Genomic DNA, 62,653 nt, shown 5'->3' with positions numbered 1-62,653 from the left:
ATTTTCGTTTTCTCAAATTTATTTTTTTTTTGCTTTGCTAAATTTATCAAATTCTTTCTCTATTATGCGGCACATTAGTTAAACACTCAAACAAGAGGTTTGGTATTAGTTCCCTCTTTTAAGTAAAAAAAAATGTTTAATAATAGATCATATAAGTATCGGATGATAGTATTATTAAGTATGTCAATGTTATACTATAGATGTTTGCAAGTGGAGAGTGATTATTTAAAGATCACAGTTACACATAAAATGAGATATCAGCTTTCGAATTTGCTTAATAATAGTACCCGAACATTATTCCGGTATTGAGAAAGTACTCGATGCGATCTTAGTCACAGATACATGCAAATAACTTTTTTAAATCCTAAATTATAAAACTAAGTCATTATTTTTCATTAAAAACACATGTGTCAATTATTCAATCAGAAGGTATATGGCGACTCATTTAAGGGGAGGGGGTTTTGAAAACTTATGAAAACATTCATATCAAAACATTTAATTAAAAAATCTACTATATCAAGTGCAAAATACGTAGTGTAAATTAGATTTGAAAGGGATGTGGAGTTTAAACTGTCTGTTATATATACGCCACTACATTTAATGAATAATCTATTTACATTCCATTTACATCTATTTACATAATCTATTACATTCATAACATCACGTACCAGCTATTTTCACATTAACTGTGGTCTAATCGTGATGACTGCGTGACCTTATCGTGAGATTGTTATAACCTTATGATTCTGATAAGACAGGAATGTGTACTGAGCCATTGTAATGACGATGCAGAGGTGATGTATTCCGTTAAGCGGATTCTGCAGAGGTTGTTACAATGTAGAAAATATAGAATTCAATAATTACTTAATTATTAATGATAAGATGGTACACAAACGGTTTTTTCACCAGTTAAGGAGCTGGAGCTGATGTATATGGACCAGGCAAAAGATACTTCGAAGCACTGGGAAGAAATATAACCATTTTTCAAGTGAAGATTGATAGATGCGCCATTTTAAACATTGAACGCAAAAACTGGAATCATGGTATTACAATACTGACTGATAGTCAGCCAGCTATAATGGCACTCATGCCATATCAGGTAACATCCAAACTGATATTGGAGTGCATTGACAAGCTGAACATATTTGACTGGAACAATCAGGTGCAAGGTAATAAAGTAGCAGACAAATTCGCAAGTAGATGCGCGGCTTTAGTAATGATAGACCTTTCTGTGGTCTAGGCAAAGGAACTCTATTCCTTCTTATGAACGGCGCAGAGAAAAAGGAAAGAGAACAATATTGAGAAGAATTACCAAGATTATCTCAATCCGAAATGCTTTCAGGGATTTACAACCTAACACGTTTCAAGGATTACATAGAACTAACAAAGAATAACTTACGAATTATTACCGGAATATTAACCGGTCATTGCAGATTGATTAATCACCTAACAAAATTGGGAATCTAATCCAACTCAGACTTACAGTTGGATACTGCAGAGAAAAGAGGGAAATCGCATATTATGTGCTAGGGGAATGCCCAGCATTGATGCACAAGCGAAAGAAACACCTAGGAGGGTATTCCATGGAGCATAGGTATTCAAGGCTAGGAAATACAGGCTCTATACTGTCTTTTATGAAAGAAATCGGATTTAGAGAAGCACTCTATTCTGAATAAGGTGCACAATAGGTATTTTAGGTCGCAGTTTACTATCCCTTTCACTACTAATAATAACTTGTTTTTATGTGGGACTACTACCAGTTTGTAGACTACAGACATCAATGTCGTGAAAACAGTTTCTTCACTGGCCTGATAAAGATAACAAAAGTGAAGTATTTGAATCTCCGGAGTTATATCTTGAAGATCAACGGTTTAAAAAGTATAACAAAAGTATAACCAAGTATAGCACATTCAGATAATAGCAGATAGTGTAAGGCGACCTTTTTAGGCAACTTTAAGAGCATCACAATGGGCAATATAGGTATGTTTCCGAGTGGGATTATTGATAGTTTTATCAGCACAAGCCCACTCAACCTTACCTAATCTCGTGATTAGAACTATACTATATATTTCGAATACTAGTGAGATTGAGACTAGTTTAAATTCTATGTGCTTTACAATTATAGATTAATTAATTATTATTAGCGAACCTCTTTATACATAAAAATTCGACTTAATTCAGTAACATGATTCTCTTCAACCGATATACAATTCTCCACAGCTTTCGACAGCTCTCTTAGAAAAAGGTGGATTTTTGGCCTCATAGATAAATCGTACTTATTTCGACGATGACTTTTTCTTCTCTTTTTCCCTGGATCATTTTTTCAAAACTCTGCGAACTGTTAGTCACCATTGGATGTCCACGTATTAACAGAGATGAACACCGCAATGATGAAAATCAAAATAGCATAGAAACGATTTAAAAGACGATAACTACTGTGATGTCCGAAAAGGAAGAATGAGTCTGCCATCTAGTCTATTAGAATTTGAAAATAATCATATGACTTGAAATAGAATTGGAAATGTCATGGATGTCAATGGATAATTGTGATTAACAAGTGTGATCTTAGCATAAGCGAAGAAAGTGTGTAGTAGGAAAAACTGACCTTGATGTATAAGTTGTTTATAATCGGTATATTCCATTGTTGAATTCACATACTCGTAATACTAGTTTAATTAATAACCTATGATCCCGTGATTATGATATGATTTTTTAAATACAGTGGAAACTACCTTATCGCCATTTAATAAATGGTTCAAGAGGATTACAGTGTAAACACTTTAAAGAAGGCACCCACTGTCTGGTCAAAATTATTTCAAATAGTGATGAAAAACAGCACATGTTGACCTAGATAACATTATATTAATATATTATTTTTTTATATAATAATTTGTAGATTTGTATAATAATTTGTTAGTCAAAATATTGTTAATATTATACATTAACTAATAAATATTGTTAAATAATATTATATTGACATTGCAAAAATATTTGTAATACCAAAATTTACAAAATTAAGTGAAATGAATTCAATTTTAATTAATTTTATTTCTTTGATTTTTTCATATAACTTCAATGACGTGATCGCTAGAAGACATAAGTGTCTGCCACAGTTCCATAGTTCCATAGTTTTCGAAATGAATATTGATTCGAGTGTAACAATGTGTGTGGTAATTTCCATAAAATGCGACAAACTAAACCTAAAGACAAAGAACGAAAAAACTAAATTAGAATTTAATTTCATAACAAATGGATTTAATGAATTAATTGACTTTTAGTCGAAACCGAATTACGTATGCAGAAATCGATTCGAATTAATAAAATTGCAAGGTACAGTCTGGTTTGAACTCAGTTTGGAACTGTCCGTGTAACAGGACGGCGGCTTTAGTGAAATCAAATTAAAAGTGTATATTGAAGTGATTTACAATTGTTATATCGGAGTGAGAAATTTCATATAACCGTTCATATAGTGAAGAGGACTAAGATCTGAAAGGATATAAGAAACAAATTACAAAATGTCCATTGAAACTGTGAAGGAAACGCTTAATCAAGCGGGAGGCGCGACTGGATTTAGTCCAATAATAACTGCGCTTATTGGTACAGCGGTTGTGATCGCACTTTATGAATACTGGCATCGCAATACACGTGAATACAAGATGACCAAGAATATACCAACTCCACCAGAATTGCCTCTCGTTGGCAATGCTCACTTGGTATATGGCTTGTCTAATGCGGGTAACCTTTCACTTAACTAATTTTGTAAGAATAATATAAGAATGATATAAATTGCCTTTTGCAGAGATTATGAAGCGTGGTATTGTCTATATCAATAAATACGGTGAAACTTTAAGAGCTTGGTTGGGTAATGTTTTGCTTATTCTCCTAACCAATCCTGCCGATATTGAAATCATACTCAGTACAAATAATCATTTAACAAAAGCCGAAGAATATCGTTACTTTAAACCTTGGTTCGGAGATGGTCTTTTGATCAGCAAAGGTGACCATTGGCGTCATCATCGCAAAATGATTGCTCCAACCTTCCATCAAAGTATCCTAAAGAGCTTTGTACCTACATTTGTGCAACACTCACAGGCTGTGGTGGATCGTATGCGTAAAGAAGTTGGAAAATCTTTTGATGTGCATGATTATATGTCCCAAACTACTGTGGAGATTTTGTTGACTACAGCTATGGGTGTGAAAAAAATACCAGAAGGCAATAAGAGTTTCGAATACGCACAAGCCGTTGTGGATATGTGCGACATTATACACAAACGTCAAGTCAAATTGTTCTATCGTTTAGATGCGATTTATAATTTCACCAAATTGCGTGAGAAAGGTGATAAGATGATGAATATCATTTTAGGAATGACTAAACGTGTTGTTAGTGATCGTAAGCAGAACTTTAGTGCCGAAAATCGCGCAATTATTGAAGAAGTTGATGATGTATCTAAGCAAAAGGCACTCAACAAAAACGAAGGACTTCGTGACGATTTGGATGACATCGATGAAAATGATGTTGGTGAGTATTTTTGGAAATTTGCAAAAAAATGGACTTGAATTTACAACTATACCACAATTTTATTTGAAATTTTGCTTGCAGGTGCCAAACGTCGTTTGGCTTTGTTAGATGCCATGGTTGAAATGGCAAAGAATCCTGAAATTGAATGGAACGAAAAGGACATTATGGATGAAGTGAATACTATTATGTTCGAAGTAAGTTAAAAGAAGCAGTTTTTTATTTTTTTATTTTTTTCACTTTAATTTTCACATCCTTAAGGGTCATGACACTACCTCCGCTGGATCTAGTTTTGCACTCTGTATGCTCGGCATACACAAGGACATACAAGAGAAAGTCTACGCAGAACAGAAGGCTATTTTTGGTGATAACATGCTACGCGATTGCACGTTTGCTGACACAATGGAAATGAAATACTTAGAACGTGTTATAATGGAAACTTTGCGTATGTATCCACCAGTACCATTAATTGCCAGACGTCTGGACACTGACATTAAATTAGCATCTGGTCCATATACTGTACCGAAGGGCACTACTGTAATTGTGTTGCAATACTGGGTGCATCGTCGTGCTGATATCTATCCGAACCCAGATAAATTTGACCCCGACAATTTCTTACCTGAACGTGCTGCTAATCGACATTACTACAGCTTCATACCATTCAGCGCTGGTCCTAGAAGTTGTGTAGGTCGCAAATACGCCATGTTGAAGCTAAAGGTGTTGCTATCCACTATTATCCGTAACTATAAAATACACTCGAACGAGAAGGAGTCAGACTTCAAGCTACAGGCTGATATTATTTTGAAGTTGGAAAACGGTTTCAATATCATTTTGGAACCACGCACACACGCCGTCGCTTAAGTGTGTCAGCGATTAATCAGATTGAATCTAAGAACCCTGTTTTAAGAATGTTTAGCTTGTAGTTTAATGCATAGTAATTATCTTGAAAAACCGCTTGTATATATCCTTTTAGATTGCTTTCGCCTAATATGATAAAGTAAACGGCTTTGTTCTAATAGAAAATAGTTTTGCTTGATGGAATTAATTGCGCTTTGCTGTGTCCAAAATTTTTATTAAATCATCGCATATAAAAATTTATAGGAAAGTTTAATACACATACATATATATCTATTTTTTGGGGTTTAAAATTATTTTGGAAATGATACAACTTATCAATAAAAAGCATACAGTCAACAACTGCAAAATATTGTTTTATTGAATATTGATTTTTTTGAATATCACCGAAAACTCAATCAATGACCCCTATGGGAAACTATTCATACCTCCTATAGTGGATGATCGCGAGAGATATATTTGATTAAGCCGATACGATTTTTTTGATAATCAACGAAGTGGTGGGAGAGTGGTGGAAGAGAGCCACAAATAGTGTTTGGGATCATGAGATTTTTAAAGTAAGATATGTCATATCGACAATACACTGGCCGTGGTGTGGTTTCCGATAATGACAATTTTAATATGTGTAGATATTAACTGTTTAGTTAAGTGTTGTCAAATTTATAATATCTTTTTGGAATTCTTTTTTAAATAATCCATGAAGTATTCATTCAGTTCAGAGCAATAATCTGTAGAGTTTATAATTAGGCAATAGTTAATGGAAGTTATAAACCTCACAGGAACGCGTATAAAATAATATAATAATATGACTGAAAGGATTACAAAAACGATTGTAGCTATAATATATGAATTAAAAATAATAGTAAAATCAAATGACATATAATTCCTCCAACAAATAGTTAGTTTTACTGATAATAGTAATATCGATTGGTCAGTTTCTAAACTGGCGTCTATATTGGTATAGTAGGATGGTTTCTTAATCCAGCAGTTTCAGCGGTAAGCTATAAAAATATAAGATATAAAAATTCTTAAATCACTTCGTTGATGAAATGAACTTAAATGCAAGGCTGTATTATTAATACTAAGCAATGATTTTGGATATAGAAGGAATCAACACGATTTTGGAAGGAAACTATACGATGGGTTTTACAAATTTTAATTAAAATTTAAAAAGGGAAATGTAAGCTTTTTGCTTTATGTTTTCTTCAAAAATTTGAGATTGAAGAGTCTAACCTCTAAAAATAAGATTCAGAAATGAAGCAGCAAATCAAGCGAAGAAGGAGCTAATCCATCCATTTAGGTTAGATAACTTAAGTAATTAGATAGACGGTAACTTCTAAGTGGTATACTAATACCTAATTGTCACAAGTTTTTGAAAATTGGTGTTAGAAAAATGGAAATCAATATTTTCTACATCATGATTATGCAAACTGTTGAGCCTCCAAAGAGGCTTAATTAACCTGAATCTAACAAACCTCATATGCTAAGAAATGGATCATTTCACTGCGATCTTGGGGATTGAAGAAATTAATTTCTGTTTTCTTCAAAAACATAAATAAGATTGAGAGAAATAAAGTTGAGAATAAAGTTGAGAAGATAAATAATTTACTGATTTACTGATGCAGTGGATCGGTAATGATGCAGTGAAAGTGGGTCTGCCGGCTTCAAAAATAAATTGAAATTACGAGAAATTTTAAAGTTGTGAGATTAAACTTCTTTTCTTAAATTTTTGCAGTAGCCAATCAAGTGAACGTTTGTTAGTCTCCTTACATAAGCTTATGTGGATGTGTAGGACCCTAAGTCAAACTCTGTATATATATTAAATTTATGGTTTAATACAGCACTTAATGATACGGATAAATTGGAATCTTCTGTATATATGTACATATAAGCGTTAGAGTGTACAAATGTTAACACAAAGTAATGATTATACAAAATCAATTCTGCAGTACAAAATGGAGCTTTATTACAATAAGTCCAGTTCTTAAATGAAAATAATGGTCTGGGAATCATTGCAATAGGCTTTATTTACCTATTATTTCAAATACATCATAATATATGCAACCAAATTAAATCTTAGTGTGTTAGAATGCAAAATTGAACTGCATAAAGTATTTAATCCAAAATAGCTGACTATGGAGAGATTAAACCAAAGCTAAAATCAAGACTGGTCAAGAACTAATCGATTGAATATATTGTTGCCTATTTACGTCATATCCGTTGGATATAAGGAACCAGATAAATTTAATCCATACAATTTTCTACCTGAAGAAGTCTCCAAGCGGCACTACTATTGTTATACAGTCAAACTTCCATAACTCGGAGTCCAATTTTGCAAAGAAAAGGTTCGACTTACGGAGACTTCGAGTCAGAGAATTTTTTTTTTTTTAGTTTTGAAAGAAACTAGAATTACATTTTAAGATATTTGTTTATGAGTTATAGTGAAGTAAAATATTCGGAAATTAGGGTTTGAGACTAATATTTTTTCTTATTTTCGGTAAAAAGAGATTCCACTTCATTCATACTCTTATAGTGATCATCATTTGTAGTATCATTCGTCTGCAAATATAAATTCAGAATATTGAATGAGTTTTCTAGTTCATTTTTGGAAGGCTAATGAACGATTACATACACCGAACCATCATAACTTTTCATTGCGCTTAGAATTGGATTAAGTAATTAAGAACTATAGCGCTCAATAATATCGTCATGAGTAGGAAAGCTTGATATACAAATTTCATTGTTAAGGTCAATATAGTTGTTAAGAGTAGTATTGGAAGTTATTTATTTACTTTAAACAAAGAAGCAACATAAGAAAGAAAAATCAAACATCTAGTTTGGAAAAAGGGATTTCCCCTAACAGCAAAATGGTTTCATACTTAAAACAAAAATTCGACTTATAGAATGAACTCTCCCTCTCTTATCGGTACGAAACAAAATTTTTGTTTGAGTTATAGAGAAAATCGAGTTATGGAAGTAGTATGGTAAGTAATTTGCTCTCTTAAACCTTTGTGCACTGGTTTTGGTTTGAGTTATAGAAAATTCGAGTTAGAGAAGTTCGAGTTATGGAAGTTTGACTGTATACCATTTAGTGTTGGACCCAGAAGTTGCATGCGTAACTTAATACCCCGATCAGTGGTTATCATAAAATGTTTATATATTTTTTCTTGATTTAAGACAGAAAAATGCAATGCTAATGCGAATTTCTACATTAATTCATATTAAAATTGACAAATGGCTTCAGTGGTGTATTTACCCTTCGCACTTAAGCAGTTCTAATAAAAATGGCATAATTTCCATATAATTTACATTGATTAAGAAATAGTTCTCTAATTTCTGACACTTTCGCTTAATAAAAACAATTTTAAAATTCGAAACAAAAGAGATAAAAAAATAATATATAATTTTTTTTCACATTCTTGTGTGAATAAATATGTATTGTTTGCAGTTTTATAAATTTGCGGGGAGTATAAATAGTTTTCAATCAACATTGGATTTAGTAGATATTAGATTAAACCTCATATATTAGGCAACTAAAGAAATAATGTCAGTTGACTTCACTAAGAGAAAAGTTATAGTTGTTCTGTCTCTGAAAAGTGGACAGACGGTAACTTCTAAATAATGTACTGATACCATTTACCATATACTGATGTACTGATTTTGACCAATTTTTGAAAATTTGTTGAAAAACCAGGGAAAAGGAACTACGTCCATATTATCCTCATCACGATATCACGTCAGCTTAAACTGTTAACAAATAACAATACTATTGTGGTCTAAGAATTGCAGAAATTCTATGTGATTATTTCTGGTTGCTTCCAAAAAAAAAAGAATAAAATTGAGAGAAAGGGTCTTCAGAAATAATGAGAACATAGATAATGCAGTTCATTACAAAGTTTGATTCAGGGAAGTGTCTGAGAAAGTGAAGTGAAAAAATTAAAAATGTTGAAGAGTGAAGGTGGGATAGTAAGATTATTTTTGTGATTTTCTACTAACCAATTAAGTGAACGTCTTCTTGTACAAGCTAATGTGGAAGTTTAAGACCTTTAGTCGAACTTAGTATATATATTAAGTTTATGGTTTAATACAGTACTTAATAATGCGGTATAGACTGAAATATTCATTTTATTTATAAGCTTTAGTGTATGCAAATTAATAATTATACAAAATGATATATTATTCATGTATTAATAACTATAGTTTAGCTAATCAAGATATAACGTAAAATTGACCCTTATTACCATAAGTCCAGTTCTGATATGCAAATAATGCTTTTTAAATCATTGAAGTTCGTTTAAATTATATATGGCTTCAGATATGTCATCATGTATGCAATACAGAGTTAAGAACGCGAAATATAACTCCATGAAATATTCAGTACAAACTAGCTGACTAAACTGAATGGTGCTATTGCAACAATGGAGAGGTTAAATCAAAGCTATAGTCAAGATTTGCCAACAACTAATCAAATGAGTTTATTGTTGCCTATTTATGTCACATCTGTTGCAGTGCTCCTAATAATTTTACTCTATGAACTATGGTTTCGAAATTGTCGCGCCTATAAATTATTGGCAAATATGCCAACAGCACCGAGGTTGCCACTAATTGGTCATGCACATCACATTATTGGACTCAGCAGTAGTGGTAAGAATAACAGATTTTTAAATACCTTGTCATTTACGTATATTACGTTTAAGCCTTATACATTATGACTAAATATTGTATAATTTTTTTTTTATAGAAACCATGCGTACTTGTTTGGCTTTCTATCGTAAATATGGTGACACAGGATGGGCTATTAGTGTACATCGATTTGTAGCATTCATTGCCAATCCAGTCGATGTTGAAATAATTCTTAGTAGTTCAGAACACTTGGAAAAGTCTGAAGAATATCGCTTTTTCAAACCGTGGTTTGGTGATGGTTTATTAATTAGTAAGGGTGCTCACTGGCAACATCATCGTAAAATGATAGCGCCAACATTCCACCAAAGTATACTGAAAAGTTTTGTGCCCAAATTTGTAGAATATTCCGAAAATGTGGTACAGGAATTTGCAAAACTTACTGGTAAGGAGATAGACGTTCATGAACATATGAGTCAAGTAACAGTGGAAATCTTACTGAGTACGGTTATGGGTATTAAAAATTTGCCGAGTGGAAGTGAATGCGCCAAGTATGCAAAGGCTGTGATCGATATGTGTGATATAATCCATAAACGACAAACTCAAATAAATTATCATTTCGATATATTTTTTAAACTGACAAAACTTAATACAAAACTCAATGAATTGCTATCAAGTATACTCGCACTCACACAACGAGTTATTACCGAACGTATCAAGAATTTCAATGTGGAATCTGATGGAATTTTCGACACAAAGGATGCAAATAAAAGTGGAGAAAGAAAACAGGATGGTTTTCGAGACGATTTAGACGAAATTGATGAGAATGATGTTGGTAAAAATGTTCAATATTAAGTTTAATCAAGCGATAACATTTAAATCTTTATGTTGAGGTGCAAAACGGCGTTTGGCGTTATTGGATGCGATGCTTGAAATGTCAAAAAATCCGAGTAATGAATGGACCGAAAAGGATATTACTGATGAAGTGAATACTTTAATGTTTGAGGTTTGTTGCTTTTATATATAACTCAATCGATTTGATTGTTTATTCTCATGTGTTTTGTAGGGTCATGACACAACTTCCGCTGGATCTAGTTTCTTACTATGTCTTTTGGGTATACACAAGGATGTACAGGATAAAGTATATGAGGAACAAAAGGCTATTTTTGGCACAGATATGAATCGTCCATGTACATATGCAGATACAGTAGATATGCACTATTTGGAACGAGTTATAAAAGAAACTATGCGTCTCTACCCACCCGTTCCTCTAATTGCACGTAAAATTAATGCCGATGTAAAGTTGGCTTCCGGACCATACACTATACCTAAAGATACGACAGTAATTGTAGGGCCATATGTAGTTCATCGAAATACCAATATATATAAGGAACCAGAAAAATTTAATCCAGACAATTTTCTACCTGAAGAAGTTTCCAAGAGACATTACTACAGCTATATACCATTCAGTGCTGGGCCCAGAAGTTGCGTGGGTAAGTTAATACTCCGTTCAGTGGTTCTCATAAAATATTTTTATATATTTTTTTTTGTTTTAGGACGGAAATATGCAATGCTAATGCTTAAGGTGCTAATTTCTACATTAATCCGGAAATATTCGGTACATTCGAATATCACTGAGTCCGAATTCGAGTTGCAAGGTGATATTATATTAAAATTGACGAAGGGCTTTAATGTTATATTTACCCTTCGTACATAAGCAGTCCTAATAAAAATGACATAATTTGCATATGACTTGCATTGATCAAGAAAACGGTTCTATAGTTTCTAATACTTTCGCTTGAAGAAAAAGAAAACAATATTAAAATTCTCTTAACAAAATAAAATTTTATCTCACGTTCATGTGTGAATAAATATACTTCGGTTGCAATTTTATACATTTTCGGGGAGTTTAAATAATTTCCAATCAACATTGGCTTTATTAGATATTATATTTCATTTATTTATTTACGTTTATTTATGGGCTCCGCAATTCAATCTGTACAATTGATAACAGCAGGTAGCTCTTCTCTGTCACTGTTGATCCTGTTGATCCTGTTCCTAGGTTGCTTTTATCTCTGTTTAGAGCAACCATCCCTAATGGTATTATCGAGTTGTGAATGCGCATTTTGCAGTCTCAAATATTTTGTAAATGTGTAAATAGGATTTTAATATCCCCGCAACGAATCGAAGGTGCCTATTTTTTAATAGTGTTGGCGTATTTTGCAACAAAACCTCTTAAACCTGTGCATCGTTTTTTGTGAAAGTATTCTGTAATTTTTTATTTTCGATTTTGCAAGCCTTTCGTTAATCTTGTTAAATATAAATAAAAATTTAGTGAAACGGAAGGAAGTTCATTTTGTTCTTTTTTTAAAGTTCTGAAATCGAAAGGATTTCTTACTTTGAAATTCAAACCGTTTGGGATTACCGTGTAAGCAATTATCGTCCCCTTTTCTATATATAATTCACAGACTATTCAATTATTTGAAGTTGAGTTACGATAAAAAGTGAAATTTATAGATTGAATTGCACTTTTTCTTAAGCAACCAACCTAGGCAGGATATGTCAATATAATTGCATTTAACATCACTCAATCCTTTTATGTATGAAAACGTTGTTTGGGAATATGTGTAGTTGAGAGGCGAAAAATCCGTAGCACAATTAATTTTATGAGGAAAACTTCAAAGAGTAGTGAACTATTTTTTTTTTTTATTGAATCAAATAATATAAATAATGAAGTAATTTTCCGGCTGATATTCGATATAATTTAAACTCTGAAAATAATCAAGTACTATTCTGGAATGTCTATTCCTGGCGTTGTTCAATAATTTCCTTCTTTAAGTTTCAGAATATAGATACAATGTCGGTTACTGCTAGAAGGATTGCAATTCGTCAGAATAGGACTCGTAGAATCTGAACGATTGTGGTATCTGCTTAAAAAGTATCCGGATTTTGTTGTTTGTTAACTACTCCTTAAGTAATAGACCTTTTTCAAAAAGTTTTTTTTGTTAAGCACAAATTTGACATATGGTACAGATTTGAGCGCCATCTGTCAATTAGTTTGATTACAGCAACTGTTAATGTGAGACTATCTCAAGTGCATTTAGCGATTTTTACTATAGGAAATTCTTGTTACACGCGATTTTTTTACCAAACACGGCTCCACTGTCATCGCTCAGGCATCATATTTGTCAGATTTGGATCCGTGCGAATTTTTTTTGTTCCTGAAACTCAAATCGACCCTTCGTGGTAAGCGTTTTGAGTCGATTGAATCGGTAAAAGAGAATTCGCCAAAGGAACTAAAAGCCATACCTTCACGGGCCTACGTAAAGTATATGGAAGATTGGGTTAAGCGTTGGCATATGTGTATCGCTTCAGAAGGAGCATATTTTGAAGAAGATAAAAAAAATTTGAAATAAAATTTAAATTTGTGTGTTTTATTTACAAAACCGAGTACTTTTTGAGCAGAAGGTACTTGTGAGATCAAGCGATCTCACAGATCTTTTATTTTGGATGCATTTATAAAAAATTAAAGAGTTCTGGAATTGATAGGCAACTTTGAAGAAGCTGACTTCTTTAAATTTCTAACTATAAGTTTGTATTGAAAACTTTGCCATCTAACTTATAGTCAAATTAATTATCGTATGTTTACTAAAAGGTGATTGTGTTATAATTTATCATATAGTGAAATGTTAACCTTATTTTAAAATAATACAAGTCGTTATTGTGAAGAAAATCCGGAAAGCCAGTAATATCTGTTTTGTCAATACTCTGTCTATGTCTAAATACGGCTTCACAATCTAGGATCTAATTTTTTAAAAAACAATAAAAGGATTAAAACTGTAAATCGTTTTTTAATCTGCAGTAGTTATTTGGTCTATTTTCCAACATTAAAATCATTGTGTCACAATAATCGACTAATATGATATCCCGATATTAATTTATTGGACTAAGCGTACGGGGAACATTTCTTTATGCTTCTCTTCAGTATTGTATGTTTTTGGTATATTTAAGCTATTTACAAGTAAACCTCGCATTTGTATAGGTCTCTATCAATTACCTACATTATTGACCAGTCAAACTCTATTTGTTTTGCGACAGAATTGGAAACTATAATCTTGGGAGCCATAAGAATCAACAATGAATGTAGTTAATTTAAATATTAGTTAAAGAATAATATACTTGAACTTCTGGGACCTATGATGTTCAAGTTTTTTTCGTTACAATTCTTCTGAAATAATATAGATCGATCATACTACTAAGGAATGAATTGTTACAATAATTAGTAGTACATTACTTGAGTCAAAAAGGGTTCTTCCTTGTTTTATATTTGAAGAAAAATATTTATATACCTTCTGCTCAAAAAGTATTCGAATTTTGTAAATAGAACACACAAAATTAAAGTTTATTCCAAATTTATTTTATCTTCTTCAAAATATGCTCCTTCTAATGCGATACACATATGCCAACGCTTAACCCAATCTTCCATACCCTTTTCGTAGGCCCGTGAAGGTATGGCTTTTAGTTCCTTCAGCGAATTCTCTTCTACCGATTCTATCGACTCAAAACGCTTACCACGAAGGGGCAATTTGAGTTTCGAGAACAGGAAAAAGTCGCACGCATCCAGATCTGGCGAATATGGTGCCTGAGCGATGACAGTGGTGCCGTGTTTGGTCAAAAAATCGCGTACGACAAGAATATTCCATAGTAAAAATCGCTAAATGCACTTAAGGTAGTCTCACATTAACAGCTGCTGTAATCAAACTAATTGACAGATGGCGCTCAAATTTGTCCTATATGTCAAGAAAGGGTGTACTAACATAAAAAAATGTTTGAAAAAGGTCTATTACTTAAAGAGTAGTTAACAAACAACAAAATCCGGATACTTTTTGAGCGGAAAGTATATATAAACAATGTATAACAATATATAGTGAGACGTAAGTATTGCAAGGACCATGTAGACTAATTTGTTCAGGCACTAAAAGATACTAATTGCAACCAATAAAAGAGCACCACAAATAATATTATTTCTCTGATAATTACAGTATTGTGTTCATCTATAGCATCTATAGCATGACAGGATACTGGAGACAAAGCTCCAGTATTTACTCATACAAAATACATACCAATTTCATGTCATATAAAATAATGATATAAATGATGCAATGTCATTGTAATTTTGTTTTTTATACATAATACTTTAAAATATTACATGAAAGTTTTGTATTCATAAGAAAAAAAATTTGGAAAAAATTTTTATGAGATGCAGAGTAACTTCATTAGTCAAAGATGCTGCATTGTGTGCGATTCAAGAATGTATCTCGAAGATGATAATAAAATTTAAGCTTAGTGACTTGGAAATCACAGGAGCGCAATAATATGACTGTCAGTCATAAAATTGATTAACGGTGTAAAATTTATAAGTGTCATGTCACACTTAGAAATTTCTGCTAAATTAATCAAGCGGAATGATAGAAACATCATAAAGGGGATGCGTTTAGTATTGTCCTTGTGTAGATGTGATGAAACATGACATTAGCTCACTTAATGATGTGAAAGAAATATTCGTAAGGAATGTCCTCAGTAAGAGAAATTATTTTCAATTTATAAGTATGTGGCTTAAGTGAACTATTGGAAAAAAATTCAAGTTCAGCACGTAAACCATTTTTTAAGTAAAACGATAAAAGTAAGTTTACAACTTGATAAAGGTGAACTACCATAATTTTCACACAATGGCATCATCATTTATCAATTCGTTAAGATTGCAATATTTTGCAGATCTTAAGGTCTCCTCGAGAAGCATACGTAGGTAACTCCTTGTAAGTTAGTACAAATGAAGTGTCAACTTAAGTTAGTGAAAGGTGCACGGCATGTCGTCTTAAGACACTTTAATTTATATATCCATATTGATCAACGATTGTTACGAAAATGTGTTTCTTAATACCCAACGATAACAAGGACGTTATTTTTGACCAAATGCACAATATTATGACATTAACGCGGTATTATTGCCTTCTTTTTTAAAGAAGATTTTATCATTTGATTTGTGAAATTTTTTCAAAGTGAAAAAATGGCATTGAAAATAAAAAAATCTTTTATTACGAAATGCTTCGGTTTAAGTATTGAAAGAAATTGAAATTTTTCGAATTTCTAAATTTTTTTCGACTTTATTAATCATAGATGTTTTTTTCTTTAACTCTTCTCCAAGTGTGGAAATTCTGAACTAGTAGAGAAATTTTAAACGATTACATTTTCACTTTTTGTTGACAAGTCTACTTAAATTTCATGTTAAGCCTTTGAGAACCTTTCAACGACTACTTGAGAATATCAATAGCAATCAATCATGAGGGTTTTCACTGGTACTGGCGCATAGCCACTTCACTTGGAAGTGTTAAATGGCATAAGAAAAATGTCAGAACATTTTAAGGTTTTACTTCGTTGAACAAATGTATTGACTTTGGAGATAATTTTAAAAATATTTTAAAATCTAACATTAGCAATAAGACTAGCTTCCTTTTAAAAAAATATCAAATATAAATAATAGTACTGATATTATACACTGATTTTCAATATAATTTAAACAAAAGTGTTTGGATTTTAGTCACATATAGTCACATGGATGATGTTAAACAGGCTTAGGTCCTACTTGGATTGTATAGTCACAGATGATGATGTTGTTTACATATATTTACAGTTAAGCACTATTTAATTTAGTGAAATAGTGGGTTTTCATACTACAATGTGAAGAAAGTAACAGAAAACAGTCAATCTTCTTCTTCTTTATTTGCCAATTCGCTTTCGAATATTGGTGATCATATAACATATCATAATACTATATTGATTAATTATAACATAATAATAATTATAACATAATAACATAACATAATACTATATTGTTTGATTAGCTCTTAATAAACATAATTACAAATTTTTAACCATTTCTGCTTAGTGCTCTCTACATCTAGCTATATTTATAAGGCTGCCAACCACTCGTATTGGGGTCCATTGACGAATGTTTCGCAACCATGAAAATTGTTTTCTACTAATACCAATCAGTCAATGAAATACAGAATATTAATTTTTTTATTAATACTTCTTATATTGTCTTCAAAGTAGGCCTCTTCCGAAACAATAACTTACACCAATGAATAAAGCAATAATTAAAATATGTCTTAAATACATTTTTTTAGAATCGACTTCAGTACTTACCTCGAATTCTCTTTTCTGTTATCTATCGGCGACTGCAAATGGGTGCCGCGAAATTAGATGGCTATATTAGGGGTTGACGGTGGCTATTTGATAAGATTTGTTGAGGTTTAGGTTAAAAATTCGCTCCCAATCATAGACTAGTATAATAGTACGTTATTGAGGTATAAAATCCATAAGTTTTACTTCCACAAATCTAGTCTTTTTTGAAGCATACTATATGTTCTCTTAAACGCCGCATAATGCTTAGCTAATATTTTTTCTCTATTGTCTTATCTTCTGTAATTGAATAAAACTGTGAATATAATCTTACTATCACTTTTGATCGCCTTTAACGTGCTTCTTTCGGCTCAGTTGGAAAGTGATTATAATAAGTTTTTTGGCTGTTTTGCTTGTCAAGTTCAAAATCCCATGTTTCAGCGGGAGTTACAGTGAGTTTTATGAATGTGGGGTCGAAATTTACTCTATCTATCATGTCCTAACTGACCTTTACTTGATTGAGCTTTTACAGAAAAATCAGTTCGTTTCGGACTAGTCGAGTGGTAACGAATTTCATGCCTAAACAATCGTTTAAAATGATACAAATTGACATCGGCTCTTTCTGAATTAATAGAGGACTTTTAGAAGCCTTTAACTTTAATGATGTTAAGCTCAGCTTAAGACAGTGATGGTGGACCAGAGCAAGGCAAATCTACGCCACATTATACCCCTTTAAAAGTGTGTTTTTATGAAGTTTTATCAGTAACGTATTTATATCAAGAAGACAGATCTCTCCAATTAATAATATATGTTTTATATTTTACAAAAATTTATTCTAGTATATCCCAACTAATCCTTTAATTTTTATTATAATTAACTTTGTGAACTGCAAAAAATAATTTCTAAGATATCTCTTATCTAAGATTATATCCCATAGGTAAAACCTTGGGTACTGTCAATAAATTCACATAACGGCTATATCAGAGTTATTACCGTAAGTTCACCTTATGAGGTATATACCTAATAAGGTATATATGTATTATTATTAAAAGCTTTGACGTGAAATCGCCCAACAGCCGGAACTACAGCCAGAAAATTCCTATTGTGCTCATAGAGTCCTATATATGTGTACTTATATGTATATATATAATGTAATTGTATTATGATATATACATATAATATAATATAATACATAATAAAATATCAAGAGAACTACTACCACTTATTTCTACAACTCACATGCGCACATATAGGTATATATGGCTATAACCTGGAGACGATTATACCAGTCTTTGTTATAAGTTTATGGCGTATTTCAGGAGTTCATGAATTTTGATTAAATAAAAATAAAAAAAGAAAAGTATTACTAATATATAATATTTTTTCTATAAAACAGAACGGTTACAATTTTAATCAATTAAGGACCCCCAAATAGATTTTTTCACATATTGTGCAAAATAAAATTTTTTTAATAATAGAAATGATGTGAGCAAATTATACTCTCACATTCTCTTTGTATATAAATTCAGGTTTTCTCAAAACTGTGACAAAGAAGTTTTATATTCAGGACTTTATATTGATTGCAAAAATCTTGAGTAATTCAAGTGAGTTACAAATATTTTAGGTGAAAAGAATTTTAAAGAATTACTCTGCATGTTCAATTTATCTATCGCACTTCAGAGAACTGCATGACTTACTTAAATAAAAACTTATTTTGACAATTCAATCAGTGCAAAACTATAAATAAAATAATGCAAAATAATAAATACAATATAAAGAATAAATTTCTATTTCAGAAAAGAAATAGAGAAGAAATAATAAAGACTTTACTGTTAATCCAAATAGAAATGTCAAAACTATTCTACTGGGTGTTCCAGTTATGAATGACTTCATTTGACGTTAGCAAAGTGAATTGCTAAAAATTTTATGTCCTTTAAAATTCTGAATGAGTTGGCAAAATCTACAACAAAAATAAAACCGAAAGTTGTAACAATATTTGGCTTTGTCTCTCACTCAATCAGCCAGCAGGAGACCCCACTGCAAGGTTCTCAACAATACTTGCCGTTCCATTCAAAAGGAACGCAAAATCGCTTGTGTTAATTTCTCACAGTTTTTCTAAGCGATTATCCTGCTTAACTCAGATTGTTTAAAAAAATTGCTTTATTTTTTTTTAAGCACTAGGATTTGTTCTTATAAAACTTATCATATATCTTATCTTACATATATAGGTATCATTAATCGAAATTTAACTGAAGTAAGAATTTAAAAATAATCAGTTTTTTTAATATATTTTTAAAGAACTCAGGGTTTGTAGTAGTAATTTTTTGCTCTTTAGCAAAATATCTTTAGGACTAAACTATTTTCAAAACTATTGGAAGCTTTCTAATATTGTGGATAATGTAATATTCTAATAATGTAATTTTAATAAAATCAATTTAACGCTTATTTACATTGCGACAATGTATTGAATTACATGTTAATCTGCACGTTGTTCTGGTGTTTCATCTGGTGTAGTCCCTGTAAAGTTTCATCATACAGATTACACTGATTTTTTTTAGGTTCGACCTTTATTGTCTGTTATATATCTTTCTTCGTCTTAGTGTCCGATTCCCCTTATTGGGTATAGGGCCGCATTTGAATCGTTTCGGTTTTATTCTTTAATGTTTAGTAACTTGAACTTTGTACCTTCAAAACCGTTCTGTTCGCTACCATGGCAGGGGGATTTAGTATATGGCTAACTCTTGGAGTATAGAGTCCCTAGCGTTTGAATTCATTTCACATCATTTAACATTCAGGTTTTAAATTTTAAAGAAAAACAGTTGTTTTATGAGTGATGAGCTCAAGGATTGTTTTCGCAAAACAGTAATTTGCTTTTGAAGTCTGAGAGCGGTCGTTGATCTCTTTGATTTCTCCGCCGCCTTCTCTTCTGCAACAATCATCCAACAAGTATGCAGGGTCGAGCATAACCGGGGTCTAAAGAATATGATTAAGTCAGCTTATGTCAGGGGTTTGTTAACGAAGTTTTCCATCTCAAAACTATTCGGTTCGCGAGAGGTATTTCGTTTCCCTCTACCACCTGCGATACATCTTCTAAGGATTTCAGCCCCCCCACCTACGAGGGGTTATATATCTTATAACTGAATTATTGTTTAAAATGATTTTTAATAACTATTTCTTTAGTGAAATTTTTATTTTTTTTAAATGGCAACACATCATTTGCATACTATTCTGTACAATACGTGTGGCTTGGAAATGGACCAAATTTAAATTTCAACATATTGGCTGAATCTTTCTATCAGGTGTACCAGTCTTGAAATATCTTCCATAAGGGTCTTCTTACAGTACTGTACTTATAGTTTCAAGGTTTGTGTTCAAAATGTTGAAAGTTTAAGAGATTTGTTCCCATAAATACGATCATTTGTATAATCTCAATAAAAAAACTTCAGTGGTGACAAATCGCATTGTCCAAATCAAATCAATAAAACATAATATTGCATATCTGGATCAATCTACACATCTACTGAAGCCATATAACTTCCATATCCATGGCTTCATCACATCGTTAAAAATTGGCTATTATATGGTTATAGCAAATTACTATCCCTTGACTAGTTAAACTCTGAAAAGTTCCCCAGTCGTTCAGTTCTTATTTGCATATCCGCTGACTTTAATATTTCATCTGCTATAAAAAGCGCTGCTAAGTAATTGCTATAATAATATGAAGAGAAAACTAAATAAAATAAAACCAGTGTTTACAATTCATATACGAGTATTATACTATATGTACATAATTTAAGTTTTGCTTAATTGATTTTTAATTTAATGTTAGTTTAGGTTAATTAGTGCTGTTGGTATCGTTAGTTTCAGGCGATATAGGCAAGTTGTTTCAGTGAACGATAAATGTCTTCTTTCTGCGTTTAGGTGGCCCATTGATCTATTTGTTTATTTTAAGCTAGTTTTTTTAAATGTTAAAGTAAAGAAGAAGACAATGAGATGGCCTTGCTGTAGTTGTAGCATGTAAAATGTTGAAATAGGAGTTTTACTATTTGAGTATTTTTGTTTGATGCAGTTAGATTATTTGCTTGTTAGATTCGGTTTCTGTATCTCATTTATCAAGACATTATGTCTAATTTGGTATCAGAGTATTGAATTCAACAGAACATAAAATTGATCAAAACACTATATAAGTTCATACTTGTACTATTTTCACCATCTTTTGAACATGATTATTCAAAGGTATTTTGTTTTGGTTACTATTGGGACTTATAGAATCTTAAACGTCAATGAGATCATTATTTTTATTTGCACGATCTGAATTGTTTCTATATTTTTATTTATAACCTATCTGCTAAAACAGCTAAGAATATAGTTTCGTGAGTTTTGAAACAGTTATGCTAACTTCATAGCAGGTTTTTTTGCTGCTAATACAACGGTGTCAACTCCAAATTATATTCAGATATAAAGTTTTGAATATATGAGACTTAGGAATGCACCCCTTATACAGTTGTTGTTAAGTTATTTAATTTTTTCAAAGCTTTTACTATATATATTAAAGGTTCTCTTATGATAAGAGCCTAACAATAAGTCATAAATTTTTAAAGTTATTACATATTTCTAATGAATTACTTAAAATATAAATTACTGCCACTTCACAATATAATATAATATAATAATAATATTAATATCATATTGTATAGTTAGGGGCTACTTGAGAGTGAAGAAATAGAAAATAAAAGGTTTTCATAATAGAATTAAAGTATTCATTACTGATTGAAAGAACAGATCGATCTGTTCTCTCAGACCATAATATCGCGCTGTAATAGAAAGTTGTCTGACTAACGGGTGTATATATGAATATAGTTCATCAACGTATTTTGCTCAAATTTTTTCACAGCCAGATTTAACCATTAGTATTTCTAGATCTTTGTAAATGTTTCTGTTTCTGATGTGTCACGGTCCTTCTCTGATTACTCCTAGTAGTTCCAACTGAACACTTTCCTCAATTCTCGTATTTAATTAACTAATGGGAACTGTTAACTACATAGTTGGAGACCATATGTCAAAATTGGTTAATTGGTATACTTATAACTTGTATAAGAGGGCTTTATACTCTGATCTTAAAAGAGATTGGCTGTTGAGTAGGTAGTATAGTTTCTATGCTTGACTTTTTATTTGTACTATTTATGTTTCTAAATACTTATGTCAGGTCAGGTCAGAGAATGCGTGGATAGGTAATATTATCAACTTGAGGTGCCTGTATTGAAGGCGGAGTTACTTGAATTTTTATTTACAATTTTTTTATTTTTAAATGGTTTTGTCAGGTCAGCTTTCTATTCAAGTTAATGTTTAGATAGGTAACATTATCTGTTTGCAGTAATGGTATTCCATTAAATAAATTATTGGGGAGGTACCTTTGCGCAGCTCGGAGAGGTAATTTTAATACACCATTCGGCTTGAAATTTTTTTAACAGAAGTAGATACATAGATAGAGTACGTGGCGATATAAGAATGCTGTGTAATTGGTAAATGTAGAAACGGCAAGGGGATTACTTGTAGCAACAACTGAAGTAAATATATCGTATAGAAATGGGCTATGAACGCTATCTGCACCGAGGACGCCAGCATTTATAAGATAAGATGAATTTCTGTTTCATATTGACGCAACTATTTTGAAAATAAGATTTATTAAAATTAATTTTACACACAGATTGTTCAATGTTAATAAGGTATATTTGTTTGTAATGAAGGATACTTTTTACATTATATATAAAAGTATTGAGTTTAAATAAGGTGTTTTATAAAAGAGAATAACATCCAATTTTTTTCAGAACATCTTTGAGATAAAATCTCAAAATATAAAAATACATGTTATAGAAACTCCTTTTTATATTATATACTTATAAAAAATATTATATATACTCTTATATATTTACTAGCGGACCCGACAGCTTTCGTTCTGTCAAAAAGATTTGGAATGTGGCAAAAAAATCTTCTGAACAGAACAATCAGCTTGGTGTGTGAGGTTCAGCTCGGTTGACCAAAGTATCTTCTCTTCCAAGAACTTTGGCCACCCTTCTGGGATCCACTAAGAAACCCCGATTGGGATGTCTGCCAGGGGGTTTCAAACTAAGAGGCGAACTTAGGGTTCAAACCTGAAACTGAAAGCAGCTCGATTCAAACTTTATTGAATAGCAATAATTCGATTTTTTTTCGCCGTAAAAACTATCCTTAGACTTCAACGAACATTTAAAAAAAAGAATTGACCAAATTAGACCAGGCGTTGTTGACTTCTGCGCTTACCAACACATTTTTCGATTCATTTTTATACATAAGATATATACTTCAAACATATTTGATACTAAATACTCTTTGCTATAAAACATAATAATTAAAATTTAATTATAAAGATTAGTTAGTAAGAATATAGCTGCCATATATGTAAAGGATGTGCACTCAATCTTGTCTAAAAAATTTATACTCTAATACATAAGATAGAAATAGAAAATAGAAATAATCGACTTTAATATAGATACCTTTCAAAGTAATGGTTCAGGTAATTTATTAGATTCTATACTTATAAAAAAGCTCTGAATCAAAGATGTACTCATATACCTGCATCGAAGCCGAAACAAAATCACACTCGCAGAATAAAAAAAAATTGTTGGTGAATATAGAATATTCAAGTTTTGATAGAACCGAAGTTTATATATTTTCCTACCTAATTTGTTTTTGATTCTTTGGTACGATGTCATGGAGAATAAAACATACTTTTGAGAATATTTATGAGCCTGCTTTAGTTTTGAACTGATAAGTAATCAATTTTCATACATAGGCAACCACTTTCCATTCATCCATTCGCATTAATCCCATCAATTTCTTAAATTTCTTAAAAGCCTTCGTGTGAATATTTTTTTTTTCATTAAATCGATTTATTTTGTCAATTTGATCCATAACCCATACATATACTATGGGATATAATGTTTTTTATCGGTATCATTACTGTATTAAGAAATTTGTTGTATTTTTCATGATGTTTTAAATCATAAAGTAAAAAAAAGTAATAGTAATAAAAAGTAATTCCTTTGAGTATATGATCTTCTGGCTTCAATTTATGAGTTCATACTATAACGCAGCTCATTAAAATAATGATTATTATTAATTTAATTCAAAACAGAAGCAAACATGCAAATGATTGAGTCAACATATGGTGCCGTACTGAATCACTTTGAATAACAGGAACCTAATAATGAAAACAAAAATAAATATAGTGAAATACTTAGGTGACATCTGAAGGATGTTACTATTGTGCACTTAGACGCTTCTTTAATTCCTACTTTTTTCCAATTCAGTGTTTGGAATATGACACAATGAACAAAGACAACATATGGAGTTCATATGATTAGAATGTGAAGTATGTGAAGGTTGTGTATGGTGCTTTTACTTGTTACGTATGGTTGAATGGAATGAGATCCCATGTTAAAGATACTCTTCCTTTGCATATCGCCACAATCAACAAATGTTAACAAAACTGTAACGCAAACTCACATTTGTGATCAATAACATTTGGAAATATGTGAGACCAACGCAGTACCGGCTACAAATTGCTTCAGATACTTCTGTGTGAGAGTTCGCATGTGTCGAGGATAATCAAGTTGTTGGTAGACACACGCTACAAATGCCAGGCGCAAGGAAAACCACTACTCGCATTTAATTGAACTAGAAAAATGTTGAAGAAAACTAAAATATAAACAAAGAACACAAAACCTGAAGTAGTTGGAAATAACATAAAAAGATATATATTGCACTTCAAGTTGAATGACTTGTTTTGGTACATAAGAAGCTCATGTGTTCTTAAAGACAACTTCAAAAAACAAAAAAAAAAAATTAAAATTACTTTAGCCATTCATGCATAACTCTTTTACTAGAAAATTCAAAAATAATTGAGTTCTTCCATTTATCTTATGAACGAGTACTATAAACCCGACTTCGTTAATTTCAGTTCTATGTTGTGTATTTTAAGGCTCTTGGTTTTGTTAAAATTCAACATGAAATCGGTTTATCATTTTAAGTACATAAGCCTTTTTGATTTAAATTGTTAAATTGCACTTGAAAATTTAAGACCGTCTTTCGAAAGATACTCAATCAATTCCAAACGATATTTTACGATATTTTAGCACAAATGCGATTATGGTTAAATTAAGTGATTTCAGGCTGAGATACTTGCGAAATATTTTTTTGAGTAATTTAACTTTATTTGCGGTTTAACTGTTTAAAAGATTTAATTTTCTTTAAGGATTTTAATACAAATAATATGATGAACAGTTTTAAGATATGCGGATTATGTTTAAGTAGAGCATTCAAAATATTATCACTATTTATTATTCAAAGCACATTCAGGTAGAATTACTTAGCTTTAACAAGAACCTATACAAAAATGGTATCTATTTATGTATCTTTGTATTCTAACACATAAGATCTGTTAAGCCAAAAATTCAGTGGAGCTATGAATGCCGATTTCAATATTTTACAATTAAAAGAAATGTACAAGAAATATCTTTTTAGTTAAAACAACATGATATACTTCATTGAAAGAGCTCCGGTATATGGAAAGTTATTTGACACTTTCTAAACCTGTACCAGGTCTCAAAATAATATCGATAAATAAAATAATAATCGATATCTTATTTTGAGTTATCTCCTATTTTGAGCTCTCCTGTTTGAGTTCTCAGCAATAAAAGTAGTGTTGGTAACTATTTTTTTCACTGTTAATGCTCTCTATTTACATTATGTCACTGAAAACCATTTTTTTTATACTTCCTGATATAGCTGAAACATTTTGACTAATACTAATACTAAACACTGACTAATAAATAATGGTTCTCTAGACTTAGTATTTTTATATTGTGGTTATATGAAATCTTAGCAATTTTTTAATTGTTAGTCAAGTAAATTCTTGGGCTGATTATACAGTCGCTTCGCAAATGAAGTCTGCATTGACTTGAGTGTTCATACACCAGCCAATGGATCACTTTTAACAGGCTTTGATTTCAAAGACTTACAGTCCCAAAGTTAATTATGGTTATTTAAACCAATATAAATTTCCTAGGACCTTGAATGACAAATATTTAGTGGTGTTCGAAACAGCTGTTGTGATCAGTCCATATATTCACTTGATTAAAAATTTAAAAATTTTTTGAATTCCAAAATTTCGTCACCATTATGCTCCTTTCTATAAAGAGCTATTCATAATACAATCTATGCGAGTATAATAAATTTACTTAAAATTGTTCAATTATGTAGGACAATACAAACAATTGTTTTTCTGTATTGTAAATGATGAAAAAAACTTATAGATAATAAAAGTTGTATAAGAGAATATATTTATATCTTATCTAAACGCATGTTAGTTCCCTTTTGTTATTATAATTATAGTGTGCTATACTTGCAAACTGTACAGGACACCCACGCATGTGCAAAAATATCACGCGCTAATTTGTAAACCATCCAAAACCACCTGGCATTCGAAAAAATTCTTTAATATAAATTCATGGCATTTGATATCTTCTGCTTCACCCATTCGATCAGAAAAAAATAATGAAGGAATATTCACGAAACTAAACATCAAATAGAAAAACCGAAAGGCGAGCACCTCGAGCTAACGGTGCTGCGATCTATAAATTGCCTTCGACAATAACCCAACCCATCATCACCCTTCCACCAATTTATGTTCAATAAATTTCTGTTTACACGAAACATCAAATAGGTTCGTATCTATTGAATATGAAACCGAATCCTTTGCCTGAAGGACATCACAAGCCTTTCGACAAATATTTAATAAGAAATAAAAATAATTGAATTTCGTATTAACAAAAACGGTAAATCCTTTGGCTATTTGCACAAAATAGCTGAAAAATAATCCAAATAAATTGGTATATGGCAATTGGTGCCTCTGTAATATAAAACTGGATCGACAAATCTGTGTCGATCGTAAATATGAGACTTACGCGAAGACTGCTTGGCAGCTTTGAGAAAAATTTAGGGGCGTGTTGAATTACAATTTTTCATAAATAATAAGCATAACGGAGCGGCTATAAAAATTTTCACTATTCTTTCGGAACGCAAGGATAACTGTCAGTCCGTTCTGATTTTTATTAGTAAAATGTGAAAATGATGGAAAATGCAACGAACAAATGTCAGTAAAAAATTGCAGCATAATGAATAGCTGTAAACTGTGTCGCAGACTCAAACGGTAAAAGGAAGATGAAACCGAGTTGGAAATTTGTGGGAAATACGAAACGTAGCGCCCACAATGCGAGGAACCAAACAAAACAACCCAAAACACATTCATATAATGAGAACCGACAAAAAAGTGTAGCCAAGGTGAAAAATTATGATTATTCAATTTCATATAAAGGGAGCGGAGTAGGGGGACTACATAACTACATGACTACGACATATGGCTATGTCTGTGCGTAAGACCTTATGTGATTCACACAATGTAAAATAGTTATGTAGATAGTAGAGCAGATTTATAATCACTGATTTTATATCGACCGGTGTTTACATGGTTCGTGAGTATTTCTACCTTTATTTTGGGTGAAAAATTGCTATTTATTTGTCTTTAAGATACAAATTCATCCCCCTAAGGGACTTTTCAATAGCAATTTTGCATCTTTTCTCTTTATGAATATTGTTTATCTGTGTAATTGTCTTCGGAGATATTCTGATGTGTTTTTTTATTTTTATGTGACTATTTATTTATGTATTCTTCTAAGACGTGTCTGTAATGTTACGGCAAATTTGAAATTGAATTCTTATCGATCAGCAGATGCTTCTGTTTTGCATTGATGCAATCTTGTAGAAGCAGCAAAATCTTTTGATACGTGCCTATTGTCTGCGCCGGAGCAGACGTTTTATGAGTCTTTTGCCTGTAGAAGATTTGCACTCTTGTGGAAGCAGCACGTGATACGGTACTTAAGTAATATATTTTTTTCAACGCTTATTTACTCCTCAGCTATAAACAAAATATATGCCATATAACTGCATGGGTAGTAGGTTCCAAGCAAACTGACACATTTTACTCCTATGTGTTATTAAAAATACATAAAAAATAATATAACTAATAACATAACAATTATGATTGATTTTTATGTTTAAAGTAAATATATTTCTTTCCAAATAGTTTTTTTAGAATTCTGTTTTGCTTGAATATAATGTATTGCCTGAGTTTGAAGTTGGACCTTCTTGGTTAATTTATTAAAAAAAAGGTTTTACCTTTTGGATAATAAAAGTTTTTTATATAAAGCCTTACATTATATAGCTTTAAATTGTACATGTATTTTATATGAACTTTAAACATTAATTGTTCTTAACTAAAAAGGGGTTTTTTACTATTTTTAATTCCCATCTACAGATACACAGTCGACAACATCACAAATAGAAAGTCAGATTGTTATCACGTCAAACGTAATGAATAATTATTTTTATTTCTGTTAGTTAATTATAGATAGCTATAAATATACAAATCTATTGTGCGCCTAAAGGCCCAACTAATTGTGCGCCTAAAGGCTCAACTAAAACAATTCTAGACTATTTATAAAACTCTTAATTGCTATGGCTTTAATTTTACCTACCAAATTTGGAACTAAGATCCCGCTTCCAAGGTAGCCAAGTCTACGTCTTGCCGCGTTGGGCAGTTGCATAGAATGACAGAGTCGACAGGAATCACTTACTACCGCACATAAATTCTTTATATGGTAAAAGAGTCTACAAAGTTCTGTAAGGAGTTCAGTCTAGAGTTTAATATCGTTTCTACTAAGGTTACGGATAGCGTCAACTTTGATGTGTTAAGGATCAATGAATCTTCTTGACTGCTGCAATCCTGTTTGGGCTCTCCAGTTTTCATATAGATTTTGTTTCTCTCACTCACATAATAAGTTATTTGTGAGCTATTTGTTACCCCACAGAAGGGCTTTAGATCGATAAAAGAAGTACATGCACCCTTCTTTGCTAGAGAGTTTTCCTTTTCATTGTCCTTCGTATCACCGTACCCACATAAGAGTCACATAGTTATTCGATGCTATGGTATTGAGAAGTTAAAAGTATTTAAAGACTAACTTTGATTAGAATAAATAATTCGCTACAGATTTTAGAGCTGCTTAGCAGTCCGAAAAAATGTATATTTTTGTACCTCGAATGCCCCTGCGTATGCACTTTCTTGCACATAGCTCTAAAGCATGGAACTCTGTCTGAAAAATGGAAGTTTTTATAAATTGCGATTGCTTTGCGGAATTTTGGTCCTATAATTTCTGCTTTGGCACTGCCATCTTCCATTTTGGATCCAACAGTTTACCTACGTTTACTTATATGAACTAATCAATATCGCCTTCTTCAGTAATCTCTAGTCTCGTGAGCTTTTAAATTTTTTTTTTCCAAATAAGATGTTAACCTAACACTAACTAACACAGTTTTAGCGAACTAACTAAGATAAGTCATATACTAGTCAAATCTACAGATACCTCTAACCTTCATCTTTCGTTGGCTGTGACATGAAGATCCATACTGGTATTTATCTCTTCACGTTGCATCAGGATGCACAATATAAACGTGATGGTGAACGTATACTTTGATAGGGGGTATTAATCCGATTTGACTCCCCTTTTTTTACTTAGTAAGTTATATTTCCATTTTCAGTGTTTGAAGATAATGCTTTATATGGAACAATTTAAGTTTATTGTACTTTATTTCTATTTATTTTCGAAAGGAAGATATAAAATTGAATTGATAAACTTTTTGTTTTTAAAATTAATCTTTTTAAAATATTTTTTAAATTTGATGTACTTGTAGAATTATTGACAAGACTGGACATTTTTCTTTATTATTGATAATTTTGATATTTTTGTTACTAAAAATTTTTTCTATCGAAATACGAAGTAATCTTTATTTTGCAGTTATTCTAGCTGCTTACTTACTACTTAGTTGGCCCTTTCAACCGTGACCCGTACTTGACCGCATTCAGTAGCCTCTGCAAGCCAGTTATGTTAGCTAAATCAGCTTAATTCATTATAGCTACTATAGTTTAATATACTGTATAGTTTATTTTAAAATTAAACTTCTCTTTAGTAGCACTTTGTGCTTCATTTAAGGATTGAAATATTTTTAAACACTTAAAGTTTCATACAAACATACGACGAGCTAACAGACCTTAGTGGATTCCCAGGATCACTATCAAATAACGCAAAATAAATTATTTGAACATGGAAAACACTATTGTTATTATAAATTACATATCCTTAATTATATTTATTTGAGTTCTAACGTTTTTATGTAAATTTTATATACATTCTGCTCGTTTCTAACTCTAGATAAATTTGCATTTCTTAATTCTCAAATTCCTGCTAATTTAAAAAAGCATAAAAGCATAATAATTAGGAATATTTTTAAAAAATTAACAATTAAATTCAAGGCGTGAAATAAGTCAGCTAGCTTTCTTAACCGTTCATTAAAGGGTAAGTCACCGTGGTTCTCATGTAGTGCCGAGTTCCATGAAAGAGGCATGAAATATCATTTGGGTTTGTTATAAATTAACATAAATTTGCTGCACTTATAAATTAAAAAATAAAAAATTATTTGGTTCACTTACATATTCTGTTTAGAAATGCAAATTTATTGAATGACTTATTTTACTCAAACTGAATAATTATAAAAAGTGTTTCAAGACTTTGATATATGGAACAAAATACTTTTCCCGCAATTGAAGAAAGCAGAGCAACAGTCTTTGCCATATGAGTTATGATTTCAATGGATTAATTTCAAAAGATGTAATTTGTCAAAGAAAGTAATTTATAAAATCACTACTACATTGTGAATAAATATATATATGATATATTTATATATTTCCGCATACATAAATATATATATTTACTTATATACTTACTTACTTATTAAAAATATATAAAATTAAAATCAGACTTAATCATAAATTACATTTTAATGATAAAGCCAAGTTAATTAGTATACTTAAAGTTTTTAAGTTCAGTTGTACGAGGGCTGCCTTTTAAGTCTTGCGTCTAAAAATGAAAAGACAGTGATTGTTCAGTAGAAATAGTTTTATTGTTTTTCGAAGTATTCTCCATGATAATCAACAAATTTTTACATTCGATTGAACCAATTTTCGAAACAGTTTTGCCAGGGTCTTGAACGTATATTTAATGAGGCATATAAGACTTTTACACCCAGACCATTTTCCAGTACATTAAACTTTTTACAGATTAATCATGGACTTCTTAACTGGACACTACTAATGTCAGTTCATATTAATTACCATCACTAAAATTTAGAACTAAAGAATACTGACACTTGTAGATAATGTAAAATACAAAGTGAACCATCTTCTCATCTTTTTTGTGTGTACCCTGCGTTTGTAGAAAATAAATCCAGTGCTACCATTTTTCTTGAACTGAAAAAATTTGGACCCTTGAACTAATCAGATTATTTGGTTAATCAGTGATTTTAATGTCTCCAGTTTAGTTATAAAGACATTTTCTAGGAAAGCAAAAGAGATTTAAAGAGTAACAGTACTGTACATGAATCAAAATGATAATCGGAATCAAATAAAGATTACATTGCGTATTCAATACGAGTATATGACATGATTTATATCAATATGTTTATGTGCTGATATAATATATATATATAAAGGTATATATGTTATATATAACAAAAATTTTTTATTAAAAAGTTTTACGTAGTCAAAAATAATTGATCACATAATGACTACAAAGAGAGTAAATAAAAAATGCAACAAAAGCAAATCTACTTCATTCAATAAACCACAACTAAAGTAGCTTCAAAACCATAAGAGCTTAAATATCATCAAAACATAAACGAACAAAGTAGATCCTTCCATGAGCAGAACATATGGGGAAAAAACATTTGGTGATGATGATACCAACATGATTTTGTCTACAAGCTGTTGTTTCTCACGTTTATTTGAACATAGGATGTACATTATAATATGTGTATACATAAATTTTTTCTTCATCATTCCCATCATTTCCATCACTTCCATCATTCTCATCACTGAGACCGATAGTCTACGTCTACGTCATTGTCATAATCATAGTTTATTTGATGATTAACATTAAATTCTGTTCGGTATTGTTTACAAAACTTACGTGAGGTTTTCATGCGTAAATATTCAAAATCATCATAAGACAGGACATTTTCCATCATAAAATATTCTGATAGAGTATAGGTGATATACATTAAATTCTTCTTTATTTTGTTTTTGTTTTCGTTGCCCTCTGCATAAATTTTTTTTCATAAGTTTGTGTCCTACAAATTTTTATATCTCATTTGAATATCCTTATGGCTTCAGAGCATATTTTATGCTGCGTTGTCATTTGTTATAATTTTTCAGTGTAAAATTTTCGTCCTGCATGCTTGAACGCATACAAAGATTATAATGATTTTTAGAATAGAAAACGGTTTTCTGGCTTCAAAGTGAGGTTTTTCCCGATGAGAGAGAAAAAATTGTATGCAAGAAGTATCTAAAATTTTCATTTTAAATAAATTATCAAAAGCAAGGGAATGAATGGTCATAAAGCACCATATTAATAGCTTTGAGGATCATTAATTACTGTTTGTTGATATACGGTTATCCTTCAAATACAACTAGAGAAATTTTTTGGTTGTGGTTACTTTGTTCTGATACGATTAGAATTTAAGAGCGCTTTTGTGACAAGCAAGGTTGTAACTTCTCGAGGTCCATGAATGTTGTTGTTAACCAGTTTGTAGTACCGAAAGTTTATAATTGATATCGAATATATATTTATAATATTATTAATACTATTGGGCAATATATATGATATATGATCAAGTTGAAAGTATATTCACTACTCTATCCAAAGCATTAAGTTCAGTCTATAGTTATTATCAATGTTCAATGACTAATACAGAGAAACTGTCTTTAAAATAAGAACAATTCTTTAAGAATAATGATGTCAATATATTGAACTGAAACATGTTTCTTTGCTATATGAATAATAATAAAAAATAATCAGTTCTTAAAAATATTTTTTAATACCAGAATAAAAACCCTTTTGCAATTGTAGGTAATTTAAATTATTTATTTCAAAATAGCAATGCCAGGATTATATTTATCGGCCCCTAAAATATTTTATTTTCAATGAAGATTTGTAAATCAGATCGTAGTTTATAAATAATGATCATACGTAGACGTCGTTATATTTAAAAACTATCTATCTACTTTCGTACTCTATTAATTAGTATTGGATTCTATAAATAATTTTATTACTATTAATTTTTACTATATTTACTTCTTTCCACATTCTACATACTATTGGCACAGATGTTGATGACTGCATAAGATGATGCATCATTTTGGGTTCAAGTCTTCCCTACTATTCTCTTCAATTAATAAGAATTGAGGTTTTGTCGTTTACTTGCCAATATCTTGTTCTGGCATAACGCTGTAGAGATCTACATCACAATGCACTGGCGTCACTTTTCAGTACTTTATTTGGTTTAAATTATATTTAGAAATATAATTATATGAGTATTTCTCCTCTCAGTACAAAATAAAACTCTAGAAATTTAAATTTAAGGAGTAATAATTTCTTTATTATTAAACTATTTATTTTCACCATATAAAATTTTAGGAACTGTTTTTCTAATGAATATTCGTTTGATGAAGAAAAAGTGCTTCTATAAAGCAACCATTATAGAATATGGGATGTGTGAATAACAAGTAATTTTAAATCAGAATTTCTGATTCTTAGAGGAATATTAGAAGAATATTGATTTGATTCATGCATGCATGTGTGGTATGTAAGAACTGAATAAATCAGGTTTCTTATTTTTTAGAAGATCATTAGATTATATTAGATTTTCAATCTTTATTTTTTTATATACTTCTGTTTACAACTGAATCTCTACAATATTTCTCTATATAGATATATATAGATATAAATATTATATATATATATAATATATATAATGAACCTCTATGTGTTCATTTTATTTTGAACATAATGTGTCTATATCTTCATTAAAATGAAATATATAATTATTGAAAAGACGACGTTAAAATATGATGGCTTATGAAATGTTGCCTATAGAAAATTAGTCTTAATCGGGATTGCATTTAAAAGCTTAACTTTATAAATGATAGGTATATGATTTTATGACATTTGTGCTTTCAATATAACTCAGCAAAGGTTTGAATAACAGAATATCTCCACGAATAAGACTATTTTTTTATTTAAATTTAATATAAACATTAATATTGATACTACTTTATGATTTTCTTATTTACTTTCTCATCAAAGTATAGAAAAATTACTTATAGAAATACATAACAAAATTTCTTCTTAAAAGCACTTGCAGTAGGAAAGCAAATCGTATTTGATTCGTAGAGGCATTGCTTCAATATATACGACCAGAAAAATTAAATAAAACTATTCGACTTGTTGTTCCCATCTTCTAACTTGTGGAATTATATATGATATATATGTGTACCTTATGATATATCGTCAATTATTTTTAAATTTAAAATCACTTTTATACCTATTAATCCAATTTCTATTTTAAAATCGTGATTAAGATAGGTTTCTTAATAAAAACCAAGAGCAATAATAGAAAGGAAGTGATTCTTCGCGAACATATATTACGAATTAGAATTAGTGCATCTCTGGTAATAAAGTCAAGAGATAGAAATAAGATTAATAAATAGTGTTGTAAGTTGCAAAAACAGATTGTCTTATAGTCTCAACATTATATATATAATGTATATATTTTATTATTTATACCATATTTCAGAAAATCATTATAAACTGGTGATCGTTTTTGGATTACATAGTTTTCGAAATGAAATTGTAAATAAAATTTAAAAATTTTTTATAGATATATAGATATCTATTTATCTAAATTCGTCAATGATATGCTACATTATATTTGTAGTAAACTTCTAGTTAGAAAAGTACATTGAATCTACTTCTCTTTGCTTGATGAAATCCGAGTCTAAAACACTTTTACTAAATAGTGTCTGTGATCACTTGGGTGATCTACTAAAACAAGTGTGGCATTTATATATGATAAGTTTTTTGGAAGTAAGTATTAGTGTTGCTGAAAAAGCTACGCTTTCTTTATATGGTGACAAAGAAGCTATATTCAAATTTAGAGGGTTTTCGAATAGCAAAGAAAAGACGTGCACAAAAATTTATTTTAATTTTATTGAAATTTTGGCAGACCATTCAACGCTGTTTCAAATTTTGCCAAATACTCATCATCAGTGGTCTTAGGAAATACTCGAATTTTTAATTAGTTTATAGTCCGTTTATAATTTGTTTGGACTCCAAGTGCCAGGCTTAGAACTTGTGCCTGTCAAATTAGAAGCGATGGCTAATCGTATTTATCCACAAGTAGCCAAGATTGCCCAAACTTTCAGTACTCTAGTTTCTCCAGGTTTTAAAGTTTTTTTTGATAATAAAAGTATACCCGCGCATGTGATCCTAATACTCCATTGCTAAAATATATAATAAATTTCTCATATTTAAAGGTTATTTACACTCTCAACATTTATTTAAACATAAATTTCATAATATACACAATTACAGATTTCATATAAATAATTTCTAACTAGAAATTGTAAAAATTTCAAACTAACGTCATCAATATAATAATTTTTTTTCTTAAGTGAAATAATAAAATCTTACTCATTGTCTTCCTTATTTCTAAAGTTTGTTTTGCTTTATAAACTAAAAAGGATACTGAATAAATAAATTAAATATATTCATATATACATAAATAAATTTTCCATTTTTTCAATAAAATTGTTTAAAAATGTAAGCGTCATCAACAGTTTTTTGTTTGGTTTATAGTGGTACCCTGTACCCTTCATCCCGTATACATATCAATATGTGCCTCAAATTATAACTGAACCACCATCAGATTTTGGAGTATGCGCCTCCCACCAATCTATCGCCTCAATCATACTCTCATCCGAGAGTGCAGTAGTCGCCACTGAAGTGTCCAACAGAACGTCGTTAAGTTCTTTTTTGAATGTGACAACACCTTCATAGAAAGAACCGTTCCGATCCTGTTCGAAGAATGATTGCAGTCCTGTGGTGGCTGCAAGTGTTCCCGAGTTCGTTGCATTACAGCGATCCAGCGGCGGTGACATTGAAATCGTTGTGTGATTAAGTAATAATTGTTGTTGTTCATTGCTTGAGGCTGGGTACATTTGTGCGGATGTTGGAGAGCTGGAAGAAGGGGAGGGAGTTGAGGACACATATTCTGTTTCAATATATTCTTGCTTTATAATGTGTGGCTTTAAATGCATTTGAAGTTGTTGCTGACGCTGCTGCTGCTGCTGTTGTTGTTGGTGTTGTTGTTGTGGGGCAGTTGGTGCCATAAACTGAGTATCTTCCCCTAAATGATTGGTGGCACACGTCTGCAATAAGACTTCATTAGCGGCAGGTGATAGCGTTGTCGCTGTGTGTTGTGCTATCGTTGAGTTCGCTGTTGTTGTTGTGGTTATTGTTGGTTGTTGTTGATGATGTAATGATGAACTTGCAAGGGGGGATAACATTTGTGGCACGGGCGATTGCGATAATGATGACGTCGCTAAATTTACACATTCACCGTTTGTTTTTTGAGTAATGCGTGTTGCAGGAGTCCTTGTTGTTGTTAAAGGTGCAGTTTTCATTGATACTGGAGGACACTGTACAGCAGGTGCTGTTGTAGCTGTTGTTGCGATAATTGATGTTGACGCAGCATGTAGCTCAGTGTTATTAGCTGCTGTTATTGCAGGACTTAAGCAATTAGTGTCAATTATGCCATTATATTGATCATCGCTTATATTTGAGGTTGGCGGAGAATTTGAATTACTAATGAAAATATCGGGGGTGAGCAGCTGATACGTATTTGTTCCAGGTATTCTAATGTATTGCATACCATTCAGTGTTGTGATATTTGGTAACATATCAATTTGGTTGAATTCATTGGAATTTTCGGTGAAATTGTTGTCAATATTTGAATTACTAATACAATTATTGTGCAATGCTTGTGGTGAAAAATACTCTTCCACATCATAGTTGTTTAAAGAGTCTTCGTATGCTTCGTCTATAGGAGGCGAAAATGGGTCGAATTCATCTTTGATTAAGGTGAAGCTGTCGTCACCACTTGAGCTACCTAGTACTGATGCAGTAAGGTTATCAGTTTTCCCGCCAATGGGAAAATCGAAACCTAAAACACGTTCCAAACTTCGTATGTACTCAACTGCCATGCGTAGAGTTTCCACTTTACTTAACTTTTTTGCATTGCCACGTCCATTGCCCTGTGCTTCAAAAGCTTCTGCTACTTCTTCCGGAATTCGTTCACGTAAAGCTGCAAATCCGTTATTAACTTGCTTAACGCGATTCCGTTCCCGCGCATTACGTCGAGCTACAGCCTGTGGCAATGGTAATCCCTTTCGCCCGGGTGTTCCTGCAGGTTTTGCTGTGGGTACGGTATTATTCGTGGCTGCTTTGGTTTCTCCTGAATTTTCTGCGGTTTTCTTTACATTCTCTGGCGTTGTTGCTTCTTTGGTTAGTTTAAGTTTCTTCACCGCAGTTGGGGTTAACTTATTATCTACATTTGACTTAGTTTCACTTAACGGACGTTTGGTGGTACTGGCAGTGGTTTTATTGATATGGGTTGTGGCATTGTTAACAGTGCCAAACATGCCGAAATCTTTAATTTTTCTGACGATTGTATTGGCATTGTTGCTACTAATATTCAAGGTATTACCGTTATTTTCACTTAAAATATTTTGCACTGTGATTTTGGTAAAAGTTTTACTTGAGCCGCTACCGGTGGTCTTTATATTTGTGTTACCGGCAGTATTTGTAGAACCGCTGTTACTTTTGGTATTTGTTGTGTTCATTTTTAATCCTTGCGACAGGTTATAACTCAAAACACTCAGCGTGGCCATTGAATGTGGTCCGTTTTGCGAACGGTATGTGAGCTTCCGAACTCTTTCGCGTCTTCACGTCTTCACAAATTTACAATATTACGAATTTTCTTTTTACGTTTTCCCGCCACAACTTTTTAGCTCGCCAGCCTATTACAGACTAGTTTGAAATGTTACGTTACAATTTTTACAACGTTTGATAGTAATTTTTGTGAAAAGTCTGTCCTCGTTATAGGACAGCTGCTTTGGCTATGTGTCGCGTGCCCGATGTCTGGCTATGAAATGTCATGGGGCGTCGCTCGAAACAAACGTCCTACCATCGGAAATGACTTCGATAACTGTTGGTGTACACAATGGAAATAACGTACTCTACAATGAGCTAAGCGATCGTTATGTGCTTACGTAAAATTGAAAATGAAATAAAAATAATACATAACACAAATGAAGTTCATTGTATGTACAAAGGTGCGCTGCGCTCCCCGCACGGCAGTACGAAACACACCAAATGTTTTCTGAATATACTCACACAAGCATGCATAATTCGGTACGATGTATATGTGTGGTAGCTATGTGACTTTTCATCCCCTAGGCTGTGTGCAGAGCATTTGATCCGCTATTGTTTGGCTCCTTCTTTTCCATTTACTTTTAGTTATTTTCTCTGTGCTTTAGCATTTGGTTGTGGTGATCCCTGTTTCCTCCCGATTTACCTTCTATGTTGGGTTAATGTATTCCTTTCGTTCTTTCCGTGCATTCGTTTTTTGGGAAAACTAACATCTGATCGCGTACTTCGATATGTGGAAGTACATATGACACCGCCATGTGCTAAGGGTGGTTTCGACTATTTTACTAGTATTTGTGCTTTGCTTGTTCTTATATAGGTGTTATGATATTGTGCCTTTTCAGTGCCATAAAGTTCTAACGACTTTTTGGCTAAAAGCGTTTTTTATTCTATAAAATATATTCTTACATACAATATGTTGTATTTATCAAAACTGCTCCTTACTTCGCCCAACTTTCTGCTTCTGTCTTTATATGATACGTTGAAGGGGAAAATATGTTTTATGGGAAAGAGTGCATTGAGATTAAATAAAGTTTGTAGTCAATAATAATAGTTTTAAGTATGTTTTTTTATATATACATAATACATGTATATGTATATAAAATTAGGACCTGTCGATATTTCATTCTAACTGAAATTTCAAGTTCTAATAACTTTTTCTTTGCATTAAAATTATTATATTACATTTTTGAATTGTTTTACAAAGACGATATTAAAGCTACATATATCAGATAGTGAAACTAAAATCTAATGAGTTTTGTCAGTTGTTTATATACCCACTTCTAAGAGTTTTTATCATTCAATTATTGATTCATTCATGTATCAATGCATTTACAGAAAGAATTGTGCTTCAATGTAATTAACTCTTATTCTCAATATCAAATCCAATAAATATATGTAAGCTTAATTAACTTATCTATTTTTTGAGGATATCATATAATATTAAGACGCGATAATATTTATTCTTTATTTATCGGCTTGGATTCCTTAACAGTTTCATTTGATTACCTAAAACCAAGAAACTGAAAAAGACTGCAAGTAATTTACATTCTAACATAGAGATGGATAAGTGTGTATTCCTAAATTGATCCACCTTGTCATACCGGTTGAGATTTTTTATGGATTAGTTAGTTTTTGAAGTCTTCGTCAAAGTTATATATAACATATTATAATGTAACTCCGAGGAATTCCAATTAGTTTGCATCAAAACATAAGAGATGGATAAGCTTAAATTTTTAAATGGATTATTTAGTTTTTGAAGTCCTCAAAATTATATATAGCATTTTCTTGCAAATATTCTTGTACTAGATGTTATATTCATGTTGAACTACAGTAGCAATTAAGTGGTACGACTTGCAAATTTTGACCAACATTTAATTAACTAATTTGTTGAAATACGGAATATTATCTTACTTTTGTCTCAAATAGTCTGATAAAAATATCTAAAAAAAATATCTATTACGAGCAATAATAAAGCAGACAAAGGATGATGGGAATTTCTTGAGAGTAAAATGTTACCACGACGATTTGGTATGGCAAGTAATTTAGTAACACCGAGCTTTTGTAGCGAATAAATTAAATATATTATAAAAACCCAACATTAGATTCCTGTTTTTATTAGGGCGTTATTATAAAATGAACATAAGAACCAAAGAGTTTTGAAGGTTCATATTCTGTTTAAAAAATTTTTATTCTGTTCTAATTTTTCCGGAACTGCTTAGCAATCAGATACGATATGATCGTCGGTTTATGTTATCGTATGTTCATTCTCTCAACTGCTATGGTATTTTCTTATCATACACAAATCTAAAGCTGGTCTCTAGCTATGCCATTCATATTATATCAATATGTAGGTATAAAGAATTGTTAATAAACATCCAAATTTTTTGTTTCAAAGCAAACTTTAGAAAAGACTGATATAAGGAAGTTCCACTTTATCAAACCGTATGAAGATCTCACCTTACTATAATATGTGTTATAGCTTATTTGGAATTCATTAATTAATATAGTAACGCATTCTTATTAATTTCGATAATAAAATCTGGTAAAAATTTAAAATATCTTCAAAGTACATAACTGTATCACATCTGAACTTGTGTGGATTTTACCATTTGCAGACTAAAAGGCTATAGGCTAAAAATAATGACATTTGAGAATTATAAGTATAGCAATACATCTCATCTCCAGCTAGTGCTATGAAAAACTGAAGTTAAAAGCGCATATATTAGGAAAATATGATAAATATATGTACAAAAAACAAAAATTTCAGATACTCAATAGTTGCCAAAGAATTAACAATGCTAAATTCAGCAAAATTCTTGAGATCTTGCGAGCAATGAGTCTTGATAAAATTTAAAAGGGTGAGGTTTAATAGTGCAGCTAAAACTTATAAATGTCAGTAGATATCTTACTTTACACAATATGCATGGTATATGTGAGGCATATTACCTCACAGTTTATATATATACGTTTGATATCCATTATTGTAGCTTTAACACATTGTTTCCTCAAAAAACATAGGTTTTAGTGAATATAATACCAGAAGACAGAAATCAAATGATCTTCATAAAAGTTTTATTTATTATTGAAAATTCTATGAGAACTTATAAGTAATTCAAATTTTCTTATATAGCCTTTGTCAAAGCATATTGATAATTTTTTTTTGTTTTTAGGTGTGATTCTTTATTTTAAATTTTTTGAAAAAAGAAGTATTTCAAAGTAGAAGAATTTAGAATTTTTTCAAATTGGTAGTTTCAGTGACAATTTTTAGCGCCTGAAATTGATATTGTCAGGAATTTATATTCTCAACTACTTATCCATCGCCAACTCATTTATGGAATGCAGCAATATGGGTGGCTAGCTGAACATGTTTAAACGCGAAGATAAAGCAATCAATAATTTTCGAAGCTATTCTTTGTAAATGGAACCAAACCATAAAAAATGATAAATCCATAAATTGAATTGATTAAATTTCGAACGCCGGTTAATTTTAAATAATTATATTAATACAAAATTATATATTAACGTAATTACTATATAATATTCTTATTCGTTAGAGACTGAATTAGTATTTATATCTATTGTTAACAAACATTTTTTGATATCAGTTTCATATTTTTTTCAATAGTATCCATATTATGGAAGTATTTATTATATATGCAAAGTATGATCACTTAGCGTGACTTAAAAAAAATATACATTTACGATTTCATTTGACTCGCAATAATATTTCATTTATTTTTGAAACATAGTTCTCGTTCTAATAAATTAAATGAAATAAAAATAAAATTAATTTTTTCCATTGGGTCTTAGTACTTCGCTTATTTTCCCACATATATAGGTATGCGCAGAAAAGACTGTCGAAACCTTCGCGCCATTCTGTCTTTCAGAAACATTTAAAATTTTAAAAACGAACACATGACGCACTCTAAGGACTTATCCCATCTATGCGATACGATATTTTTCATCTAACAATAGACGATGTGCGCCAGGGCGAAAAGGTAGTGTTTTCCAATATTAACGAAGCGTGTAACTTGTTAAAGTATTGAGCAATTTATTTATTGTCTTGTGTTTTACTGTTGTGTAATTTAGCTTTCACGGGTCCATGGCCATATGAGAGTCGTAGTACGAAATTCCGCAAATTCCGCAAACAAAGGAAACGTTTTGCAATAATTCATAATTATAGCGAATATTTACTTTCTTCTGCAATGATTTAAACTAATTGCGAATTGTATCGTTTTTCTTCCAATTACCATTTCTTGTATTTCCTTTCTCAGAAATCTGTCAAGGAATATCTTGAGGATAGTCGCAGTTTACACAAAGAGGGTTTGTGAAGATTTATGTTCGTCTTTGTGGTGCAATGAAGATGGTTATAAATCCTAATTAAAATTGACAGTGCTTTGATTTGCGCATGCAATTAGGGTGGGTATGTAGCACTAATTTTTTAAATTAACAAGAAAATTGGAAAATTTTTTAAAGAAAATTCATCCTTAAAAGGAACAGATATTTTATTTCTCATACCACAACACATTAAAGCTAAATGTTTTTTTTTTAAAAGCTTATTAGCATATCCGGCTACTAACTTAATGCATTGTTTACGACCTTCCTGTCAATTATTTACATGTGAAAAAATAAAAATAAGTTTTCACTACAATAATTTTGAAATATTTTACCAGCATTTGTTGAATTTCAGGTATGGCACCACTTTGCGGTGCATACATTACAAAGGACTAATTTGAATAAGTAACGTATTTTTCGTCAAAACCTCCTTGCGTGATCAACTTGAAAACAACTTGCTTTACATAAATCATATGGTACACAACTTCAAAACTTTATTCTCTGTACGTAAGTATATAGATACAAGCGTTTGTTCGATGCTTGAGTAAGTATGGCTGTGTGCATGCAATTATAAACTTACGATCACCTTAAGTTATACGACTGGTACCGGTTTTCGTATACGAGTAAATAGGAACCATATGTTGAGTATGTACAAGTTGTGGAACCCCTTTGCCGACAGTCATGTAGACTTTTCTCAGAGTGCTTTTTGACGCATTGACTTGGTAACGTCCTCTTTAGTTGTGAAGTGCCATTCCATTCCATAGGGTGTATTTTGCGTAGACTACTACTGCTGCATGTTGTTTAGGGGTTCCTTTTCAATTAAAAGAAATGCGAAGAATTCTTGTGCTTTACAGGCTCTTGACAAAAAGTTATACCTTTCATTAAAATTGGAATTAAAGCAGGTATGAAAGTGAAAAGAACTTGTCGCTTTTGTTTGGCTGAAAACAGGATTTCGATTCAGATCCTTTTGAAATAAATGTTGTTTATCTAAAGTCTGATTTCAGTATTTAAATTCAAATTGTAAATATATTGTTGTTTTATTAAAAAATGAATAAGTAATTTCATTATTACGAAAAATTGGTATATAGCTTGGAACACGTTTAAGTTGATTTCGAGCTGTTTATAATACGAAATACATTATATATTTTTCATATATATTTTCCATATATATTCTGCAAATGTAGTATATATCAGTAATTAAAAAAAAAATATTTGTTTTAAAGTACAACTATACATTTAGGTACATATACTAATATGAAGTATTATTCAACTAAATCATTTGCTATATTAACCATTACTATAGTATAATACTATATAATTAACTATTAAGCCTATTCGGCCTCATATTCTGCAACTAAAAGTATTCTTTCAACTACAAACTTAAACATTTTTGAGGTAAATCAGGTTGACTAATGAAATGGTCGGTTGAATTAAACTAACTCCCAATTATTCGCAAAAATTAATAGAATAAATTAATATTTTTGTATCAGATTTCTTGAAGATATTTCTTTCCTGCATCTCTAAACATACATTCAACAATATATCTTTATCTATATCTGTACTAATATCAATACGTATTAAGAGCGTATCTATTTGAAGGTCATTTGTGGTATATAAATGGCTGCGCTTTTTTGTCTGACACTGGTTTTATCTTTTCTTCTTCTTCTCTCTTAACATAACAGTCCTGGTTGGACCAGTGCTTCCACAACCAATTATTGCAATCTGGTTCAATCCGTTTCCAAGGTTTTTCAATCTCTCACTTGTAGTTTCATTAAATCTTCTTAAGCATTATCTAGCTACCTCTGTCTAGGGCTGCCTTTTCTTCAGAATCTAATTAGGTTTTTTGTAAGTGCTTGTTTTGCTGATCATTTTCGGTTCAAATGCTGAACGTGTCCTATCCATCATAATCTGAAATTAGTTTTATCTCTATAAACAATAATTATGATTTATTTATCCTTTTTATATATTTATGCAATCCTCAAAATTGTAAAAAAATATTATAGCCTACTTCTCTTGACACATTGGGAACTATGGGGGAATTGCATTTTAGATATCTCTGAAGACACTGTTAGTGAAAAAATTCAAATAAAAAATTTTTGTCCTCTTGTTAAATTACATTAATTAAGTAATATAAAAACTAATAATATAAAATACCATCAAAGAAGATTGTATAAAAAAAATAACACATACATAGGAGCTAATTACAAATCCTGTGATATTGGACATATGTGTTATAGTAAAAAGCTTCCTTAATTAAAATAAAAATAGTATCTATTTACGAAGATAGCTTTTGGAAAAAGCTATCAGAGTTCTATCAGAGCACAATCAGTTGGTATATTGGTTACAGGATGTTGAACCTCCAGTTAAACGAAAGAGCACTTAACTGCATAAAATATATTAAAATTGTATAAAACAGTAAAATATAATAAAATAATATACTCTAAAGCATAGGCACTTACAATAGCCTTTAGAATATATATGGGTGTAGAACATGAAAGACTCTCTAACAGAAAATAATTATTTGACAAAATTTGTAATTTTTAATCGTCAAAGACGTGTTATTTTTGAACTTTAAGGTCATTTGAGGATTTACTTTGTTAACTAAAATAATAAATCATGCCTCTACGAACGGAATAGTATTAAAATTTAACAATTAAAAATATAAAAATAATTAATTAATTAATTCAATTATTCTACAGCTGGTTTATGATTTCGTTCTAATATAAACACAGCAAGTAAAATTGTTAATAAAAACTTTCATAGCAAAAAGTAACAAAACTCCAGAAAAATATGCGAACATAAAAAAAAGTCAAGTACGGCTTTGGATCAGTTGGTTAAGGTGCGTGGACTCTGAGTTTTACATTTGACAGGACCCGAGTTCGATTCCTGGTACTTGTAGTCTTAAAAAATAATTATTTACTATAATTAAATACAAGAATTATTTCCAATACCACTGATGATGGGTCTTGGAATACTCAAAACTGCTGTATGGTCAGCCAAAAATTAAATTAAATTAAATAATATAAAATTATTTTTTGTTGTTGTAGTTCACTACTGTTCGAAAAACCTCTTTAAAATAAATTATGAAAAGTAAAATGAAAAATAAAATAGAATAAGATAAAGTAATATACTATATATAGCACATAAAATCAAACGAAAGAAAAATTAAATGAAAGCAAAATAAAATAAAATGAAGTAAAATAAAATAAAATAAAATAAAATAAAATAAAATAAAATAAAATAAAATAAAATAAATAAAGTAAACTAAAATAAAATAAAATAAAATAAAATAAAATAAAATAAAATAAAATGAAATAGAATAAAATAGAATAAAATAAAATACAATAAAATATAAATAAAATAATAAAATATAAATAATATAAAATATAAATAAAATATAAAAAATATAAAATGTAAATAATATAAAATATAAATAAAATAAAATACAATAAAATAAAATAAAATAAAATACAATAAAATGAAATAAAATAAAATACAATAAAAGAAAATAAAAATGAAATGAAATAAAATAAAACAAAATAAAATAAAATAAAATAAAATAAAATAAAATAAAATACAATAAAATACAACAAAATATAAATATAAATAAAAATAAATAATATATAAATATAAATATAATAAAATATAAATTAAATAAAATTAAATAAAATAAAATAAAATAAAATAAAATAAAATAAAACAAAAAAAAATAAAATAAAATAAAAGAAAACAAAATAAAATAAAACAAAAAAATAAAATAAATAAAAAATAAACAAATAAAATTAATAAATAAATAAAATAAAATAAAATAAATAAATAAAATAAATAAACAAAATAAATAAATAAAATAAATATATAAAATAAATAAATAAATAAAAAATATATAAATAAAATAAATCAATAAAATACATAAATGAAAAAAATAAAACAGAATAAAATAAAATTTATAAATAAAATAAATAAATAAAATGAAATATAATAAAATATAATAAAATAAAATAAATAAATAAAATAAACGAAAAAATAAATAAATAATATTTAATTATTTATAGTAAAAAAAGTATATAGTGTATAACATAATAAATAGCAAACGAAATTAAGAACAAAAATAAAATAATATTAAATTAAATAAAATACAGAAAAAACAAAATAAAGTAAATAAATAAAATAAAATAATATAATATTTTAACACACATAGTACTTATAAAAAATGTATAAAACGTTATAAAATAATAAAAGCAAACATAATTAAACAAAAAAAAATAAAATAATATTTAATAAAATAAAATATAGAAAAAACCAAATAAGGTAAATATATAAAATAAAATAATATAATATTTTATTATATATAGCTCTTAGGAAAATAGTATAAAACATAATAAAATAATAAAAGCAAACATAATGAAACAAAAAAAAAAATAAAATAATATTTAATAAAATAAAATCTAGAAAAAACAAAATAAAGTGAATAAATAATATAAAATAAATATACAATACAACAAAATGGGTTTCATGTGTTGAATATCTTTTTAGTTAAATATTATTTTTTTTGTCTTTTTGTTAAACCTAGATTTTCAGATACAAAAGCTACAACGATACACTTCACCCATCAGGGTGTCCTATACTACTGATTACGTCAATATAACAATAACAGTGGCGTATAGTAAATTTTTGATTTAGCGCAATGTACAAAATAATATTTTAATATTTCGCTATTAGAGAATTCGGGAATTCATTTGTTTGACGTTTTTACGCATATCTGCGGAAACAGGCTTTCAGGAAGCTCATATATCCCTACAAGATTTCATTAAATTAAAAGCAAAAATCTCTTTTTTAATAATTCTGCGCAAAACTAAATTAATATTGTACGCTTTATGGCTTAACAATATATTTAATGCTATTGTCCTGTTACCCTAGGGGACTGAAATACTGAACAAAATCATGCATGCAGTGACGTATCCTTTTGAGTTATTTTTATTATTTGTGGTGTATGTGAGCGTAAAAAATTACGAGGATTGGTGCAATTGTTTATTAAAATGGAAAGGGTTTGTGTGTAGGGACATGTCCTCACTGCACAGTGCAAAACCAGCAAATAATGAAACCATGTGCAAAAAATACACCTTAAAAAAGCAAGTTGTTGTTGGAGTTCAGAAACATGTTTTCAATAGATTTTTTTATAAAATTTAAGGGTTGAACTTAATAAAAATAATTTATTTTTTTACATAAATGTTTTTTATCCAAAAGTCACCAACAAAATGCAAACGATCATGCGATTAACTATTGTTTCAATTTATATGCTGTGCTATAAAAGGACTACCAGACGTTGTAGGGTGTATACCGTAAGTTAAGAGTACTTTGCTCTTAGTTGTTTATAAAATAATTTTTTTACGCTGCATTGAATATAAATTTTTTCCTTTAAAATAATATATATTTAACACTCGCTTCTATATGTAATTATGGAAATAAAAAAAAATTTATTTTTATATTTTGAAAAATGTATTTAAAGGATACTACATATTTATTTCGTATGAAAATCATAATAGATATAAAATAGTACTTTACAATATACACGATAAAATTAATATTGTCTTGTTAGAAATTAATATTCTACATAATATTGAAGTCAAAAATTTCATGTTTCGTCTCCGATTGCATATTTACATGTCAGTTTCATTATTTATTGAATTCTTTTCCTAACAAAAGCAGTACTTAATGTGATCCGGTAGCACATCCTGTGTGAATAACTTGATCATCGTTTATGAAAAGGAGGAGAAGAGGAATGCGATGGGAAAGATCAACAAACTAAACAAACATTTTTATTAATTTATTTATTTTAAATATTGCTTTATTGAAAATTAGAATGAGTTTTATATTATTTTTGTATGTAGTTATTTACAGAGTCAAAAGATAAAGTATATTTGAAGAACTTTAAAGATATTTATTGGATTAATAACAGTAAAATGTATACTGAACTCATTTTTAAAAACTGAATTTTAAAAGAAAAATATCATAATTATGAGTTCCATATGTAAGGAAAAGGAGAGACAGAGTTTGACTCATTAGTCTTAATATTCATACAGTGTTTTACAAGATTGATCCATCCACTCAAATAAGTATACAGTCAGTAAAACGTTAGAAATCGTACTTGATAAAGGTACTTACTAAAAAAGAATTTGGTCTTTAGTGGTCATATTCTGTGACCTTCCACTTTTCCGAGCTAAAGAACAGAACTATTTTGTTCACGTGTTGAAGATTTTGCCTTTAGTACGAATCTTGTTTTTTAAGGGACGCATAGTGTGACTTAATAATATGTGCTAGAATACAACTATCCGCTGTATTTCTATTTCTATTTTGTCTATTTCTTTAACCATTTAGTATTCTATTTACTAAAAACAGTTTCTATAGTTTTAGACGTGCTATCAATTTCGCTATATGGGGCACTGTATTTGAGGTTTAAGGCTGATTTTTGGGAAATATAATCGTAAGCAGTTTCAGTGTAACTTAACTTATGTGAAAGCATTTATTTTTGAAAGTTATTTGCAATTTCGCATGGGTAAAATAAATTCACTCCTTCTCATAAATATATTTATCTCTATATTTTTTGTAAGATAATTATATTTTACTAAGGTATACACTATATATTATATTACAATAATACTGTATAGTTCTAGTTTTTCTATTTGTTCTCTTACTAACATTAATTATTTTAATTTTTTACTTTGAAATCACTGAGGCATCATAAATCATTTGGCACACCATATGTGCACATTACAAAACGAACACGCTCGCATATATTAAATCAATCAAGCAAACCGATTACTATAGTGTCCTGCGATCCTGCTGGTAGCCGTGACTGTAAGGATCACACTTGTACGATAAAATTAGCTCTGTAACATGAGAAGTGTGGAACAAACTGCAATGAAAATGTTTGGAAATGTTCAAGAAATATGAATGAAAGTGGCTCTTACTATGTCGATACTTGTCGTCGGCTCAAGTGGATTTCTGTGTTTCATAGATTTTTGAAAATTTCATTTTATTTCTACCAAAATATGATCGAAAGTCATCTAAGCTAGGAATGCACACAGTTGTGAACAAATAAATTTTAAGAGCAAATTGATGTCGAAAAAATGAGAAGTACTTCCGTAATACAAGTGGATGCTCTACAGAACTACTCATAGTATTAAGTTTATACGAGAATAACATAAGGATTGACGAGTTTGTTTAAAATAGTAAATTAAAAAAAAATCAATTTTTTATTTGCTGTCATTTTGATTTTTGCGCTAAATTGATTTTTGATATAGTTCAGAACAGTTTGTTTTGTTCTCGCAGAACCAGTCTGTCGAAAACTATGTTTAAGTAGGCTTAGTTAAACTATAATAATTATTTGAAATTTTTTATATGAAATAATAATTACATATTGCAGTACTCACTTAAAATTTGTTTTTCTGGTTGTAAAATATTTGAACAGCCGGTCTATGAATGGATTTCAATAAATTGCATTTAATCGAAAATGATTTTAATTTTATTGCCTACAATATAATATTGAACCCAAAGCCAAGTTTATGGTTGATTTGCCTTTCATTTTAATTTTTCAGGTCTTTGTATTTTATTCTTCAACTGATCATCACGCACCCTCGTACAGATAGGACTATTGTACATCAACACCCCAGCAGTGAACTTTGATTGATCACCGCTTCTCACTGACACTGCACTGCACAGTAGCGTTTACCTCAAAGTTATAGAAATAAAATTTTATGGATTATTTTGTGGTTGATTATGGAAATTTTTCAACAATTGTTGCTTTTATTACAAAATATATTATGCATACAATTTATTATCCTCAGATTCAGTAAATAATGTAAAAGGTTTCGAAGAATGGGATTAAAAATATATGACAAAAAAAAAGTTATTACTTTTCTTTTACACATATGTACATTAGTACATAAGTTAAGTTTGAAGGAAGAAAAATCCATCGTTAGTCAGGTAAGGTTAGGATTAACATAAAAGGATCGTTAATATAGAACTACAGTAATACTGTATATATAGTGCATATTAATCCTAAAAACTTTTTATCTTATTAATACTGATTTCTGTTAGCATTTTAAAGCATTAATTATTAATTTTACCAAATTTTTCAGCAAAATTTTTTAATCTTATAAAGTGCTACAATAAAGCATAAATAAAACTGAAACAAAATTATTTAGAATAATAAAAGTGTTTAGATTAAGGTACTTTTGTAGAGTAACTTCATATTATTAAATATTCATTTCAATTCCAATTCATTTCAATTGTCTAGTATATTATAAAAATATATTACTAATAAATCGTAATAAGGGATAATGATATAACAGTATGCGATAAGGCACATCATGTTGTCCTTAATAAATGTTTAATTTAAAACAACGGATATAACAACGATATGTATGCACTTTTATCTTTAAGAAATTCAATCAGTTGATAGCAGATATCAGGTTCTGTAATATGGATATATATATATATATCTCCTACATATAATCTTTTCAAGTTTCGATTTTCAAGTGTTATATTGAAAATTACTACACATTTTGTATATTACTAAGCCGAATATTAGCACGAATTTTTAGCCACACTATCTGTTGATAGTGTTAATTAAATAAGAATTCTTACTAAGCTTCAAATATTGAACTTGATCGTCAAATCAATTTTAATTTATGGATGCGAAATGTGGAAAAACATGGCTCCTATTCAATCGCGCATTAAAGTCTTTATAAACAAATACTTAAGAAGAGCACATATCCAACTTGGAGCGCATATCCAACTCTGATCGGGAACGCACGGAACAAATACAAGCTGCCACTGAAATCAAAAAAAGAAAATGGAAGTAGATTGGTCATACGCCCAGGAAAAAAGCAACCTGCATAACGAAGCAAACCATACGTTGGAATATATATATATAAAAGAACTGAATGGCTTCTGTAACTACGTATAGAACATATCAAGAAAAAATAGGTCTTAACATAAAGAGTTATCAATTTCGTATCATATATTTAGTTCATGATTTGTGATTTTTTAATATCCCACTTTTATAACAAGTGTCAATAGTTTATTTTTATATATTATTTTAACCTGATCTGAAATTATATTTTAAAAATGAATTATTGCCATTTTGACTTGTACGATTTTCACGGCACGTGCGTGAAGTGTGCCTTATGCGGAAAATACCAGAACAATAGATTTTCGCGGAAATACATTACATTTTGTGAATCGAAGTGAATCCAACTGGTTTTGTTTCTCAACTAACTATAAAATTTTACGCATGCACCATGAGATACATTCACTTGTGTGTAAATGTAACGCAAACGAGAAATCCACCCTACCAAGCCGAACTCTTTATTCTCTTCATTAATCTTTGCCTACTCACAGTGCCGATGAATTTTACTGATATCCCATGAAAAAATGCCTAAAGCCAAATTTTGAAAATGTATGAATTGCATGAAGGACAGGATATAAAATTTGTTGCTTTAAGCATTGGCACGTCCAAATCCACGTACCAACAAGGAAAAATAACAAAACTCGAATCAATTAAATTTTTACTCTGACAAAGCAAAAAAAAAACCAAAAAAAAAAAATAAATAAATACAATAAAATGAAATTTCATTTTCCAACACAAAAGAACCATCAAACCAAATAAAGCAGAAACCAACAACAAAGTATCCCGTGCTGGGGTCGAACGAAACATCTGCTCCTGCTGGAATCACTCAGCGCAAGCGCAATCAACCTAACAGGCACTGGTAGTAACCCCCGATTTTGGTTTCAGTCATGTATCCTTGCTGTCAGTTCAGTCACTCAGTCACTCAGACAGTCAGTTGAGCACAGTTATTTAGTTGAAAATGTCCTTTGGCTTTGACTCAGCTGCATAATTTTAATGCCGAATACTTTTTAATAACTACGTACAGATCCCTTTGTTGTGCGCGTACATACATTAATGTGTATATGAATTTTGTTTTTGTTATTATCAAAAAGTTGTAGATATATGTGCCGTTATTTAATAGGCTTTAATGCTCTTAGGTGTAGTTTTGCCAAGGTATACGCACACAATGAGCACCCTCTTTTGTGCTATCGGTGCACCGTTTGCATTTCTGATTAAATCAAAGCTTATCCCTGAAGTGGATCAGAACTGAAATTTTTATTTTGAATGGGGTGGTTTGTTTCATAGCACTTTGGACAGTTCTGTATCTCATATTGAACCAAATAATTAAAGTTTGTAATCTGACTGAATCGAAAATTAGATTCGAATCTTTGCTATAAAAAAATTAAAAATAAACTCTACTAAATGTTGTGTGGAATATGCATATAAATATGATTTTGATCCTTTATAAAAAATTGAAAAGTTTTGTTTGATACAGTGGGACAATTTTATGAAATCGATTTTTGTAATTTTATATCAAATAAAGAATTACAAAAAGCATTGCGCACTATATAATATTTAAATTAGTTTGAAATAATAAACTATTAGTTTAATAAGTTTAAACTGTAGTATTTAATTAATTTTTTTGAATTAAATATAGAGAAAACAAGTTTCAAAATCAAGAGGTGATGACGGAAACTTTTCCAACATTTGCAACATTTGAATATATTTTAAAAAAAGTTTACTGTCTTTAGAATAAGGTGTTATCGGGTTTATCTCTCATTACAGTCAGGAACATATTATGCACACATTTTAAATATCTTTTATTTTATTAATAATTTAGATGTGTTTCCTCCTACTCATTTTGCATAAGCCACACCAGCGGTTACAGCAAATAATAATTTATTTTAAAAATAAATGAAAGCACTGACGAATAGGTTAAAATATACTATCTTTAAGCAAAAATCAATCCAATAATTGATTTTAGATTTAAAATAATATTGGTATGAAACAATTCCTTCTAAATAAAGCGAAAATGGGGAACGCTGCAATTATTATATAATTCTTTAAATTATATTAAAATTATGTACAATTAATAGATATGCTCTATTAGTCCTTATATAGATTATTCATGAGCTCACTTTAAGAAAGTGCTATTAGATAGCATTTTCATGCCTTGTTCGGAAAAATTTAATTTCGTAAAAAATCTGGTATCATTTTCCTTTCAGCGAAATGAACTTGTTTTTTTTCCATACAAAACTCAGTTTTAAGGTTTGAACGATATTAGGGAAAATGGCACTAGATTCATTAAAACGATGACAGATATTAAGGGACCTTTCAAATGCAACTATGCGAAAGGTAAATTGTAAGGTAAAGATAAATTAAGTGGTTACCTTAACTTATCTTTAATTTTAAATAAATTAATTATAATTTTTTAATTTTAAATAAATTAATTTTAATTTTAAATGAATAAATTAATTTATTTTAAATAAATGTGACAGTTGACTTTAATGAAATCGAGAAAATAATTTGAGAGTAGTGCAAATTTTTGAATTTGAATATAGAGAAAAAACTGTAACTGGTATTAATTTAAAGTAGAGAACAAATAATAATTTACACACATCCTTTATATTTATAATAATCTTGTAAAATGTCCCAGGTACTAATGGTGATTGTAATTCTTAACATGCGATTTGTAAAACAAAAAACATATAATTTCCTTAATTTGGGGCAGTATGAACACTTTCGAAATTAACTTAATTTCATTTTAAATAAAATAAAGGAAATTTGTCTGTCTAAACACAGTATAATCATTGCATTCATAAAAATATTACACACACATTTAATATATTATTTATTTTATTAGTAATTCAAATGTGTTTCGCCCTACGGATTTTAAATAAGCCACACCAACAGTTATAGCAAATATATAAACAATTTAAAAGTAACTGAAAGTACTGACGAATAGGTTAAAATATACTACCTTTAAGCAAAAATCAATCCAATAATTGACTTTAGATTTAAAATAATATCGGTACGAAATAACTTCTTGCGAATAAGGCAATAATGGGGAACGCTGCAATACCTATATAAGTCTTTAAATTCTATTAAAATTATGTACAATTAAATGATATGCTCAGGTATTCCTTATATAGATTACTTATGAGCTCACTTTAAGAAAGTGCTATTAGATCACATTTTTATGCTTTGCTCGAAAACTAATTAATTTAAATTGTTTTAATCTTAATATGTACACTTACGTTGTGATATTTCTTATATGTAGTTTAATTAATTGGAATCTGGGTGTTATATACCGTTCACAAACGAAGTGAAAATTTACAATATGTCCCACTGTAATCAAACTCTAACAATAATTAAAATTTTTGAAATTACAATTACAAAATGGCTGTGATCAAATAAGAATTGTAGGGCACCCATCGTTAAATAATTATTTTAATTGCATTCCCCTTGGGTGCAACTATTTTTGCAACATATTCAAAACATAAAAAACAAAACCCTTAAAGTTTTGTTTTTCCATTATTTTGCATGTTAACATATGAAATAATGCAGGCAAAAATTTTTAAATAATGGATGTCTGCACGCGCAAAATGTCCTTGATAAAGGATTTAATAGAGCATTTATGTATTATACGCGAGCCAGCACAAATAATAAATTAATTTTATGCAAATTCCACGAAATATGTAAAAGTGCAATCAACATGGACTATTGTTACTAGTGTTGTTGGGTTATTTCAACTATCAAAAGTTACGATAACATCTCTGCAACAACTCTACAACAACTCATAATTTGCCACAAAAAAGGGATTAAAAACAGTGCAGCATAACCGAAGTATAATGTACACTACTCCATTAGTTCGTTGTGTATATTTATTATTAATTTTTTTTTAATTATTTAAATTTTATAATTAATTGTTATTACGACCAAATAACAATAAGTTTTTTTTTGATTAAAATCGGGCTTAGGTTGTTTATTCAATATATAAACTTATAATATTATATGTATATTATTATAAAATATATTGTATTTTAAAATATTGAAATTTAAAAAAAAATAACGCTCATTAATTTATGTTATATATTATAATTATATTTTCATTTTTATAAAAAAGTATTTACAGTACAGATATTTCGGTCTACTTCGAATCATCTTCAGTTTACAATAAGTAAAAAAAAAGATTAAAAAAAATGGTTGTTACATATATAAAAAATAAAACATACAAAATCCGGTTATAGGTCACTTTTTGTTAAATAAATCAACTTTTTTGTTAAATAAATAACGAAATTTCGCAAAAATATCAGTCTGTAGTGAATGCTCTATAGCTTATCTCAAATAACCCAATACTCAGTGATTTCAACATTTCATTCCTAAAATTTGAAATCTATAGATTATATGAAATGTATTTATAAGCTACAACAAAAATTTTGCGACTATAAGTTTATTAAATCATAGTACTGAAATAGGGGCGTATAGCATGTATCATACAGTGAATCTAATTAATAGAACCTAATTTAAAATTGCTCATATAATAATGTAGGAATTTATGATTTGAACGTTTCGTTGGGTTTTGTCAAGATCTTTAAGTGCATCTAAAATCTTTAATTTTTAAATTTTTAATTTTAATTTTTATAAATAACCTAGTTTAATCTAGTTGTAATATCCATTTAAAATTAAAACAACTTTCATGTGGAGTTTCATGAAACTCCACTTTAAAACAGTTCTCCAAAATATTGAATTTTTGTGGAACATTTTTTGAATGAAGTTTTATGTCAGAAGAAAATTTCATTAAAAAATAGATGTAAGTGTTGCACTATTTATGTGGAACTATATGAAACTATATGGAAATTGTTTCAATATCATTACTAAAAAAATTTTATCCAGTTTTATTCACTGAAGTAAGAAAATAATCGAATAATAATTATTGTTAATAATGGTTTTTTTAGTTTTTGGTTTATATATAGATATAATATATATATAACTATATATGTTAAGTTTATTTAAGAGTTATTTTGCTGGATATATGTTTAAAAAATATTAGTTTTGTTACAAAGTACTAATTATTTAATCAATTGAATAATTTTAAATAATATTAGATACTTCTGAAAATGATAAAATTTTAATCTATTTTTTTTTGATATTAAAAAAACTTTTTCTATTAATAAATTTAATTTTTATTTGTATTTTAAAAATAAGACCAGAATATTCTAATTTGGACTGAATAATATAACAAACTAGTCAAAAATAAAATTAATAGGATTTTATATTGTAAATAACCAATTCTTTTAAATTTAAAATAAACCAAAATAAATTCACTTATGTTAGAATAAATTCCAATAACTTAACACACCAGTTGAAAATGTACTAACATACACTCATGTGTGTAAAGGATACTTTTCAATAAGAGCGAAAATAATTTTTTATGATATCGAAGTGAAGGCTAATGTTCATTTAAATTTCCACTCTTTTATGTTAAATTCATTAAAAATGCGTAATTGTGAGATAAAACATTCCAGAATATATGACCTTGCACAGTTGGATTTGTCAAAGGATCAAGCTCAGATCATTTTACATAGCAACACGCAACGCCGTTGCCCGTACGAGGAACGCTAAATGCAGCGCACCGCTAAAATGGATAAGTGTGTTGCGCGTATTCAAGCAACACACGTAATGGTATTGATAATCCACATTCCCAGTAGTTTCTGTCTCTGATTAGGCGATCGGTCAGCTACTAACTGCATTCGTAGCGGTTCAGAGGCAGGTGTTGGTTAGACTAGTTTCTTTCCGTTGCAACTTTTTCCTTCGCAGTTTCACTCTCGAAATGCATTAATTAGGTTTGTGGTATTCTAGGGTGGCATTGTGTATTGGACACTGGACATGGACGTGTTTTCATAGTAATCTTGTAGGCCGATGTGTTTTGATGAAATGTTGTAAATTGTAAAATTGTTCAATTTTCTTGATAATTAATGGTAACCCCCTGCAATTAAGAAGTGTTGAACGGATTATTTGTGATACTCGGAACTGTTGCTTTCGCACTGGTTTCGCTTGATCTAACCGTGAAGTGTGTTGCTAATTAATTTGGGTCAGCAGAAGGGATAGTGTAGTTGTTAGTATTGTAGATAACTGGTATCTGAAACTAGTTTTCCCTGATCATTTTGCTATTTGCATTTTGTTATTCGTGACTTATTTTGCATAAAAATTCATATTTATTGACGATCATTAATTTGGCGCGTGCTTTTTCACGATCCTTTTTTTCTTGACATTTTTAATTATTTTTCTGTTCCATGTTTAGGTTCAATATAAAATAAAATGTCGTTGTCAACTTGTAACATGTAATATATTTTACATAAATAAAAGGCATGCTTCGATTTTAATTCCAATAATTTAGTTTATAAATGGTTAACTTCATTTAAAGTGATAATTCAATTTATAAAAAAAAAAGTTACTTAGAATGCATCACCAAGGAGAGGTTTTTATATTCCGTTTTCTACTGTGTGTGAGTATTCATTATCCTTTTTCAACTCGATTGGTTTGTGTCCAAGATAATTTTAAGGAGCACCGGTAGATGGTGTACAAAATCAGTTTACCGTCTTTTTGAAAGATTTGGAATGAAGATAATATATTTATAATTTAATTGTGTTATTTTGGTGTATATTATTATTATTTCTTTTTTCTAAACTGAATAATAAAGAGTTTTTATCGAAATTTTTTTGTTCAATTTTGTGAATTTTTAATATGAAAAAAATTTTCCCATTCAGGATAGATTAAAAATATGCCATATGTGAATGCTTTTGTATATAAATAATTTTAATGGTTTTGCAAGATATGCAGAAACAAAACTAGGTTAACATTTTTTTCATTTCAACCAATATTTCGACTATATTCTATAGACAACTTCAAGGTACTATTATAATATTATTATTAATATTTTTAAATAAAGTATGTTATTTAGCAACCATTAACTCGGCTTCAAAACAAAACTCTTATTAAAAATTTTGGTCATTAGAACAATAAATTATTAAGAAAAAGAATCTTTAAGAAAGAAAAAGATACTTTTGGGGTAAAAGTTGATTAGGTCCACACTAATATAATGCTTTGCTGAATAGTTCTTAATGGATGACTGAAATAATCAATCTAGGATTTTTTGAAAACACCTTTTCTTTTTATGTTCTTATTTAGTTATTGTTTTTAGTTTTTTTTCTGATATAACTTTCATATAAATTAATATCATTAGCTAATTAATATACAGTAGTTTATGTAGAGAAAGGACAGGATATCATTATCTTATTTTAACTTACAATACTTTCTTCTGTATAATTTTAGGTAATAATTGCAAATTAAAAAAATTTCATTAAATAACTATTAAAACATTAAAACTATGTGCATAACTATATAAAATAAATAGTCTATATGGGTATATAGAACTAAATACATAATTATTGTTGAGTAGGTAGTCAATTTGTTTAAGATAGTGTGTTAATTTTTTAATATATTAGATCTATATGCATACTTGTATGTACTAACATATATAATATAATGTATATATGATTATTATATAATAATCAGCTCATATAGAAAAGCAGGACTGTTACAGAATAGATACCCCACATGCCGCTCATGTAATTTAAAATAAATTCCTTTGAAGAAATATACATTATCTTTCATATTGATTTGGAAAGTTTATGTTGATTATTAGGAACAAAATAACATATCTTAAGGAACTGGTGATTAAAATTTGGAGTAATGTGGCAGTATGATAATTTAAGTTTATTATATAAAAGACTGAAATCTGTTGAGTGTGTAAAATTGTAATGATGATTCTATTATTATGGACAACTAATTTGAGTTAAGAAGAAGAATAATATTTACAAACCTTAGACACTGGATAATATTTCAGACTACGATAAATGGAATGACTTCTTTGCTATAAAATTACGGCGTTAATATTCCTGGACATGAGAGGGTAACATTTGAAGTGATTCTACTATAAATAACGACAGTATAAAATATTTTTCATCGGTTTGTAAATTGTTTTTGCCTCTTGAACCGCATAACAGTATTAATAGCAACACTTTTAAGGTAGTGAAATTCTTTGTGAGGTTGAGAATAATGTAAAGAATCACTGCTGCTAATAAGTGGTATTGTGGACTGATTTGTCAGTTAAAAAGTCGATATGTATTTTTTTTAAACAGAAAATAATTCCTGCAACCAACTTATTTTCCAGTCTTATATGCATCGGTCGCATGTTTTTGTACGGGCAGCATTATGAGGGACTGTTTCGGGGGTCTGATACAGTGAAAAAGTGTTCGTTACCTTGTACATAGTTAAAGAAATGTATTTTTTGTGGAGAGGCTGCAACTGGTACTTCTGACTTTCGATAGTTGCTGCTAAGGTGTATCAAGTTTTGCTGTTGCTGCTAGGAAATCGGAATAAATTGCATCTGTAATCGCACTTAATAGTATCAAGTCAGGCAGAGTATTTCTTAAGATGCTCTCACAGTAAGTATTACGGTCAGCTGTTCTGTAGTGGCGTCAGTTGTAGTTTCGCGGTAATGTTTAGAATTTCTCACTAGGAAGGCGACTACCATAGGGAACTAAACAGGTTATTTTCCTTACTTTGATTTGAGAATTATATGGAGTTAATTTAGTTGTTAGTTATAATTTGTAGTTTTATATATTTTATATGGTGAATGAATTTAGGAAAAAACTTATCAAAAATTTATACAATATATATTCAACTAGTCTTATATATGCTGTGAAACTAAATATGTTATATAGAATACTGTATTTTGAGTTATAAATTTAAGAAGACTTATGTACAACATATTTCTTAATATGTGCTTTGTACATACAGGGTTTGCATTATTACATTTTTTATAAGATCTTAAATAGACGGATTATACAATCCTTTAAGAAAACATTGATGTAACTTAAGAAAAAATATTTTCCTTCAGCAACTGGGAAAACATATCCTGATTGAAAATAAATATACGTGCAGTTTATGTTTCATCAGTTTGCGGTATCTTAATCCCTATGCATAAAGTGATTGCTATTGAAAAGCCACCCCTTTACGAATAGATCCCTATTTTCTCTTTTTTTATTAAAGTAAAAAAACTCCTTTTGATATTTGTTCTGATTTTATTTTGCGGAATTACCACTGGAATCCTTTAATAAAATTTTTTGAACTACTTTTCTTAATCAGTATGCTTGATTTCTTGTCCTAATTACTGAAATTCTCATTTTGATGTTCTTAAAGATCGATTGCATTGCATCTTTAATTTTATAGCACAAAAGTGCATTCATAAATTATCTGATGTCTTACCTACTAAATGTGTGGGAAAGAAGACGAGTATTCAATCCATTAAAAATGCACTGAATATTCGCTTGACTGCGTTTGTATCACTTTCAAGTGCGGTTTGTCATTATTTTTGATAGATTATGACTGAATAGTATTTTAACAGATTTTGAATGGATTCTAAAGATTGCACTTGAATTATTGATGGTAAAAAATCACTTTGTACTTATTGTATTAAAAAATGCGCCAAAAATATTTTACAGTTCGGTACTTAAAAATGAATTGTCTTTTTTAAAGAAAGTATTTAGGTTAAGTAGATTTTATATATAAATGGAATAGAGTTTTAATGTATTAAGCAAGCATCTGAGAAGCACTTCGAAATTAGTTACTGAGTGTTGTAAAGAGTTTAGTTTATCCTTTAAAAGTATTGCTTATTTTACTATATATGCCGCCTTTTTGATATAAAAACTCTTAAGAACATAAGGATTACTTGTACATAATTGGTTACATTGCACCTCAAAAAGAACCGATATTGCTCTTTGATCAATATTTGCGGTTGATAGATTATATTTTCTTTGTCGCATGTCCTTACAACCTAATCAGCTCCTATTTCTTGATTCACTTGCAGTTGTTGACTGCTAGCAACTGCGTTTAGGTTAGTTTGCTTTGCAGATGCTGCAGTCTTTATCTAAGGACAAGTGTCCCACTGTTTGGGATATAAAGCGGACCAGCAATTAATGTTATAATGCTTGCACTTCGGCATGTGGCATGTAATAACATTTTCTGCTACTGATAACGCTTCTAGGATATTTTCAAGAAAATAGGTTTACTTTATAAAGTGCGCTTTACAAATTATGGCCCTTTTGATAAGATACTAAAAAGTTGAAATAATTTTATTTTTAAAATAGAGCAATTTATTGACTAAGTTGATAAAATGTTATTTATTGTTGAAATAATAATTACAGATGCTTCTGGATGTATTTGCTATCCCGAATTAACAAAAAGACATATTGGAAAACATAAAATTTTCGAATCACTTTATGATTTAAAGTCTCTATGAGGTTATAAGGAAACTTATTAAGTTCATATATTAGTTTATATTATAATTTTGTATTTAATAAAATAATGTTACAGTCTGTATGATGTTTTGAGGAAACATATGAAGCTTGAATAACCCATTAGCAATATAATATATATCTTTTGTATTAGGAAACATTCAAAACAAATTCTTTAATTTAATATGCCATTATCCTCTTATGTTTATTCGTAGATAACAATATGTGTTATATCTAGGAATCAAAAAACATATACAAATTAAAAAGGCTGGATACAGGCAGTAGCTATATCAGTTAATGTGATGTATTAGTAATGGTGTTATATTCTGACTAAATTATCGCAGAGTTGACTCTTTAGCTCTATGGTTGATTTAAGTGTACGATTTTTGATCTTTAAAAATCGGTGACTCAAGACTAGCTTGGACCTTAGAAATTTAAAATAATGGAAAGTTTTCATTTGCTAAATATTCATGAAATACAAAAAGTTATAGATTAAAAGTTATTGACCTTCGTTATCATTTTATTTGATGACTTGTCTTTCCAAAATTTATTCCACATATGGTATAACGTCTTATAATATTTAACAAGAGTAACCTTACGATTGTCACAGATTATGATTTTCTCAAATCAATTTTATTTAAAAATCAGTCACAGTATATAATATGACCATTATGCTTCATTACTGAAAGAGAATATCAAGAATAGAGAATACAGAATACAGTCCATACAGCATAGTATATAAATGTATGTTATGTGTTTTCGGAATTTCACTAATGCCGCTATAGGACTCTATGGAATCTCTTATGTAAAACTTGATCACCGGAGTTTCTAGAAAAAGATATTACTATCTGCAACATCA

General features: G+C 29.7%; 2 protein-coding genes across 2 annotated transcripts; one reads left to right on the top strand and one right to left on the bottom strand.

The window, feature by feature from the left end:
* Positions 1-3,338: 3,338 nt before the first annotated feature.
* On the top strand, positions 3,339-11,762 carry LOC119666384. Its single transcript, XM_038075664.1, has 9 exons — positions 3,339-3,735; positions 3,800-4,519; positions 4,601-4,713; positions 4,778-5,371; positions 9,760-10,015; positions 10,113-10,826; positions 10,885-10,997; positions 11,058-11,484; positions 11,548-11,762. Exons 1-9 carry the CDS (start codon positions 3,516-3,518, stop codon positions 11,706-11,708), a joined length of 3,318 nt encoding a protein of 1,105 aa, XP_037931592.1. The 5' UTR covers positions 3,339-3,515; the 3' UTR covers positions 11,709-11,762.
* A 24,296-nt stretch (positions 11,763-36,058) lies between these two features.
* On the bottom strand, positions 36,059-38,407 carry LOC119667305 (achaete-scute complex protein T8-like). The gene has a single exon (XM_038076598.1). It carries the CDS (start codon positions 38,166-38,168, stop codon positions 36,120-36,122), a length of 2,049 nt encoding a protein of 682 aa, XP_037932526.1. The 5' UTR covers positions 38,169-38,407; the 3' UTR covers positions 36,059-36,119.
* Positions 38,408-62,653: the final 24,246 nt, after the last annotated feature.

Source organism: Teleopsis dalmanni, chromosome 1 (assembly GCF_002237135.1).
Source record: "Teleopsis dalmanni isolate 2A chromosome 1, ASM223713v2, whole genome shotgun sequence".
Taxonomy (NCBI): Eukaryota; Metazoa; Arthropoda; class Insecta; order Diptera; family Diopsidae; genus Teleopsis; species Teleopsis dalmanni.
Note: the sequence above shows the minus strand (reverse complement) of the source record. Positions and strands in the feature narration are given on the sequence as shown.

What these genes read in the sequence shown, in the direction of transcription:
- LOC119666384 (XM_038075664.1), top strand. Translation starts at nt 3,516, where the DNA reads ATGTCCATTGAAACTGTGAAGGAAACGCTTAATCAAGCGGGAGGCGCG. An exon ending in TGAATACTATTATGTTCGAA is followed by an intron (nt 4,714 to 4,777) that starts GTAAGTTAAAAG and finishes CACATCCTTAAG; the next exon opens with GGTCATGACACTACCTCCGC. An exon ending in TGAATACTTTAATGTTTGAG is followed by an intron (nt 10,998 to 11,057) that starts GTTTGTTGCTTT and finishes TGTGTTTTGTAG; the next exon opens with GGTCATGACACAACTTCCGC.
- LOC119667305 (XM_038076598.1), bottom strand. Translation starts at nt 38,168, where the DNA reads ATGGCCACGCTGAGTGTTTTGAGTTATAACCTGTCGCAAGGATTAAAA.